This window comes from Theropithecus gelada, chromosome 3 (assembly GCF_003255815.1).
Source record: "Theropithecus gelada isolate Dixy chromosome 3, Tgel_1.0, whole genome shotgun sequence".
NCBI classification, from domain to species: Eukaryota; Metazoa; Chordata; class Mammalia; order Primates; family Cercopithecidae; genus Theropithecus; species Theropithecus gelada.
Window position 1 is genome coordinate 130997171 of NC_037670.1, and position 72089 is coordinate 131069259.

General features: G+C 39.0%; 1 protein-coding gene across 1 annotated transcript; it reads right to left on the reverse strand.

Annotated features, from left to right (window-relative positions):
* Positions 1 to 43182: 43182 nt before the first annotated feature.
* On the reverse strand, positions 43183 to 47647 carry CCDC71L (coiled-coil domain containing 71 like). Its single transcript, XM_025380864.1, has one exon. The coding sequence runs from the start codon at positions 47359 to 47361 to the stop codon at positions 46654 to 46656; it is 708 nt and encodes a 235-aa protein (XP_025236649.1). The 5' UTR covers positions 47362 to 47647; the 3' UTR covers positions 43183 to 46653.
* Between the last annotated feature and the right edge of the window lie 24442 nt (positions 47648 to 72089).

The following is a 72089-nucleotide window of genomic DNA, read 5'->3' on the forward strand; positions in this document are numbered from 1 at the left end:
CCAGCCCAGAGTTGCCTAAAGCAAACACACATTACGCCTCTATCCCACAGTTCCAAGAACTATGACACATTTCTCTAATTGCTATGTATCATAACTGCCAGAGTGTTTCCCTTTCTCCCAATTGCATGTATTTTTTAAGAAAAGGTATAATTTATGGGATTAATACTGGGGATTCAGAAAATCAGTGGATGCCTGAGGATCAGTTTTGAAAACCGAACAATGCCACAGTAGTTCTGGAGGTTGACAGGCAGGATATCTAATCACGTACTTTAAAACACACACACATAGCTTCATTGAGGTATAACTGACATGCAATAAGCTGCTTGCTATGGTTTGAATGTGTCCCCCAAAGCTCATGTGTGGGAAACTTAATCTCCACTGCAACAGTGTTGGGAGCCGGGGCCTAACAAGAGGCAATTGGTCATGAGCAATCTGCCCTCATGAATGGATTAATGTTGTTAACCCAGGAGTAGATTTGTTACCTGGTGAGTGAGCTTTTATAAAAGTGAGTTTGGTCCCCTCTTGCTCTCTTGTGTGCTCTTTGCCCTTCTGCCTTTCTCAGTGGGATGATGCAGCACAAAAATGCTCACTCGATGCCTTTGGACTTCTTTAACATTTTTGGATGCTCTTGGACTTCCCAGCCTCCAGAACCATGAGCCAAATAACTTTCTGTTTATTATCAGTCACCCAGTTTGTGGAATTCTGTTGTAGCAGCATAAAATGGACTAAGATGCTATATATATTTAAAGTACACAATTTGATAAGTTCTGACATGTGCATATACCCAGGTCAACATCACCATATCAAGGTAAAGGACATATCTTTCACCTCTAAAAATGTCCTTTGTTATGCCTCCATCCTACACCTCCCAAAGCCCAGCCCTAGGCAATCACTGGTCTGTTTCCTGTCACTGTAGGTTATCTCACATTTTCTAGAATACCATTCTCTCTTTTGGGGAATCCGGCTTCTTTCACTCAGAATAATTATTTTGAATGTTAGCCACCTTGTTGTATGTATCCATAATTCATCACTGTTTTGCTTATTTATTAACATATGAATGCACATTGGGATGGTTCCCACATTTTGCCTAGTATAAATTAAGCTTCTATAGACATTCCTGTAAAATTCTTCGTATGGACAAATGCTTTGATCTTTTTTTTTTTTTTTTTTTTTGGAGATGGAGTCTTGCTCTGTTGCCTAGGCTAGAGTGCAGTGGTGTCATCTTGGCTCACTGCAACCTCTGCCTCCCAGGTTCAAGCAGTTCTCCTGCCTTAGCCTCCCGAGTAGCTGAGACTACAGGTGCACACTGCCATGCCTGGCTAATTTTTTGTATTTTGGTAGAGACGGCTTTTACCGTGTTGCCCAGGCTGGTCTGGAACTACTGAAGTCAGACAATCCGCCCGCCTCGGCCTCCCAAAGTGCTAGGATTATAGGCATGAGCCACCACACCCAGCCTGCTTTGATTTTTTTAGTGACAATACCTGGGAGTAGATTGGGTCACATACTGGGTGCATGCATAAATTTTTTTTTAAACAAAATCTGTTTTCCATAGTAGTTGCATTTTTACAATCCCATTAACAGTGCATGAGAGTTCCAGTTACCACATCATTTAGTAGGTCAGTCTTTTAAACATTCTAATAGATGTGTATTGTTATCTCATTGTAGTTTTTATTTGCATTCCCCCTAAGGCCTTGTTGAGCAGCTTTTTATGCACTTATTTGCCATTCATGTATCTTCTTTGGTAATGTGTTTGTTCAAATCTTTTGCCATTTTTAATTGGATTATCTTCACAATATTGAGTTTTGAGAGTTATATTCTGGATACAAGCCCCTTGTCACATATGTCATTTGCAAATATTTTCTCCCAGCCTGTGTATTATCATCTAATACTTTTAAAAGTCTTTCAAAACGTAAAAGTTCTTAGTTTGAGAAGGTCCAATTTTTTTTGTAATGAATCATGCTTTTGGTGTTGTAACTAGGAAATCTGCCTAATCCAGAGTCGCAAAAAAATTTTTTTAATATACTTGAAAGATGTTTCTCCATTGTATTCTTGATTGTATCAGTTCTGTTGAGAAATCTGCTTTTATTTGTATATTTTTCCCCGGATTCTTTTAAGATTTCCTTTTTATTTTTAAATTTAAGCAATATGATTATGAAGTGACTTAGCATAGCTTTCCTCATGTTTTCCTGTGTTTGCAGTTCACTGGGCTTATTAAATCTATACATTTATAATTTTCATCAACTTTAAACATTCTTGTCCATTATTTATTTAACTATTTTTTTTCTGCCTGTCTCATCCCTTGGGGATCCAATTACACTTCAAGTATTCTTTTCTCTATATGTTTTATTTTAGAAGGTTTCCATTGCTACATCTTCAAGTTCTCTAATCTTTTATTCTGAAATGTCTCATCTCTCATTGATCCTACCTAGTAATCTTAGACTAGATTTTTCATTTTCGTCATTATAGTTTTCATCTCTAGAAGTTTATTTTGGATTTCTTAACTTGCATGTCTTTACTCAACATGCTCAATCTGCACTCTTAACTTCCTGAACATATGAAATATGGTTAAAATAACCATTTTAATGTTCTTTACTAATTTTACTAATTCTATTATCTGTATAATTCCTGGGTCAGTTTTGTCTGATTTTCCCCCTTATTATATGTTGTATTTTCCTGTTTGTTTGCATGCCTGGTAATTTCTGATTGGATGCCAAGCATTGTGAGTTTTACCTTAGACAGTGCTGGATATTTTTGTGTTCTCATAAATATTCTTGAACTTTGTTTAGGGATACAGTTAAATTCCTTGGAAATAGTTTTAACTTCTCAGGATTGTTTTTAAGCCTTTTTAGGCAAGACCAGAGCAGTAGTTAGTGAAGGGATAATTTTTCTTCACTGCTGTGGCAAAATTCTCCTTAGTATTCTACCAAATGGCATGTGAATTATGAGGTCTTCCACACCAGCTATTGAGAACAGGGATTATTCCTGGCCCCGTGTGATCCTGGGTATTGTTCTCTCTAATCCTTTTTGGTGTTTCTTCCCTTGGTCTCAGCTAGTTTCCTAATACACATTAGATATTAAATATAGCAGCCTCCATGGACTACTGACTCCATCCCCACAATTTAGGGAAACTCCTCAACTCGGCCTCATTTCCTCCTCTCTGTAACATGGACTGAAAACTTTGTTCAGTCAGTAAGTTAGGGCGATTTTATGGCTCTCTTCATTTATTTCCCATCTGTCAGAGATCATTGTCCTTCATTGACTGATGACTTATGTCTTGAGAACAATTGTTTCATATACTTTGTCTACTTTCTTAGTTATTTCCAGCAGGAATATAAATCCAGTCCCTATTGCTATATTTTGAGAGGAAGTGTTAACTCTAAATTACATTTTAATGTTGAGTCTACTTCTCTGGTTTTGTTTTCTGATTTTTTTTCTTCTTAGATTGTAGATTTTATGTGGACATATGGGAAATGACAATTGCTAGACATGAGGAGAAATTACAGGGAATGAGAGGACATATGGGAAATATGGTTTAAAAAGAACAAAGAGAAAGAATTAGGAATGAAATGAGAACAAATGGCCAGATCTGGGGAAGGGAGTTGATGGAGAGTATCAAACCCATCTGAAATCCCACCTCTCGCCTCTGCTCAGCTAAATGTGTGACTGCAGAAGGATTCAAGCTCGTCACTTGAACTTGGTAACTTTAATCTGTCAGTGATCTGGTCCTCCCAGCAACCTATCAAAGATAAGGTGCATAAATTTGTCATCTATCTTTCAGAAAGAGAAACACCAAAATTGTTAGATAACAATCTCAAAATCGCCCAGAGAAAAGGGCCTGGTTGAGAACTAGAAATCTTAAGTATATCTTGTTACTACTTTTCCCAAATGGTTATCTAAGCATCACTCATTGTGAGAGATCTAATTGTGATACAGAGGACTTAGAACAGGAGTCTATGGTGATAGTCACTATCTGCCACAGCTATGTGACCTTGAGGAAGTCACTTCACTTCCCTAAGGTCTCAGTTTCCTTACCTGGGAACTGGAATAAGAACTCCCATGTGAGAGGTCAGCGTGAGGGTTTACTGAGATGATGCATGAAAAGCTGTGCACAGTGCCTGACACTGAATATTACCTGTACAGTTCTGTGTATTATCTCTTCTAGACGGAGATACTGGAAGAATGTCTTAAATACAGAGATGAATCAGCAACCATGAGATGACAAATAAGAGCTGGACAGAGGACCAGCCCACAGGCCCACTCGCTACTCTCACCAGGCTATCCCAGCCCTGGGCTATCTCCTAATTAAAGAAACAAAGTCAGAAGACCTGGATTCACCCACTAGGTACCTGACCTGGGGACAATTATTTAGCCCCTCAAGGAAGTAAAGGCATGAAGGAGGCACTTGTGACAGGAGAGAAAAGTAATTCAGGCAGAAGGAGCCAAAAATTCCTGAGGGCAGAAAAGGACCTGGTGTATTGATAGCAAGGAAGTCAATGTGGCTGGAATGGAGAAGAAGGAGAAAGAGGAAGAGGAGGGAGGAGGAGGGGTAAAAGGAAGAGGTATGGGTATGTATGGAAAGCATGTGAGGAAAAAAAGAAGACAAAGAGGAGCCAGAGAAGAGTGCAAATGCTGACAACAAGGTATAAGCCATTGCAAAGCTTGGCCATGCAACATCCTTCCCCGCACATTCCCTGCCTGTCTTCAGCCTGTTTTCTCCACCAAACAATGCTCATTCCATTCTTAGCATCTAATGGAAGCAAGAAAATGGAAATAACCTAAAAGTCCAACAATAGAGTTTAAATAAATTAACATCTAAGATTCATGCCTCTGAAGAACATTTATGACTCAGGAAAATGCTTATACTATATTACTAAATGGAAAAAGTGGGACTCAAAGCTGTGTAGCTAATTTTGTTTAAATGCATGCATATACACATCCTTTCTTTTTCCCAGAGAATTATACCACAGTGTTATAAAAGTGCATACCTCGGCCGGGCGCAGTGGCTCAAGCCTATAATCCCAGCCCTTTGGGAGGCTGAGATGGGCCGATCACGAGGTCAGGAGATTGAGACCATCCTAGCTAACGCGGTGAAACCCCTTCTCTACTAAAAAAAAAATACAAAAAAAAATAGCCGGGCGAGGTGGTGGGCACCTGTAGTCCCAGCTACTCGGGAGGCTGAGGCAGGAGAATGGCGTGAACCCAGGAGGCAGAGCCTGCAGTGAGCCGAGATCCTACCACTGCACTCCAGCCTGGGCAACAGAGCGAGACTCCGTCTCAAAAAAAAAAAAAAAAAAAAAAGTGCATACCTCTAAGTGGTTGAATTATAAGCATTTTTAATTTTTAAATTATTTTTCAACTTTTTTTTTGTAAGAAACCTATTACTGTTATAATCATAAAATAACACTCATAAATGAATTAAATAATTTAGTCCAGGATATTATCATCTTCAATAACATTTCAATTCACAAATTTATTAGGTACTCTCAAGGTATTAAGAGGGTTTAAAATAGCCCAGTGTTAATACTCTTCAGGTCTATATTACAATATGAATTCATAAGACATTACAGTTATTGAAAATTATATAAATGGCTTTATATCATAGGCTATTTCCTTTGGAGCAGAATTAAATGAGTAGATTTATCTTAGACCCCATTTGCTGGAATTAACTTGAAAAATATTGTCTTAAGTAGGTCTATCTCAAAGATCATATTGTATTAAAGACCAAGAACTAGTAGAAAATCAAGACCCACAATGATAAATGTCACTGTAAAATCTTCTTACTATTTTTTAACTAAACCCCTTCCTCCAAAATATTTCAACCTCTTTAATCATTTCAGCGTACAGATTTTAGAACATACTGAAATGATAAAATGAAAACGTATTTTATTTTGTATAACCTTTGGTCTCTAACTTCCACAAAGCTTAAAAAATAGACTATTACCAGCACCATGGAATCTTTCCCTTGTGATCACTCTCAATTACTACCTCCATCTCCCTCCCCAAACTTAACCAATACCCTGACTTCTAACACCATAGATTAGATTTGCCTGTGTTTGAAGTTAATACAATTGGAATGAAACAGTGTGTGTTCTTTTATGTCTTACTTCTTTCACTCAACATTACTGGGTTGTATCCATGCTGTTTGATACAATAGTAACTTAGTAATTTTCATTTCTGTATCCTATTCTTTTGTATGAGTATTCCCCAATTTAGTTATCCATACCACTGTGTGTAGGTATTTGTGTTGTTTCTCGGCTGCAGCTGTTATAATGAAGGCTGCCAAAAGGATTCCTGTTTCACTGGGTTTAGATAGAAGCATACTCATTACAGCTGCCTTATTTAGGTTAGCTGCCTTGGTCTTGAACCCTGGCTGCACATTACGATCACTCTGCTGCCTGGGAACTAGTTCTGCAAGTAATTCTGATCTAGGCTGCAGTTAAGAACCACTGTGCTAGATATTGAGACCCCACCTCCAGACAAAAAAGGAGAGTAATCCAATTTAGGGGATTCTCAATGAATTGCTTTCTGGAAAGAGGACAATTAAATGCAATGTAAAAATTACATTGTGTTTGCATTGACTTTATCTTTCATATTTTTACTTCAATCTCCTAAACCAAAATATTATATGTGCTGGTTTTATGATACTGTAAGTGGCCTCTAGAGTATTTTGAAAATTCCCCAAACTCTCAAAGGAAGGTTACTTTAGATGTGGCTTAAAGATACATGTGTCATAATTTGGCACACCTTGGGTGGAGGATTAGGCTATCAAAAATTTAACCAGACATGACTTTGGTGTCCCAGCTCCACAAATAGTGAGACTTCAAAAAGGCAAGAGTTAATTTTCCTTGATCCAGATGATAGCCTGGAATTAAATAAGCTCTACTTAATAACTATTGTTTCAACTGAAAATTTGGTCGGTGCTATTTAATTCCCTGAATTCTTGAAACTGTTTTTTGGACTCATGCCCAGGAGCTGTCTTGATAAATGTGTTCCCGAGAATGAAAAACAAAAATGGACAGCATGGCTCTAGAAAGTGTAGTAACAAATAGTATGGAAATATCACAAAGCTCTAAAAGTTGCTTTCTCTTTCAGTTCAGTCTCCAATCGTTGGTAGATAGGCAAGAACAGAGGCCATAAACCCAGTTATTTTGTCCTATGTGTAGAATACGTTAGAAATTTAATATTATTTATATGTAGCCAGGTAGTTGAATGCCTTCAACTTCTAGTGTGATGAGGCCTGTTTTAGGTCCTGTCCGACCCAGAATAACTCCTCCAGTAGCCTCCCCTCCTACCTGACTTGACATGACTTTAACCACTGACGAAGAAACATTATTTGAGCTTTGACTATGTGATAGATCTCCTGAAAGCTTCTGTAGGGCCAATAAAGACCCCATCTTGGGGTCTTCAAGGAAATTGGAATCTTTTGGGGGTAATCTTACACTCATACAAAGAAAACTAAGATTGCAAAGCAACTATGATATATCAGAAGCCCAGTGAGCTGGTGGTCAGTAAAACCTTCTCATAAGCAGTAGACATGAGCTGAATCTTAAAGGATGGTCAGACTTCTAATAGGTAGGCAGGAAGGGGAAGGGCATTTCAGACAAGAGCAAATGTGAAGAAAAAGAGGGGAAAATGTTCAGTAAACAGTGAGGAAACCAATTTCTTTGGAGTGGGAGATTCTTCTAAAGCATGGCGATTAAAGGTTTGTGCACTTGTGGTCAGGAGTTTGAGACCAGACTGGGCCACGTAGCAAGACCTTGTCTCTACAAGAAAAAAAAGAAAAAGATTTGTGATTGCAACTAAAGACAGAGCAAAAGATGGTGTACATAACCCATAGTTTCATATTCCACTGTGAAAAGATCTTGATCTCAGCAAAGAATTAGAGACAATCTTCTGACCAATTTAGATGGTAACAACTAAGCAATTGGATAGAAACAGAACAAAATTGTAACCAAAATTCTCTAAATATATTAATTAATACGAGAAATAACAGCAGTTGAAATCCACAACCAACTTAAGACCACCCTTACGATGACCTGCCCCTCCCAGCTGCTCAAGTATAAAACCTGAAAGTCATTCTCCATCCCTTCCTCATCAATCTCTCCTACGATCTATCAAGTACTTTCAGCTCTGCCTGTTTCTTTCCACCACCATCACCGAAGCCAAGTTACCTGATCCCTCACCACCCTCCAGCTGGTCTTCCTGCTTCCTTTCTTAACCTCTGTGCCCCCCTCATCCTTCCCACCTCAGCCCCAATACCTAATTTACGCAGCAGATAGAATGTCATCTAACAATCCTGAATCTAATGAGATTACTCTCCGGCTTAAAACATTCCTAAGGTCCCCACTGCACCCTTTATAATAATGTATAGAATCTGTAACTTGACAAGGCCCTCCGGTTCCTGTTCTGGTACCCATTCTAATGCCATCTTTCCTCATGCTCCCCTTATTTCAGTGAGTGTGTCCACACTCTTCTCCTGATTCCTTAAACTAGATCCATTCTTACCAACCTTCTTACAGTGTACTTTGTACCCACTCTTTGCTCAGCTAGCTCCTAGCATATCAATGGCCAAAGTTTAAGTGCCTCTTCCCCACAGACACCTGCTTTGACCAATCGCCCAGTCTAAAATTTTGTCCTGCATGTCATTCTCTCCATGGATCCTTGTCTTTTATTTCATGGCACTTAACACCATTTATAATTATATGTGTAACTTTTGTGTTTGTTTAAGGCTTTAAGCATCATAAACATGGACCAGGTATGTTTGGTTCATCACTGCATACTGAAGCCTAACAGCACCTGACACCGAAGGTGTGCAATAAATATAACTTCAGTGCATGAAGTTGAGGAAATGCTCAGTACCTCTTTGTGTGCCGAACCACAATATGGATTCCAATTCTCAATAATCTCCAGCACTAAATTTAGCAACTCATTTGATCAGTTACTTATAAGTAGTCTTTTTTTATATGTTTAATAAAGAGAAGGGTTAAAAAAAGAGAGAAGGTTTGCTTTTCCCAAGGACAGAAGAAAAATATTGCATTTTTGGATAGTTTATACCGCATATGAATGACATTTTGACCTATAAAAGCCTTCACCTTTGAGACACAGCAACACATAAAGGCAGAGAGAAATCAGTTTGGAAAATAAATAATAATACAGTCGTACTTTGGAAATATTGCAAGTTTGGTTCCAAACCACTGCAATAAAGAGAATATTGCAATAAAGTGAGTCACATAAATTTTTTGTGTTCCAGTCAATATAAAAGTTATATTTACATTATGCTATACAGTATTAAGTGTGCAATACCATTATATCTAAAAATGTGCTTACCTTAATTTAAAATACTTTGTTGCTAAAACCTGTTAACAATCATCTCAGCCCTAAGCAAGTCCTAATCCTTTTGCGGGTAGAGGGTCTGGCCTCCATGTCAATGGCTGCTGACTGATCAGCACGATGGTTGTTGAAGGTTGGGGTGGCTGTGGTAATTTCTTAAAATAAGACAGCAATGAAGTTTGCTGCATCAATTGACTATTCCTTTCACAAAAGACTTTTGTGTAGCATGAGATGCTGTTTGATAGCAACAGAACGTCTTTCAAAACTGGAGTCAATTCTCTCAAACCCTGCTGCTGCTTTTATCAACTAAGTTGATGTAATGTTCTAAATCCTTTGTTGTCATTTCAACAATGTTGACAGCATCATCACCAGGGCTAAGTTCTAACTAAAGAAACTACTTTCTTTGCTTATCAAACTCCTCATCCATTGATCAAGAGATTGTGGCAATTCAGTCAATCTTTAGCCTCCAGTTCTAACTCTAATTCTCTTGCTACTTTCACCACATTTGCAGTTAATTCCTCCACTGGAACCCCACCAAGTGATTCATGAGGGTTGAAATCAACTTCCAAATTTCTGTTAAAGTTGATACTTTGACCCATGAATCAGAGATGTTCTAATTGGCATCTAGAGTAGTGAATCCTTTCCAGAAAGTTTTTATTCACTTTGCCCAAATCCATCAGAAGGATCACTGTAGCAGCTATAGGCTTACAAAATGTGTTTCTTAAACAATAAGACTTGAAAGTTGAAATTACTTATTTATCTATGGGCTGCAGAATAAATGTTATGTTCAGGCAGGAAAATAACATTAATCTCCTTGTACATCTCCATTAGTGTTCTTAAGGGGCCAGGTACATTGTCAATGAGTGGTAATATTTTGAAAGGAATCTTTTTTTTCTGAGCAGTAGATCTCAACAGTGGGTTTAAAATATTCAGTAAATCATGCTGCAAACAGATGTGCTGTCAACCAAGCTTTACCGTTCCATTTATAGAACACAGGGAAAGTAGACTTAGCATAATTCTGAAGGACCCTAGGATTTTTAGAATGGTAAGTGAGCATTGCCTTCCACTTAAAATCACCAGCTGCATTAGCCTCTAACAAGAGTCAGCTTGTCCTTTGGAGCCAGTGTTAACTTTTCCTCTCTAGTGATGAAAGTCTTGGATGGCATCTTCTTCCCATAGAAGGCTGTTTTGTCTACACCAAAAAGCCATTGTTTAGGGAAGCCACCTGCATCAATTATCGTAGATAGATCTTTTAGGTAACTTGCTGTAGCTTCTACATCAGGACTTTACCTTGCACTTTTATGTTATGAAGATGACTTATTTCCTAAACCTCCTGAACCAACCTCTGCTAGCTTCAAACTTTTCTTCTGCAGCTTTCTCACTTCTCTCAGCCTTCACAGAATTGAAAAGAGTAAGGCCCTTACTCTGGATTAGCCTTTAGCTTAATTAAATGCTGTGGCTCATTTAGTCTTCCAGCTATACCAATCAAACTCTTTCTATATCAGCAATAATGCTGTTTAACTTTATTATTCATGTGCTCATTTGAGTAACACTTTTAATATTTTTAAAAATGTTTCCTTTGCATTGACAACTTGGCCAGCTGTGGTTCAAGAGTCCTAGCTTTCAGCTTACCTTGGCTTTTGTTGTGCCTTCCTCACTCAGCTTAACATTTCTAGCTTTTGATTTAAAGAGAGAAACATGCAAACTCTCCCTTTCACTTGAATACTTAGAGACCATTTTGACTTCATTTCAATATTGTTGTGTCTCAGGGAATAGGGAGGCCCAAGGAGTTGGGGAGAGACGGAACAGTTGGTCAGTGGAGCAGTCAGAACATACACAACAGTTATTGATTAACTTTGCTGTCCTATATGAATATGGTTCATGGAGCCCCAGAACAATTACATCAGTAACATTTATATCACCAATCAGATACAATATATATCACCATAACAGATACAATAATAATGAAAGAGTTAGAAATATTGTGAGAATTACCAAAACGCAACACAGTGAACACATGCTGTTGGAAAAAAAATGTTGCTGATGGACTTGGCTCAATGCAGGGTTGCCAGAAACCTTCAATTTGTAAAGACACACAAAATCTGCAAAGTGCAATAAAGCGAAGTGCAATAAAATAAGGTATGCCTGTAATATAGTGTTTATTGAGTGTCATGTGCCAGGCTTTCTGCTACATCTTTTATAGGCATTATCTGTGATCTTACAACCATTCTGAATGTAGGTATTATTGTCCCCATGTTACAAATGGGAAAAATAAAACACTGAAGGAGTTTTGCCCATGATTACAGAGCTAATAAAGGGCAACAGCAGTTTGCAGGAAGGATTGGTGGAGCCAGATATTTAAAGGATCTACAATTTGCCCAATGTAATCTCTGTGAAATTATCAACACATTGTAGAATTTCTTCTTCTCTTGATATTTCCCATTTTTTCTGAAACGACATTTACCAATATTCATCTTATTTTTCATAAGATCCATAAATGCATTTTTGAATAATGAAGATCATGTAAGCTGGGCACAGTGACTCACACCTGTAATCCCAGCACTTTCAGAGGATTGCTTGAGGCCAGGAGTGTGAGACCACACTAGGCAATATAGCGAGACCCCATTTATACAAAAATAAAAGTAAAATTAACCAGGTGTGGTGGTGGTAGTCCCAGCTACTTGGGAGGGTGAAGTGGGAGGATCACTGGAGCCCAGGAGTTCAAGGCTGCAGTGAGCTATGATCATTCCACTGCACTCCAGCCTGGGTAACAGAGCAAGACCCTGTTTCTCTAAAAAACAAAACAAAACAAAACGACAGGATAATTTAGAATTAAATGTTTTCTGATTCTAGAGTTTTGGTTGAAGAGACTTTAGGATTTAAAAAAAAAACCCATAAAACTAAATTAAGTTTATAAATAGTTTGTGTCTGACCCAACAATAAATAAATACTAGCCTTTGACTCACATACTTGAGAAATGTGTGTGGCTCCCTGGCATGTGTCACTGAGTCTGAGTCTGTAGGCTGAGTGAGCAAATATTTAAGCATGAGTAAGAGCAATGATGGCCCCTTTGGCAGTCTTCAATGCACTAGCATGCACTAAAACCAAAATACACAAGGAGATTCAGCACCGTTAAGAAGAGAAATCCAAGTTGACTTGGCATGAAGCAGGAGGCTGATTGAGAGCTTTGAAACCTCTTTAAACTTGGACATTCCAAGAATCCTGGAAGAGAGCTATTGTGAAAAAAACTAGGAGACCTGCCAGGTAAGCCTGACTTGGGGTATACAATCAAATTCCTTTCTTTATGAGCCTCAAACTAAAGTTATAAACACCAACTATTTTAAAGACGAATGCCACATTCCTGGTAGAGGGAAAGAGTTTCCCATAAAAAAATAAGAAAAGAGAACTACTATACCTAGAAGTTTTATGTATTTTATTTATTCCATATAGTAACTTCCTGGAGCTGGAATAATTTCTCACTTACAAATGAGGAAACTATGGCCCAGAGAGTTGAATTAATTTATCCACAATCACACAACTCGTGATGGGGCTGGGATTTGAACAGTAACTTTTTGACTTCAGATACATCTTTCTCTGGTAGTCAGCTGTTTACTGTGGCTAAAGGAAGATTTGTAGATTTATCATCTAATCGAGAAAACTACAGTGTCACAGGATCCTGAGGGTGGAAGACATGTGATTTCAGCACCATGTCTTATTCATCCTTATATCCCTTACAGTGCCCAATATATCATAGATATTCAATGTGTTTGTAGAATGGTGAATGGATGGCTGTGTGGATGAATGGATGGATGCATGGACGGATGGGTGGATGGATGGATGGACAGATGGATGGGTGGATGGATGCATGAGTGGGTGGGTGGATGGATGGATAAATTCCATTATCCCTGGGCTGTTCAAATTCACTATCTTTTCCATATTGAGGGCCTATTTTCCAGAAGACAGCAGGCAGTAGATAATATTGTGATATTGCACTTCCTTCCTCTAGGCAAACTCAGGCAGGAAAAGGAGTTTTTAACAATTTGTCACTAATTTTTTAGCCACTTTTCTGGGAAGTTAAATACATATTTAGGTTACTGCTGTTGTTTCATTCGCATAAGGATAAGGAGCATCTCACCACCTTCATTTAAGGAGGTAAACACGCCTCATTTGCAGCTGCTTCAGTTCAATGAATGCAGGGGGTACTGTACCTCTTTATATAAATTGTTCCATCTCCCTTTCAGGTCTTACCCTTTTTGCAAAGTCCCATATCTTGCATTATTCCTGGGAAGCTAGTTCCATTTTCTCTTTAACTCAGTCTCACAGATTTAATTTTTCCCAAAGCCAACCCCAAGCTGCTGGCCAAACAATTCTGAAGGTATCTAAAGTGGACTTCTTATAAGTGTCACCACTGAGGCCAAAGGACTCTCCAGAGGGATTCAGTCAATATTTTTTTCCTAGACAACGGCATTACCTAACTCAAAGCAGGTAGGAGCATTAGGGAAAAGGAACAGGAACTGGGAATGTCATCTTCGTGTTGGCCTCTGCTCCCTTGTGGTAAGCAGGACAGGTGTTCTTGGCAACAGGGCTGGCATCTTTGCCAGCTGTCTCTGTCTGACCTCCACATCTTCCTTCTTTCTCCCAGAAGACTTTGTTTCCTCAGTGGGGATTTGTGTCTTGTCTCTGTTAACTTTAGAAGGAAATGAGGAGAGTCTTGGCCAAGGAAAGTCTTATTTTACATTCTTTTCTAGGAGTGAGTGTTTGGTTTCTGCTCTGGAGGTGCTTGAGAAGGGCAATAGATCTTATCTCCAAAAGTCTTATTTTCTAAAGAGGTTCCAAGCCATCGATACGCATGATGTGAGTAGGAATCTTTCTCAGATACTAAGTGGAAACTGATATTCACAAGCAATGTTCTAAGTTTGCCAAATGGCAAAGCCTGTGGGACAGGGGGCATGAGAACTAACCACACCTCTCTAAACAGCTCCAGCATCCCAGCAGCCATTTCCTGCTGACCGCTGAGCAGGAAGAGCACGTGACCCTGGCTGGAGCCGGCAAGAGGGTGGAGATGATCAGAAATCCTTTCACTGTCAAATTCAGAGAAGAAACATGCTGAGAAGAGGCATTTCCTATGCCAGGGCTACCTGTGCCTTGAGGAATACATGTAGGAGACACTATTTGAAAAGGTAAATCATTTATCAAATTCTAGGGGAAAAGTATTAGGATAGAGTGGCTTGTGGAAAACTGAGAGGGAAATTCACCTCAGAAAATGGGAGGTTTATTTAAAGCAGAAAATTACAATAGTATTATTTTAGAAAGAGTGTGTGTGTGTGTGTGTGTGTGTGTGTGTGTGTCTATACCTTCATTAATACTAAGTACTCTTCAGAACACTAAATATGATCTTCCCAACCTTAAATTCAGAAGGGAGCCATTTCCCAGTTTATTTCAAACAGCTCCAATTATCAGATAAATATTTTTTCTAAGTCGCCACCTTGGTGGAACAACCAAAGCAGAGATAATGCTGGGCCCTCTAATCAACTGAACAGTGGCTTCAAAAAGATAGATCAAAGTTATAATCTCCTGCAACTGTGCATGTGACTTTCTTTGGAAATAGGATCTTGCAGGTGTGATGAAGGCAAGGATTTTAAGATGAGATCATCCTAAATGTGGATGGGTGAGTCCTACACCTGATGACTGGTGTGCTTCTAAGGGAAACAAAAGGGAAATGTAACACAGGGACACCTGGAAGGTCATGTGAAGGTGAAGGCTGACATTGGAGTTATGTTGCCACAAGCCAAGGAATGACAGGGTTGCTAGCAACCACAAGAACTGAGAAGACAGCCATGGAACAAATTCTTCCTCAGAGCCTCCAGAAGGAACTCACCCTGCTGACACTTTGATTTCAGACTCTGGCCTCCAGAACTGTGAAAGAACAACTGTGTGCTGTTTTAAGCCACCCAGTTTGTGGTAATGTGTTACAACAATCCAAGGAAACTAATAGAAACCCCACGCCTTGGGTCTGAGCATAGAAGTAAATTGGAAATGACTTACATTGCCTTGACATACTGGAATAACCTGTTTTTCCAGATCTATGTGACAATTAAAACTGAATAATTTCTTTCATTCTTTTTTAAGAGACAGGGCCTCCTCGCTCTGTCGCCCAGGCTGGAGTGCTGTGGTGCTATGACAGCCTTGAACTTCCAAGCTCAGGTGATCTTCCCATTTCACTCTCCCGAGTAGCTGGGACTGCAGGCGCACTGCCGTATCTGGCTAATTTTTAAATTTTTTGTAGAGACAGGGGTCTCCCTGTGTTGCCCAAACTGGTCTCAAACTTCTGGCCTCAAGCAATCCTCACTCCACAGCCTCCCAAAGTGCTAGGGGTACAGGGATGAACCATCTCAACTGGCCTCAAAAAGAATAATTTCTATATTAGACAGAAGGCACATGTTTAAATTCTAGCAATCTTGCCTGAAATCTCTGCAAAATTAAAGTAAGGGGCAAGAGGGAAGGCCTAAACTTATACTCTTGGTGAATTCGGGATGCACCAGGGTTTTATTTGCAGGAAGGCCCTGAGAAGCCTCATGTGGACAGTGGTTGGATCCTGTGGAAGTCTCCAGGGCTAAGCCTCTAAGTAAGTGGAGACCAGGGACTGCTCCTTCATCTCCAGGACAATATACAGATGGAGAAGTGACTGGCACCAGGGAAGAAGGAGGGAGTAAAGGGAAACAGGCTTAGACTGAAAATGGGGACAGTGTTAGGGTACAGTCCAATTTTGCATCTTTCCACCCCATTTTATGGTCCTCCTTCTTGCATTGGGTAATTAGAGAGGGCATGACAATGGACCGAAACACAAGTCAAATGATTGATTCAGGCACCAGTGGAGAAGAGGCTGTAAATGCAAGGTTCTGTTGTGGACTGATGGACAAGTAGAAGAAGAGTTGTTGCCCCACTTGGGCAGGATGACTGATTGAGCAGAGCAAGAAGTAGCCACAATTCTGGGTAGGAGCAGCCATTTGTAACCTTGGCTCAGCAGTAAAGCACCATCCATGTCCAGGAGGGATATAAAAATATTGACCAGAAGAAAACAAGGGTAATTGCACTATCTTAAGCCTCATTAGAAATACCCCACGGACCGTTTAAGCATATGGAATGATTTGAGGGCAGCAATTGCATTAGCTAATGGAATCCAGAGCAAAAGTTCATTGCTTCAACCCATATTCCACTCTGCACACCTACACACACCCCACACTCCAGCCCCCACAACCATACATTTAAAGGCTGGGGTGACTTGCAGAAGCATGGTTCACTTTATATGGTACAGAGTTAAGCCTCAAGATATCTGCTCCTATATAACTCTATGATTCTATAAAATAAATTGTGGTACAATGTTCTATGATTGATGGGTGTTACAAGCCATCTGGCTCGTTAAATTAAAAACCTGGAAGTCAATGGAGACTCCCTGCCTCCTTTGTATCTGTCATTTCTTGGCCAGATCTTGTTCATTCTGCCATCTCAATTTCTTTTAAATCTATCCTTTCCTATCTTGCACTTCAGTTTGTCTTTCTCTTGCATCATCCTTACTCATCTCCTTGCTTTTTGTCCCACTCCCCCTAGGCCTATCTTCCCCAGGCCTGCCAGAGGGATCCTGCAAAAAAGCAAATCTGATCATATCCCAGCTCTCAGACCCCTCCACTCCATGTCCGTCAGCTCCAGGAGGTGCCTTCCAAGGCCTGAAGGTTGACAGGTTCCCCAGGATCCCCAGGGCCAGCCTACTCTGCAGTTTCACCTCCCATCCCCCACTTCTGCCAATTCTCAGCAGGTTTCTCCCCTGCTTCATCCCCTAAATGTTACCTTCCAGTGATATTATTGATCACCTTCTGAGCATGCCATGCCTGCCTGTGACTTTCCACACAGTTTCCCTGAGTCTGGAAATGTTCTTTTTGCTTGACAACCTGGCAAACTCTGGTTAGCTTTCCAACTCAGCTAGGACCAGAGCCTTCTCTTATCTTACCTTTACATCTACCCACCACACCCCTGAATTAATTTAACCTCTCCTCCCTCTCTACTACCTCTTTAAGTTAAACATAATCCTTTGCTGGTACCTGTTACACAAGTGTGAGAATTGAGTATTCTTATTGTTTAAAGGCCCACTTCCTTACTAGAGTGGAGTTTTGTTTTATGTTTTTTTGTTTTTTGTTTTTTCCTTTTTGTTTGTTTGTTTGTTTTGTTTTGTTTTGTTTTGAGATGGAGTCTCTCTCTGTTACCAGGCTGGAGTGCAGTGGCTCGATCTTGGCTCACTGCAACCTCCGCCTCCTGAGTTCAAGTGATTCTCCTGCCTCAGCCTCCTGAGTAGCTGGGACTACAGGCACCCGCCACCATGCCCAGCTAATTTTTGTATTTTTAATAGAGATGGGGTTTTACCATGTTGGCCAGGATGGTCTCAATCTCTTGACCTCATGATCCACCTGCCTTGGCCTCCCAAAGTGCTTGGATTACAGGAGTAAGCCACCGTGCCCGACTTAGAGTTGAGTTTTTTAAGAGCAGAGCTGCACAGTGTGTACACAATAAATGATTGCTAAATAAAATATGTTAAAGAATCAGCCGACTAAATCTTTGATCCTAATTATAAATTCCTGTTAATCAAGGAATTTTTACATTTTCAAGGGACTTCAGGCTCCATCTAGTCCTGTCTCTTAGCCAATTGTATTAGAATATCAGGATTTGGGGCCTGGGCATCAGCGTTGTTGTTTTTTTTTAAAGCTCTCTAGCTAGACAAAAGGACTTCAAAACTATTAGCAGCCAAGTTGAAATGCTCTGATCATGCCTACTCATCTGTGGGTAGGCAGTGACTTCCTATACCCATGCCTAGAAGATAGACATCTTGTTCTTCTTATTTTTTGGAATTTCTGGAGATGCAATTCCTGAATCTCCCTTGCCTTATAAAGTAATTTTCTGCTTTAAAATAAATAAACAAAATCAAGTGTCAAAAAATCCTTGTAGCTCTCCTAATTCACTTTTTCAAACAAAAGATTGTTTTATAATTCTTACATGGCTTTGAAGTCCTTCTCTGGCCATCTGATCTTTTGTCCCCTGTTTGGCATGACATTCCTTTAATTTGCTATGTCTTTGAGAAATAGTTTTAGCATTACTGTTTCCTAAGAAGTTTGGGGTCATAACAGAATGAGCTGACCCGCAGATAGTTTATTTTTAGCCTAGAGATTCTCATCCAAGCCTGATAGCAAGTAGTAATACTCAATTTCTTTTTTCTTCTCCAACACTTTTCTATGGTCTTGGGCAAATCATTTTTTTCAGGGAAGACCCCAGCTATCAAACGTTTGTTTGGTTACAAATATTTCTTAGCTCCCAAGCAAAAGCAGAGCCTTTAACATGGAGCCTTTAACACCCTGGGATGCAAAACTCTGAGATGTTTGCTGGGCATTCTTCAGTTTTGGAAAGTGAAGGAGGGCATCTGCGGGGGACCATCTGGAAGCAACAATGATTATGAGATCACTTGGGAGGCTTTTGAATCTGAAAACCTGCACGTAAATGCCACATTCTGTCATTAATTTAAGAAATCACCCCCTCTTTTCTAAAACTTTAAAATTTTATGCACCAAACAGAACTCGCCTGCCCTTTCAAATCATGCCCGTGACAGCAGAAGTGCAGAGGTCGGCTCTGACTTCTCATTTTGCCCATTCTCCAAGGGTCTGTTTGCATTGGTCCCTCCCCATTTCTCCCCTGCTGCTCCCTCCTTCATCCACAGCCAGGTCTCACCCAGTGAAGAAATCCACTTAGCTAGCTCTCCTTGTATTGGCTTTCTCATGCTGCTGCAACAAATTACCAGAATTTGGTGGCTGTAAACAACACAGATACATTTCTAGGGGTCAGAAATCTGAAATGGCTCTTAGAGGACTAAAATCAAGGTGTCAGCTGAGCTTCATTCCGTCTGGAAAACCCAGCACAGAATCTGTCTTTCGTTTGTTTGTTTTGTCTCTTCCAGTTTCCAGAGGCTGCAGGCATTCTTTGGCTCATGCCTCTCTTTCCATCTTCAAAGCACATCATTGCAACCTCTGCTTCCCTCATTCCAACGTCTGCTTCCATCACTCCAACCTCTACTTCCATCATTCCAACCTCTGCTTCCCTCATTCCAACCTCTGCTTCCATCATTTCAACCTCTGCTTCCCTCGTTCCAACCTCTGCTTCCATCATTCCAACCTCTGCTTCCATCGTTCCAACCTCTGCTTCCATCGTTCCAGCCTCTGCTTCCATCGTTCCAACCTCTGCTTCCATCATTCCAACCTCTGCTTTCCTCACTCCAACCTTTGCTTCCATCATTCCAACCTCTGCTTCCCTCATTCCGACCTCTGCTTCCCTTGTTCCAACCTCTGCTTCCACATTCCAACCTCTGCTTCCCTCATTCCAACCTCTGCTTCCATCATTCCAACTTGTGCTTCCATCATTCCAACTTCTGTTTCCCTCATTCCAGCTGCTGCCTCCCTCATTCCAACTTTGCTTCCATCATTCCATCTTCCGCTTCCCTCATTTCAGCCTCTGTTTCTATCATTCCAATCTCTGCTTCCATCATTCCAACCTCTGTTTCTATCATTCCAATCTCTGCTTCCATCATTCCAACCTCTGTTTCTATCATTCCAACTTCTGCTTCCATCATTCCAACCTCCGCTTCCATCATTCCAATGTCTGCTTCCATAATTCCAACCTCTGTTTCCATTGTTTCATCTCATTCTTCTGTTTTTGACTCTCCTGCCTCCCTCTTATCAGGCCCCTTGTGATTACACTGGGCATATTCAAATAACCCAAGATAATCTTCTCATCTCGAGATTCTTAATCACATCAGTAAAGTCCCTTTTTGCCATGTAAGTCTACGTATTCACAGGTTTCAGGGATTACAGTATGAATCTTTGGTGGGGGTTGGGGAGAATTGCATAATTCTGTTTACCATTCGTCCTGAAGCTTTCTAGCTAAGCACAATTTTAATCACTTGCTCCTTTTACTGCTAAAAGGTATTGAGTTGAATATGTCCCCCACCATGTCCACCCAGGAACTCAGAATGTGCCTTTTTTTGGAAATAGAAGATAGACATCATATTCTTCTTCCTATTTCTTAAAATCTCTGGAGATGCAATTCCTGAACCTCCCCTACCTTATAATTTTCTGCTTTAAAATGAATAAATAAAATTTTATCAAAAGAAACTTGTCGCTGTCATAATTCATTTTTCAAATAAAGGATTCATTTTATAATTTTAACATAGTTTCTTGTAGGTATATTAGATAAAGATAAGGTCATCCTGGATTTAGGTAGGCCCTAAATCCAATGTGACTGATGTCATTATCAGAAGGGGAGATGTACACACAGGAAAGAAGGCTTTGAGACAGTGGAGGTAGATTCCAGTGATGCAGCTACAAGCCCAGGAATACTGAGGGATTGCCGGCAACTAACAGAAGCTAGAAAAAGGCAAGGAATGATTATTTTCTAGAGGCCTCAGAGGAAGCATGGTCCTACCGACACCTTGATTTTGGACTTCTAGCTTCTGGCACTGTGGGAGAACACATTTTTGTTTCTCTTAAGTCCCCAGTTTGTGTTATTTTGTCATGGCAGCCCTAGAAAACTAATACAGTTGTGTTGGAAAAAGAGGCACCCACTTTTGTTCATAGTCCATTTTTTTCACGACAGTTTGACATACCAGCTGACAACCCGTAAGAGCTTTCTTTGTTCCATTTGTAATATACAAAGATCTTTAGAAATTATCCACCCTGTCCCTGGGGCTTTTCCAGTTGAAACCTCAGACTGTCTTCTAGCATAGAAGAAATCAAGTGTTCTAGATCAGAGATTGGAAAAGTTTCTGTAAGGAGACAGATAGTAGATATTTCAGGCTTTGCAGACCAAGAGGCAAAATGTTATATAACTACTTATAAAACAAGAAAGAAAACACATTTTCATGCATTTTTTACTGACAAAATTTAAAATATAAAAATAATTGAGTATAATTTTTTTGTAGTACAGGTCTAATAATGACTGGAATTCTTTTGGGGGTAATAACATTTCACTGCATTGGGATTCAAATGTGATTGGCCCATTATCAATGCTGATTGCTAATGTTCATTTGTTAATGCTGATCTATACTGAGATTGTATCTCATTGAGAATTGCAATTCCATGGGCGAATGAGTATTTCATCTTTGAAAATGTCTTTTTACACAGATAAGATTTGCTAAATACTAATATTGGTTCATGAGCATATGATTTTAATTGAGCATATTGATCACTTGAAAGGCATTTGCAGGGTTGTATTACATGTTTCCCTAGATATTTTTAGCATATCATTACATTGCAAATTAATAGCTTCCAGTTGAAGGTTCGATGGAAGCCCTTCAATTGTTCAGTTAAATGGATTTTGAAATATGGAAATTTGCTTTGCCCTGGCTTTGAGTCCAAAAGATGCTACTGAGACTGCAGTTAGAACTCAGAAAATATATCCACTGCAAATTTGCAAGGAAAATTGCATGGAGATCTCAATTCTTGTTTTATCTTTTAGTAACACTGGAAGTGTATAGGGCAGGTTGACATTCAAGTAATGTTAGTTGTTGAAATGACTTTACTGCAGTATAAATTTCTTATGTGAGCACTGCTTGGCCTTGTAATTTTAGGTGAAATTCATTAAGAAACACTATGAAGTATGCAGCAAAAACTAATTTCTAAAGCCACTCAGTGTTCCTTACTGAGGAACCATTCTCATTTTAAACAATTTCAACTTCAGCCCTGAGCTCAAAAAAAATCACAATAAAACGTTACCACTGCTGAATCACTGAATTACTGTGTGGTATATAGCAAGTCATGATATTCAGCTTCTCTTTCTAACAAAAATTCATGGAACTGATTGTGGTTATGTCTATGAGAGTGAATGAGTCCACCATTGAAACTTGGATCAATGACAGATGCCAGATAAAAATATTTTCAGCAAAGAACCCACTAATAAATAACACAATAAATAACTGTAGATTTTAAATGCCTTACCTTTTCTCAAGCTTTGTAAATTTATCCAACTAAGCATTTTGCAGCTTCATATATATTTTTACTATCATCAAGTGTGACATATCGTAGTAGATTCTGTCTCAGATTGTACTGGATTAGTATTTTCTCAAACTCTTTGAAAATCTCTTACAATTTCACACATATTTTTACTGCCATCAGGTTTGATATATCTTAGCAGATTCTACCGCAGGTTGTACTAAATTAGTGTTTTCTCAAATTCTTTGAAAATATTCTCACCTCTAGTTGCTCCATGCAGACTATTTATAGAAGCTAATTCTTCAGTCACTTCCAAATTGGCATTGACTCCTTGAATAAATAACAACTGAGCAGTATCAGTAATATCATGGGCTCATCAGGAACCAAGAAAAACCACTCCAAATTATTTGTCTGGTTTTTTGTTTTGTTTTGTTTTGTTTTTTTAATTGACTATTGATGTCGCTTCCAATGTCCTCAACTCTCTGAGCAATTGTTCTTACTGGAAGGCTAAAGGTTTCAAACAAGTTTGTTTTCCCTGGACACACTTCTTTGGCTGTTGTAATCAATCTCAATTTAGTTAACTCACCATGAGTAAACAGCTTTTCTTGCTTGGCTAACAAATAAGCCACTCAGAAACTTTCTTTGGTTGCAAGCTCATTTTCATTTTTTATTCTTGTGAAGAAATTCTGCTCTGATGAAAAATTCTATTTTAAAGTTTTCTAATCATTGCTTTCCTGTAAGCTGAGAATGTCATGATGATTGTTCAGTCTGGTTATGTTGACATCTATTATATTCTTTTAGCATAACGATAGTGTCATTGCATAGAAAGCAAAATGTTTTGCCAAGTAATTCTATTATATAGCAAAGTAATCCACACTCCACTGTGTCTTAAAAGCTTGATATTCAAAGTCTACTTTTTCTTTCTTGTTATCAATTGATGGATATTTACTGTTAATAATTAATAAGAAATAAATTTAAAAGGGGGAAGAAAGGAAGGAAGGAAGGAAGGAAGGAAGAAAGGAAGGAAAGAAGGAAGAAAGGAAGGGAGAGGGGGAGGGAGGGGGAAGGGGGAGGAGAGAAACAAAAACAAAGAAAGAGGCCAGGCACAGTGGCTCATGCCTGTAATCCCAACACTTTGGGAAGCTGAGGCAGGCGGATCACCCGAGGTCAGGAGTTCTTCAAGACCAGCCTGGCCAGTATGGTGAAACCCTGTCTCTACTAAAAGTACAAAAATTAGCTGGGCGTGGTGACATGCACCTGTAAGCCCAGCTACTCGGGAGGCTATGGCAGGAGAATTGCTTGAACCCAGAAGGTGTAGGTTTCAATGAGCCTAGATCATGCCACTGCACTGCAGCCTGGGTAACACAGCAAGACTCTGTCAAAAGAAAAAGAAAGAAAGAAAGAGAAAGAGAAAGAAAGAAAAGAGAAAATAAAAGAAAGAAAGGGAAGGAGGGAGGGAGGAATGCCACTGTATGATGCTTGAAATGCAGTTGAATTTTAACTTTCGCTGCAATTTATAGCATTCCAAGAAGTAGTGCAAAGTGATGAGCACCATATACTGTCTCTGCCACAGCTACTCAACTTTGCCATTATAGTGTGAAAGCACATAGACAATAGGGAAACAAATGAGCATGACTGAGTTCCAATAAACTTTATTTGTGGACCGTGAAATTTGAATCTCATAACTTTCATGTGTCATGAAATACTCTTATTTATATTTTCCCTAATCTTTTATAAATATAAAAATCATTTTTATTCTATGGGCATATAAAAACAGGTGGTCTGCCAGTTGTGGCTGGTGGGCTACAGTTTGCTGACTCCTATATAGATCATTAGGTCATTTCCAAAGTTCATCCAGCTCTGTGAGCCTAAGATGCCCTTGAAACAGTAATCATCCTAGTTACTTCCTTTATTCAGGGCACCTGTCCACTTCTGTCTACCTGAATATTTCAAAGAAAGGGATATGCAATTTGCCTTACAACTTAACTTTTTTTAACCATTTCATCTACTTTTATTTACTTTTGCCAAATTTATTCTTAGTTTGTTTTCTAATTGTTTACTTATTTTAAGCAACAAAAAGCACAAAGGTGATAGCCATAGTGTTACATCATTTGGGATCCATACGAAGGAATTGTCTTTTCTGATCTATTCATGCCCTAAAAATATACATTCCATGACAGTCCCAGAGGCTTCTCAATCCCACAAATGACTTAAGAACCAAAGTTCAAAGACAGACTAGTAGTTGTCAGGGGTTGCAGACAGAGAGAGAAATTAACTACAAAGAAACAGCACAAGGGAATTTGGTGGTGTGAGGATAGCAGAACTGCCTATGTCTTGTTAGTGATGATGGCTACAAGATTCTATGCATTTGTCAAAACTCACAAAACTTTACACCAAAAGAGTGAAGTTTACCATATGTAAATCTTAAAAGTGAGTAATAAAGAAACAAAATGTAGCAGGGACATTGATTTGAGCTCCAACATGTTAAGAACTTGGAAGTCATCTAGGACATCAAAAGGAGAAAATTAATAGAGAAAATCCATAAATCCAAAAGATGGTTCTTTGAAAACATCAATCAAATTGAAGAACTTCTAGCCAGGCTAACCAAGAAAAAAAAGGCATAAATTGCTAGTATCACAAATGAAATAAAAATAATCACTACTAATTCCATGAACATTAAAAGGATAATAATAAAAGAATGCTATGAACAATTCCATGCCCACAAATTTAAGAGAGATATTGGTCTGTAGTTTCTCTTGCTTATAATGTCTTTATTTGGTTTTGTTATTAGGGTAGTGTTGGCTAATTCTATGCTAACTTAAATGAAATGGACCAAATCTTTAAAACACATAAACTACTAAAATTCACACAAAGAGAAGTAGATAATTTGGGTAGTCCTATCTTTTTAAATAAATTTAATCAAGAAGTAATAATCTTTAAAAAAAAAAAAAAAGCACCAGGCCCAGATGGTTTCACTGGTTGAGTTTATCAAACATTTAAGTAAAAATGATACTAGTTCTCTACAATCTCTTCCTGAAAACAAAAGCAGAGGGAACACTTCCAACTCATTTTATAAAGCCAACATTACCCTAATAACAAAACCAAATAAAAACATTATAAGCAAGAGAAACTACAGACCAATATCTCTCTTGCACATAGATGCAAAATTTCTCAATAAAATATTAGCAAGTTAAATCTAACTATGTATAAAAAGAATTATACAACATGATCAAGTGAGACTTCTTCCAGGTATGCAAGTGTATTAGGATTCTCTAGAGGGACAGAACTAATGGGATATATATATACACACACACATATATATGTACACACACACACACACATATATATATATATATATATAAAGGGGAGTTCATTAAGTATTAACTCACATGATCACAAGGTCCTACAATAGGCCATCTACAAGCTGAGGAGCAAGGAAAGTCAGTCTGAGTCCCATAACTGAAGAACTTGAAGTCCACTGTTCAAGAGCAGGAAGCATCCAGCATGGGAGAAAGATGTAGGCTGGGAGGCTAGGCCAGTCTAGTCTTTTCAAATTTTTCTGACTGCTTTATATTCCAGTCATGCTGGCAGCTGATTAGATGGTACCCACCCAGATTAAGGGTGGGTTTGCCTTTCCCAGCCCACTGACTCAAATGTTAATCTCCTTTGGCAACATCCTCGCAGACACACCCAGGATCAACACTTTGCATCCTTCAATCCAGTTAAATTGACACTCAGTATTAACCATCACAGCAATCTACTTTAACATTTCAGAACCAGTTAATGTAATCTATCACATCAGGCTAAAGAAGGAAAATCATATGGTCACACCCACAGATGCAGAAAAGCATTTGGCAAAATCCAATACTTTTGCATGATTTAAAAAGAGAACAAAAACAAAACTCTCAGCAAACTAGGAATAGGGGGGATCTTCCTCAACTTGATAAAGAGCATGTAAGACATACCAATAAAAGTTATATTTAATGGTGAGAGATGAAACACTTTCTGAAATTATCCTATAGCCTGTTGTAAAGAAGCCAGGTAGGTGAAAGACATCTAAAAAGATCACTTTCCTTGTAATCTCTTTAGACGTTTACAAACCAAAACAAAAAAACACGTGTTGGTTCTTCCTCTTTCTGTATTGTCACTTCTTAGAATGGGATCAATAGCCCTCAAATATATCATTCCCTTCCCTCACCCATCAAACCATTTATTTAGGCTCTCTAAGCAAAGATCCATCTTTGAACTATCTTTTTACCTACCTGTGGTGTAACACACTCACTCCTCCCAAACTTTCAACTTTCAAAGTCCACACCTTCCAAGGTACCCTTAACAACTTCCCCATTTAAGTTATATTCACTCCTAAGATACAGATTCTATGCCTTTCCTACATAAAAACATGATCAGCTTAATTTTGAATAAAAACTATTCATAAATAGGATACATGTTTCTTCTTCCCATAGCACAGCACTTTAGAGCCTATACTAATTGATAGAGATGATAACAAATCAGGACACAAAGAACAATTCTGGTCTGTTGAAGCTTTTCTAGTTCAGCTCTGACACAGTCAACAGCTTGTGATTCTATCTTAAACTAGGTTCAAGAAAATGCAGCCAGTCAGATATTTAGAGTATAAAACTTTCAGACACTGAAGGGTACCTTATGTTGTCAGAGGGAAGTCATGTGCCATCTCAGAGTTTACTTCTTCATTATTGTCAGAGGCATTCAAACCAGTGACTCCATCTTGAATAGCGACTGGGTAAAATAAGGCTAAGACCTAATGGGCTACATTCCCAGGTGGTTAAGGCATTCTTAGTCACAGGATAACATAGGAGGTTGGCACAAGATACACATCACCAAGACCTTGCTGATAAAGTAAAGAAGCTGGCCAAATCCCACCAAAACCAAGATGGCGACAAAAGTGACCTCTAGTCATCTTCACTTCACTCATTATATGCTAATTATATAATGTATTAGCATGCTAAAAGACACTCCCACCAGTGCCATTGACAGTTTACACATGCCATGTCAATGTCAGGAAGTTACCCTATATGGTCTAAAAAGGGGAGGAACCCTCAGTCCTGAGAATTGCCCACCCCTTTCCTGGAAAACTCATGAATAATCCACCCCTTATTTAGCATATAATCAAGAACTAATAATAAGTATAAGCAGCCAAGCAGCCCATGCCTCTGCTCTACCTGTGAAGAAGCCATTCTTTTATTCCCTTACTTTCTTAATAAACTTGTTTTCACTTTACTCTATGGGTTAGCTTCGAATTCCTTCTTGTACAAGACCCAAGAACCCTCTCTGGGGATCTGGATTCAGATCACTTTCAGGTAACATTACACATAGTTAAAATATTACCTGCAAATAGCATGTCTGTCCTTATATTCTGTTGATTTTTTGGTTCTATAGGGTAAAATCCAGAGTTGCATAAATAATGGGTGATGCCACAAATCTTCATTGTCAGTCAATTGCTTAGATGTGAGTTTCAAAACCATGGTTGTCTGGACAGCTAAAACTGGCTGAATGCAGGGAGTTTCCAATTTCCACAAATGGGAATTGATGGACAGAGTCAGCTAAGGAAACCAGCCTGAAAGCATGGTGTTTCTGGAACCTCAAAGATAAGCCATCAGCAAGCTGAAGAGTCACTGGGAACAGGTTATGCTTTAAATGGTTCATATATAGGTGCTTCTTAAATATAGCTTCAATATAGACTCCACCTAATAACAAATGAATGGCACAGGGAGTAAAACTGAATCACAGCAATGACAGCAATCTTTCCAGTAAAGAAGATACCAGGGAGATTATATACGCTGTACAAGCTGTACACTTGACAACTCTAGGGGTTGCCATTTACATTGTATTCCATGTAAATCATGCCTCCTAGAGATGTGCAGTGCACAACTTGTGCAACCATAAGCAGAAAACCCCAAAAGATTCTGTCATTAGTATGTAATAAAAAAGCACGTGATAGAGCACAAATTTTATGTCTGAAGTTATAAGCATTATGAATTGTATTGATTTAAAAGAAAAAGACTGATAAATTGGATTTTGTAAAATTAAAAGTTTTGCTTTATGAAGGACACCTGTATGAGAACAAAAAGACAAGCTACAGACTGGGAGAAAATATTTGCAAATCACATATCCAGCAAAGATCTTTTATCCAGAATATTATATACACAAGTGCATGAAAAGAAGCTCAGCAGTATTAACATTTAGGGAAATAAGGTGCCCTTATATATGTAAAAGAATGGCATATATATATTTCTTTTTTTTTTGGAAGACAAAACCAAATACTGGCAAGGATGTTGAGCAACGGTAACTCTCATGCACTGCTGGTGGGATGCAAAATGGCACACCCACCTTGGAAAAACAGTTTGGCAGTTTCTAATAAAGTCAAACATGTTTATCATATGACCTCACTCCAGGGTATTTACTCTAGAGAAGTGGAAACATGTTCACACAAAAACCCGTACACAGATGTTTACAGCAGCTCTATTCATAATTGACTAAAACTGGAAATAACACAAATGTCATTCAACAAGTGAATGGTTAAACAAACTCTGGAATATCCATACGATGAAATTTCACTCAGGAAAAAATAAAAGGGACTACTGATATATGAATAATATGAATGTGTCTCAAGAACTATTGATATATGAATAATATGAATGCCTTTGTTTTGTATTTTTAGTAGAGATGGGGTTTCACTATGTTGGCCAGGATGGTCTCAATCTCGTGACCTCATGATCTGTCCACCTTGGCCTCCCAAGTGCTGGGATTACAGGTGTGAGCCACTGCGCCTGACCAGAAATAGAGTTTATTCTTATACCCAGCCTATTTTATTCATTTGTGGTTCATTTCTGTGTCGCCTGACCCCTAAGCCTACTGCTTCTGGCAGGTGCTAAACTAGTCCTAGTTGAATTGAATCTTTTGGCTGTTTCAACTCAGTAGCTCTTTTGACCTGTTGCCTCTGTCACGTGAACGTGGAGAAAAAGTGGGCGAAAGAGTTAACATGCTAGACTTGGCACAACAATGCTAATGTCTGGAAAAGAGCAACAACATCCCAGAGATAGCATCTATTAAACAATTAATTGGCCATTTAAGAAACATGAGCCAGAAAATAGAAGAAAGAGAATTTCCCAATGGGCTACTAAAAAAAATGCACTGGGGTTAAAAATTGAAAGAAAAATAAAACAAAAGTATTTTATCCCAATGTTATTGCAGGTGCTCCTAGATTAACTAGACAATCGTGAGGCAAGTGATTTTAAAACAAACAAAAAAATTGTAAAATAGGCACTGGTATAATTTAGCAGATAATCAGAGCTGCAGCTGAAAACTACCTTTATCTGGAAATAATTAGTGTGCCATAGCTACTCAGAGGAGCCACATTTATTGCTAATAGCTGATGCTCAGGTGGTGCTGATCATTCTATCACCAAAACTAATTAAAGGTCTTAAAAAGGAGGAGGGAAACCACACAGGGAGAGAGAGAGATGGCTGAACAGATGGGGTGGCTCAGAGGCTCCATCAAGCAGGATGCCTTCATTGCAAAGTGAACAATTAGCCTGGAAATTCAAACACACACACAAGGCCTGCAGGCCCCAGCACTAGTGCTGAGAAAATAAGGGGTCAAGCAGAAGAGCTAACAGTTATTGAGCACTTACTGTATGCCAGGCACATTACCTGATAGAAGCCTCACGATCACCTCTGTTTGCAGAAGCAGGATTTGAAGGTTAAGGAAGCTTTGTAGTCTGCCAAGCTCACACAGCTTGAAAAGTCATGCAAGTGAGCTCTACACCCAGTCATTCTGACTCTACAGCCCATGACCTTACCCACAACATACTGTCTCATGCATCCAAAATCAAGCTGTGGTGACTGCTATGGTTTAATATCTTCTCCAAAAGTCATGTTAAAATGTAATGGCCATTGTGACAGTATTAAGAAGTGGGACCTTTATGAGGTGATCCTGGTCATGAGAGCTCTGTCCTCATAAATGGATTAATATCATTATCATGGGAGTAGGCTAGTTATGTTGGATGTGGGTGACTGATAAAAGGGTGAAGTTTGGCCCTTACTTCATCCCTCCTGTCTCTGCCCCTCACTCCCTCTTGTGTGCATACTCTTTCTCACCATGTGATGCTTTCAGCCATGTGTGACACAGCAAGAAGTCCCTCACCAGATGCAGCCCCTTGGTCTTGGACTTCCCAGCCTTCAGAACTGTGGGCCAAATAAAATTTTCTTTATACATTACCCAGTCTGTGGTATTCTGCTATAGTAGCAGAATATAGACTAAGACAATGATCCTTGTGCCATTTCTGATGACCAGTTTCACAGGTACAGGTCTTGACTTACATTCAGAAATTTTCTAGTTGTAGTGCTCTCTCTCCACTCCTATTCAGAATTTACTTGTTTTCAGATCTCTGAGCTGAAATGATGCGAAAACTAAATTTGAAAAATACATAGTTGGATTAATATATCAGTATGTTATTCCCTGATCTTAGCAACTTATTTACAGCTATCAGAAATATAATATGATGATAGAAAGACATATTGTGTCTAATTTCATCCACTGAGGCCAAACCCTGGAAGAAAAGTTTTGCGGCCAGCACTTGTTTTTCTCCAGTCATTTATCCACATCACATGAAGAGCTGCCTGCTTTGTCTATGTGTAGGCTTGCTGGTAATTTTACTTCAGGTTTCAAGAAACAGAGACCCATTCAAGCTGTCTTAAGTAACAGGGGTTTGTTGTAAGGGTGAATGTGGAAAAATACAGGATTCTCAACTACTGGATCACATTACAGAGAAAAAGAGGAACCACAACAAAGCCAGGCCTGCCAGACACTGTGATTAGTTCAGAAACTGGCAAATCAGTGACTGAGTTATCCATCAGCCTCTCAGCAATATGACCTGTTGATTCCTGTTTCAGAAGCTGGCTACTACTGCATTTATTTTCACTGTCATTCTTTACCATATTGTGTCTGCTCATTCAAATATTCTGCTCACTTGTGCTAATTGTAGAAACATATGGAAAATATAGAAGGCAAAGCCACCATTCAGGTGGTTCTTCAGTATTTTTTTCTACACATGCACTATATTTTTAAAAATAAAAAGATCTACTTAGCAAATGGTGCTGGAACTAATTGAGTATCCGCACAAAAAGACAGAAAAAGGCCAGGCGCAGTGGCTCGTGCCCATAATCCCAGCAGTTTGGGAGGCCAAGCTGGGTGGATCACTTGAGGCCAGGAGTTCAAGACCAGCCTGACCAACATGGTGAAACCCCGTCTCTACTAAAAATACAAAAAATTAGCCAGGCGTGGTGGTGCATACCTATAATCTCAGCTACTCAGGAGGCTGAGACATGAGAATCACTGGAGCCTGGGAGGCGGAGGTTGCAGTGAGCTGAGATCACTCCCCTGCACTCCAGCCTGGGTGACAGAGTGAGACTCTATCTCAAAAAAAAAAAAAAGAAAAGAAAAGAAAAGAAAAAAACAAACTTCAACATTGTATCAGATCATATACAAAAATTTACTTTAAACGTATCATAAACCTAAATCTAAAAGCAACAGATATAACATTTTTATTTTAAAAAAATAGAAAAGTATTATGACATTGGGGTAGGCAAAGATTTCTTAGATCACAAAAAGCATAAGCCATATTCATTGACGGTGACAAGTGTATCATACTAATGTTAATAATAGGAAAAGGTGAGTGTGGAGTATATGAGAACCTTCTGTGCTATTTTTGCAAGTTTTCTATAAATCTAAAACTAAACTAAAAACTTCATATTAAAAAAGCATCAACAATTAAATTAAAAATGAATAAATTGATAAAAGCATTTGCTCTTTGAAAGACACTATCATAAAAATGAAAAGACAAATTATAACCTGGGAAGAAATATTTGCTGATCACATATCTGACAAAGGAATTGTATGCAACATATATAAAGAACTCTCAAAAATCAGTATTAAGAAAATAACCCCAATTTTTAAAAATTTGAATAGAAATTTCACTAGAGAAGATATATGGATACCTTATAAGCACATGACAAGATGACTGATGCTAGTCATTAGGGAAAGGAGATACCATCACATACCCATAAGCATGGCTCAACTGTAAAAACAGTACTGTAAGCTGAGAGAATGCAAAGCAACTGGAACTCTCATGCGTTGCTGGTAGGATTGCAAAGTGGTACAGACCCTTTCAAAAAGAGTTTGGCTGTTTCTTAAGTATACACCTAACATGCAAACAAATAATTCCTGTCTTAAGGTGTTCACTTAAGAGAATTGAAGCATATGACTATACACAAATATTCATAATCATCAGAAACTGGAAACAATCCAAATGGCTAGAGCTGGTAAATGAATAGATTGTGATATATCCACACAATGTAATGCTTTTCAGCAAGAAAAGGAATGCGGTATTGATACACACAACATTAAAAAAAAAAAAAAAAAAACCTCGAAAGTGAAAAAGTGAGATGTAAAAGGCATATATAGTATATTATTTTATTTATCTGATATTCTGGAAAATGAAAAACTATACTTTTCTAGTGCTATGGTCTAAATGTTTGTGACTCCCCCAAATGCATATGTTGAAACCTAATCTCCAATGTGATATTAGGTGAGGCTTTTGGGAGATGATTAGCTCATGAGGGCTCCATCCTCATGAATGGAATTTGTGCCCTTATATAAGAAACCCCAGAGAACTAGTTAGTCCCTTTTACCATGTAAGGACACAGAGAGAAGGCACTGTCTATGAGGAAAGGAGCTCTCACCAGACACCAAATCTGCCAGTGCCTTGATCTTGGACTTCCCAACCTCCAGAACTGTGAGAAATAAATTTCTATTACTTGTGAGTTACTCAGTTTAGGGAATTTTGCTATAGCAGCCCAAACGAACTGAGACAACCAGAGACTGGGAGTAAAGGGAAGATATTGACTACAGAGGTGCATGAGGAAACTTTCTGGGGTGGTGGAAAGAGTCTATGTCTTGATCATGGTTGTGGTTACACCACTGCATACATTTGTCAAAACTAATCAAAGTGTAGACCTTAAAAGTGAGAATCTTACCATATGTAAATTGTACCTCGATAAACTTGAGTTTAAAAAATAAAACTGAGATCATATCGTCTATATTATTTTATATACTGCCTCTCTTTCTCACTTAACATCAGAGCACTAAATATGCCATGAAAACATGACTTTAATGACTACCTCAAATTTTACTGTGTGAGTATATGGTAACTCATTTAATTTTTGTTCTATTGTTGAACATTGTTTAGTTCCAATTTTTTAAACATGTATTCTCACATCAACATCTTTGTGTAGCAATTCAGTCTTTCGTTTCATTATTGCACTGGAACAAATTCTAGACATGAGCCAAGGGTATGAGTGCTAGTTTAAGGTTTTGAAAATTTACTGTCAATTTTCTTCCCAGACAAGCTTACATACCTATTATCAGAAGAGTGGGTCTATAATAAAAATCTTAAATATATCTTTTTTAAAGAACATGGCCGGGCGCGGTGGCTCAAGCCTGTAATCCCAGCACTTTGGGAGGCCGAGACGGGCGGATCACGAGGTCAGGAGATCGAGACCATCCTGGCTAACACGGTGAAACCCCGTCTCTACTAAAAAATACAAAAACTAGCCGGGCGAAGTGGCGGGCGCCTGTGGTCCCAGCTACTCGGGAGGCTGAGGCAGGAGAATGGCGTGAACCCGGGAGGCGGAGCTTGCAGTGAGCTGAGATCCGGCCACCGCACTCCAGCCTGGGCGACAGAGCCAGACTCAGTCTCAAAAAAAAAAAAAAGAACATAAAGCAATAACACAAATAGACGTTTATTCAAATTACTCTGGGTTTGTAAGAAAATGAATAAATCTACAGAAAAGACAGTCTTCTGTGAAATTTCCAGAGATCCTCTACAATCAGTTTTTGAATAACATTTTCCATTTAGAAGAGAGGTCATTTATAATATATTGTTTTGTATAATGAAGAACAATTAGCAAAATAATTCATCAAAATCCTATTTATACTTGTACTTTCAAGAGCAACCATTTATTTCAACTAAGATGTCTCCCTTCTTTTAACCCTTTTAACCATTAGTGCCCACAACAAGTAAGATTGTTAGAATTTTCATAGGAATATTTCAGTGTTACAAGTCCCGTATTTCACAATAAAATCCTAAGCTCACAATATTTTTTCATGTGCTGATGCCATATTCAAGGCACAATTTATGCTAATAGGTGACCCTTCCTTATAATAGAAAAAAACAACCTTATTGAGTTTCTAACAATGTCCCTATTCACACATTAGCTCTGCTGCAGCTAAGATAAACACATTGCTTACCTAACATTTTAACTATAAAGTACCAAAATAGAACAGTAACTAACTGTTGACAAAGTTGAATTCAGTTTCAAAATGTCTTCATGGTGAGTAAATAAAATTTCTGAACCTGGGTCATGTGATCCTGGAGTTCTGATCATCATCTTTCATTGCCGACTTTAAAGATAAATAATGTTTGTCTGAATAGCTCCATCTGAAACCCTCTTTTCTGAATTATTTATACAGGCATGAATTTTGATAGTATTGTTTCATGTAGAACTTTAACCACATCATGAAACTTCAGAATAGAAGGAACCCTGATTTGCCCAAACCCTCACAGCAGGTTAGCAGCCATACAGACTTCGAACTCAGGTTCCAAGCCTTGGGCTCTTCAGGCTCACTCCCCTCTACCTCTCTCTCTGTTCTACCTTGGCTGAGGTAACACATTTGACTGTACATGTCAGGTTTCTCCCACCAGAATGCTCAGTCTGTTAAGTGAATTAGAATCACACCAATGAAAGTTCTATTCCCAACCATCCTTAATATTCCATTACATCTTCCAGAGAGACCAAAGCCAACTTCTAAAATCAAAGAAACATATTTCAGATTTTTTAATAATGTACACTACTAGCACATCAATGTCTACATCTAATTTTATTATCTGTTATTTTTAGGACTTTTTTTTAAAAGGAAAATGCCACATTTTGAATAGACAATCAGAATAAATAAGAGATCCCTCCACTGTGATCTTCCTCTCTCTCTCTTTCCCTCTCTATCACACACACACACATACACACACACACTCACACACACACACACACAGAGTTTCCCACAGACTATTGGTAGATACACTACCAAGGAACCTACCCAAGCAATGCCAAGGCAACAAATCTCCCCCAGCCAACTGTTGGGTTTTAGACAAAGCCAAGTCTTTCCTCTCAGGGCTGGAATGCCATGGACTGAGGACCATTCAGCTCAGACATTCTTAAGAAGGCCATCCCAGGCCAGGTGCGGTGGCTCACACCTGTAATCCCAGCACTTTGGGAGGCTGAGGCAGGTGGATCATTTGAGGTCAGGAGTTTGAGACCAGTCTGACCAACAAGGTGAAACCCCTTCTCTACTAAAAATACATAATTAGCCTGGTGTGATGGTGCATGCATGCCTGTAATCCCAGCTACTTGGGAGGCTAAGGCAGGAGAATCACTTGAACTCAGGAGGCAGAGGTTGGAGTGAGCCAAGATCACACCATTGCATTTGAGCCTGGGCAACAAGAGCAAAATTCCATCAGAAGAGAAAAAGAAGAAAAAAAAAAGAGTAAGAGGAGGAGGAAGAAGAAGAGGAAGAGGAAGAGGGAGAAGGAGGAGGAGGGGAAGAGGAAGAGGAAGAGAAAGAGGAGGAGGAGGAGGAAGAAGAAGAGGAAGAAGAAGAAGAAGAGGAAGAAGAGGAAAGAAGGAAGAAGAAGAAGAAGAAAGAAGGAAGAAGAAGAAGGAGAAGGAGAAGGAGAAGGAGAAGAAGACAAGGCGGGGGAAGGGGCAACCATCCCAAAGCAAAATTGAAGGAGGCAGTGTGTCCATCAGTCCACTCTCCACTCCTAGCATTTCTCTCTCCTTGTGTCCTCTCTCCTTCCAGGTCTCCAGGCCTCTTGTTCCCCTGCGGTCCCCAGTTCCAATTACCTGAGAAGCCTATCTCATGTTTGACTCCCACAGCAAAACACTCTAAAAACAAAAGTCTAAGAAAAGCTAAGCCTTCCCAGCCAAATGAATCAGCAGAAGAAACACTGGACAGAGGACCAGATGATGTAGATTCTCTTTCCAGCTATCCCACTCACTAGCTGAGCAACCCTGGGCAAACCCTTTGGCTCTCTGGACCATAGCAGTGAAAGGAGTGAGGTGGGCTGGGTTGTTTCTGGAGGTTGTACTGAGCCACACATCTCATGGTCTAGAAAGGCTACACCTTAATTGGAATAAAGGGCCATCCAGTATCAGGGAGTCAGTGAGTGAGAGAGATATTTCAGGTGCAGTGGATGCAGCAGGTACCCCCTGGCAGCAGCTCCTCCTGCCATGCTCTTGAGAACACACTATGGAGCCCTCAGCCAACTGTCAAGCTCCACACTCAGAGGCTCCGTAGCCCAATCTGCATTTGTTCCCCAGGTTTGCATAGTTACCACAAACTAATTTGTCTCTTGACCAAATACTTCAGCAAAAAGCCATTGAATGTTTATCAAACCCTTAGGATATACAATTTTGACGAACCCCTTCTGGCTTATTTTGCTTTGTTTTAAATATTCAACTTGACAGCAAACTAGATTTTCAACAAAAATGTTTGTTTCACCAAGATAATATACATGTCCAGAAGTCCTTTCACTATAGCCATCTGTATCCCCAGAGCATTGGATTCTACCCTATACATAATTAAAGAAGCAGGCATTCACCTGCCAGTGACAATGAAAAAGCAGCAGAAGGTCACAGAGTGACCCACCTAGTGTAGTAGCTGTGGATACAGAACATAAGAAAGAATCACCTACCAGCCTGCAAGTGCCATGGGGCAGGGGTTTTATCTGTAGAACAGATCCTGTACACACAGGCTGTCTTAGTCTTCTCAGGAAGTTATAACAAAATGCCATACATTGGGTGGCCTTAACAACAGACATTTATTTCCCACAGTTCTGGGAGTCTGAGATCAGAGCACCAGCATGGTCAGGCTCTGATGAGGGCTCTCTTCTTGGTTTGCAGATGGCTGCCTTCTCACTGTGTTCTTACACAGCAGAGAGTGAGACAGCAAGCAAATTCTCGTGACTCTTCTTTAAGGGCACTTTTCCCATGATGAGGTGCCTACCTTCATGACCTCATCCAAACCTAATTACTTCCCAAAGGCCCTGTCTCCAAATGCCATCACATTGGTGGTTAGGGCTATAACATGTAAATTTGGGGGCTATAGAATCCATTCCATAACAGAAGCCTTCAATAAAATTTTGTTGAATTTCTCAATAAAACCATAGGTGGATAAATGAACTGAGAAGAAGAAAGCAAGCAAAGTGTGACTGATGTAAATCTACCTGTTCTATGGAATTATAAGGAAAAACACATGCTTTTAGCCAAACCAGCCATCAGATAAACATTACAGGGAAAGTTCTATTAGTGGTGCTTTTTTCTCACGATTGCACAGGGCAGTCGATCCATCCTACAGCTGTGAAATGTGTGTAAGTGGATACCATGTGATGGGGGCAACAAGTTCTGGTACAAAGGAATGTAAAGGTCAATTTTCCACGTCTGTTAGAATGTGAACTTGCATTTAAAGACTCTTGGAGTCCCCCTCTTCTTGTGTCACCACCCCATTTACTCACACATATCTTGTTTTTATTTGAGTATTTTTTGGCTGTATGTCCATTATCCTGGGTTTTTTGTTTGTTTGTTTGTTCATGCTGTAGTTTATCTAAGTAAAACCTGGGAATTAGAACTTTATGAAGGTGTTTAGGAGGGAAAAGAGAATCAGAATGGACTCAGAACCTTGTCCACCTTGTCTCATAGTGGTCCACAGAGTAGATATCACAATAAATTAGAAGAAGTGTCTGCAATGGGAGCTGTAGAATTCCAATACAGAGGCTCCAGGATGGCAACTGTGGGAAGGAGGGCTTAAAGCTCTCTATGACTCCCCATGTTTAGATTTGTGAAGTCTACTTTTTATAGACTTTACAAGTAATTTGAGACGAATGTTATATTAAATAATCTTCTCTTTTACCTGCTTGTGGCAATTATAAGAGGAGACATACAGAATGTCTTTAGACCATACAGATTGCCATGAGATCCTCCACCAAACTAAACAATCTAATCACAGGAGCAAAGGAATTTGTGCTTTTGTTCATTCATTCATATTCATTTCCCCGACACTGAATGAACACCTATGCTGTACACCATGAGAAATGCGAAGGTGAACAAAACAAGGTTCCTAAATTGATTTTCTACATCTTGGGATTTCACAATCCTACAGGAGGTTCCTCCAGGGGCTGATTAATTTATTTCACTTCCTCTAAAAGTGTTTATAAAGATTAGTAGAGAAAATGAGATGAGATAGATGTGGTTTTAAATCCCAGCTCTGCCACTTAGATGTGTGATATTTGGCACATTTCTTAACCTATCTAAGCTTCAGTTTATTCATCTACTAAATATGAATGAATCCTATCTATCTCATAGGATCGTTGAGGTTTACTTAAAAAAAATTAAAAAAAAAAAAAAAAAAAAAAAAAAAAAAACAAGCATAAAGAGCCTGGGATGGTACCTGGTGCACAGTAAGAATTAAATCAATGTTAATTTGTTTCTTCTATCATGCCATGTTTTCCTGATTATTTTGCTATCAGCTTGTGCTGAATCTTGTACATCACTGCACTCCTCACAACACCTACAGCATCCTTTCGCACATACCACTTTTAGTGAATTGGACCTCAATCTCCCATATAAGTTTGGCTCTAATAGACATTTTATGGACTGCAGCCTTTGTTCTTTGCTTCTAACACATGCCAATACAAAAATTTCAAGTAAGCAAACTGAGGCTTTATAAAGTCTTTTACATTACTACTAATAAAAGCTAACATTTATTGACTTGAGGCAAACGATGTTCCAGGCACTATTCTAAAGTGTTTTACATGTGTTACCTCATTGAATTCTCATAAGAGCTCTATGAGGTAGGTGCTATATTGTGCCTGTTTTTACAGCTGAGTAAACTGAGGAACAGAGAGGTTAAGTAGCTTGCTAAAAGATCTGCTGCCAGCAAGAAAGGGAGGAAGGAGTTTTAAACCAGGCAGCCTGTCCCCTGAGGCCAGCCTCTTAACCACTGCACCACACTACCTCTTGCTGAGAGATTCTGAGGTAGTGATGATAAATGGTATTGGGTTGCAGGTACAATAAGAGACATCAGAGTCTACAGCCAACTCATTTGGTCACAAAATGCTAGGAATTCATCAAAAGTGTATTTGATAGGTATCTCTAAAAAATTATAACTCCATTTACAGACTGCTTCTGTTACACATAAAACTGAAGCAACACAACTAGTTATTCTGTAAGATTTGGGAGCCAGTGTTCCAGGTTTGTCTGAACCCCATAAACACAATTTATTCATTCAACACCACTGAGCACTCTGCACATGACCAGCAATGTTGTAATGATACAGAGACGAGAAAGACGAGTCCTGCCAATGAGGAATTCACAATCTAGGAGGGAAGAGGAGAGAAATACATAAGAAAGTATAACAATAACAACATAAATACCCAGTGTGAAGTACTGTGGGCATGTAAGGGTAGAATAAATATCTTCCAAGATGCTTTACTTAATAAGGAAAAGGGAGAACTTCCTTTGAGAGTTCTAGAGGCATCCTTCAAGTGGGCTCTCATGAGCACATTTTTCATTCATTTCATAACAATTGAGAGTTGAGCCCTGCTGAGCCAGCACCTCCCAAGATAGAAGTCTCCTCTTCTCAGCTGACTTCAAGCAAACCTGAATATTCTGCACGTCTTCAAACCCTCCCTCTCTGCCATCCAACTCCTAGACCTCTCAATGTCTAGCTTTCTAGAATAAACAACATATAAGGTCTAATCAGACCGTTCTTTCCAGAGACAGAGTCTCCATTATGTTATAGACCATTTCAATGGAATCCTGTCCAAGCACTAGAAGAGGAACACTATGAACCCAAGTCTCACATGCTTGGTTTTATGACAATTTAAGTTTGCCGGGTTTGGGTTAACATAGTTAATGTTATTACCAATCTCAGAGCTGATTTTGTATAAAGGATGGAGAAGAAAACAACTAATACATAAAAGACTTTTTTTTAAAAAAGCTCCGCTGTAAAATAGAGGAAAACATATGGGGAAAATGTCTTTTCATTTCATTTTAAGAGCAGAAGGAACAAAACTTCTTTGGCATTGAAGAAGAAAGGAATAATAATAAAAAGCCAACTATTTGAAGGCCAGTTTTACAAGAGTCCATGTATCCACTTTGGAAAACTGTTTGGCAGTATCTACCAAAGATGATCATTTGCTATGACCCAGTGTCTCAGCAAATTCATTCCTAGATATATACTCCAAAAAAAATACATGCATATGTTCACCAAAAGACATATTTTAGAATATTCATCAAAGCTTTATTTATAATTGTTCCAAACTGGAATCTACCCAAATGCCTACCAAGACTTGAATAAATATATTGTGGAATATTCACACAGTGGAATTCTATACATCAATGAGAATAAATGTTCTACAATTATAGTACATAAAACAATATAAATGAATTTCACAAACATAATTTCAAGTGAAAGAAGCTAGACATATGAACAATAATTCCATTTATGTAAAGTTCAAAAATAAGCAAAAAATGTGCTGTAAGAAATCAAAACAATGGTTACCTTGGGCAACAAGGTGAGTAGGTAATGATTGATGGGGTGTTAGGGAGGACTTCAGGGGTGCTCAAAACTGTATTTTTTTAATCTGAGTGCTAGTTCCATGAGCCTATTGAATTTATTAAAATTCATCAAACTGTACATTTTTATACATGTTTTTGCTTCAATAATTCCTTTACTTTGTAAGATTTAGAACCCTAAGTCACAGTCTTTTTTTTTCCTGTACTCTTTAAAGAATATGTACTTAAAAAAATCCTTAAAAAGAGAAATATGTACACATTTTACAGTTAATTTTACTACTTGGAAGAATCTCAATTTAACTTTTCTCTGAATATTTTCAGAAGCTAAATAAGTCCAGTTTTGAGTCCAGTAGACTACTTATTCAAATTTTCTGAGCTAAACATAGTGTTTGGTGTTACTATGATTATTACCTTCCAATTGGGCGTTAGGTATGTTTATTATGTTACAGATCATGGTTTAGAATGACATTTACCAAGACACAAGAGAGTGATGACAGTGAGAAGTCATTAATTTTGTGAAATCTACAGTTAGGCTCGATTTTTAGCTTCTTGTTCTTGTATGACTTTCATCTAATAATTTTCCAGGAAATTATTTTGTGTCAACTTCAGATAACTGCAACTTTGGCTTGTTCACCAATTTAGAGGATGTTCCATTATTCTTTGTGCTATGAGAAGTTAGATCTAAATTACAGGCTTTATATCTGACATCCAAAAATGAGTGTGTCAATGCTTCAAATACAAGAATATTTTTCCTTTCAGTAATAATTTTCTGGTGTTTCAAGCACAGCTATTGTATTCACTTTGTTTCCATTAACACCTGAATTGTAAACTTTATACAATTGTAAACTGATTCTAGGTTGGTTCTATGCACATAAATTAACATAGTTTATAAGCAACACTTACTGAGCTTACTCTAAGCAAATATGTAGTCCAAAACTTTTGTAAGTTCTCTTGGATCAATAGCTTTAAATCTATTACTGTTATAAATTCTCATATAGTTTAAAACACATAACAGCACATTCAAATGTCTTTTAGAGATATCATAAAAGAAGACCTGAATTTAAAAAAAACTCCAACAATCAAAATTGTAATAAATCAACTTAATCTAATCTCCTACTGCATAGTCAGCAAGCTAAAAAAGTATGTAATTTCCTTACGTCTTCAATTTTATTCATGCACAAATTCTCTTCTCTTAATTTATCTTACAGCTTTCCCAGACCACACAATATTCTTGGGATGCTGAGAAACCTGGAGAGCTAAATTCACAACGGACCACTCTCAGTATATATACCTATTCTCACTGTGCATACCTCTAATTAATAGCATTTATTTAGTACTTCCTATGTGTCTAGCATTACTACCCTTTGAAAGGGGTGGTTATTAAGCCTTATAATGTCCTGATACTTTCTTTCACTAATCACATTTGATAGTTGAGGAAGCTAAGGCACGAAGATTTTAAGTAACTTACCTACCATCTCAACACTTGCAGGTCACAAAGGTATGCATAATAATTCCACCCCACGCACTGTGACTCCACAACTATTACACTACGCTGCCTCCAACTAATAGGAACTCAGGTACAATGACAAATGTAGCCCACACAGTACTATCTATGAATCCGGCCCTTGCTGTGCTGTTCACTAATACTCCACTTCTGCCTTCTAGACTCTAATGAAAATTCTAGCCCTGCCCTTATTCTGTGGAACAGCCCATACCACTGGTACTAAAACGGAGCACTCTTACTTCCTTTCATGCTATGAAAGAGCAAGAGCTCTAGACCTTTTGCCATCGTCACAGGGGGACCTCTGGTCAGAATTTAGAGAATTCTGAATTTTGATGCATTTTTTTGTACGATATTTTATTGCTGGCAAACTGGTTAATAACTTGGGCTTGTAGCACCATCCTAGAAATTAGCTAGATAATTAAAGAATTGATGGAACACAGAGTCCTGAGATAGCACAAAAAACAAATCTCAAGATTTCTGGGAGTTTGAAGTTCACAAAAAAGTCAAAATTTATCAAAATGTAAATTAAGATGTTTTCTGAGTCACATGCAAATACAAAATACTATTTCAAAAATGTTCAAATCATTAGAAAAACTAGACACTATGTATTCTCTAAAATTTATTTACAATTAATAAGTTAAAAAGCAAAGTACAAGCAGATTATAAATCTCAACCATAAGTACATCAAACTGTCCAGGGAAACACTTTGAGTCCATTACAAACAATTGTTTTCTAAAGCACTTAAGACATAATAGTCTATCAAAAAATATTTTAAACACACCAATAAAGTAAATATTAGGCATATGCGTCCATTAAAAACCATTAGAGTCCTGTCGCAATCCTTAAAACAATGAAAAACTTTTGAGTTCAAAATTGCTCAGATATTTTGTATTCAAATATTTTTAAAATTTACTGAAGAGTTTTCTAAAAAATAGTACTATCATTTGCACACAGCAGATCAATAGGTGTCAGTCACCAGCTTAAGTTACACTTGTCAATATTCAAACTTGAATAAAATAAATACACATCACAACAACGACACTTTGCACTATCAACAATGAAGCTTGCCCTCAACAATTACGACGTTACTGGTTTTAGTAACATAAAAATACATTGCTGGTTGACAGGAAGGATAAAAATGACATCAGGAATCTCAAAAAGTTATGTGAGGTGCCAGTCACCACATTTAGGCACTCGGGAATTAAAAATCAAATAAAAGCATAGCAAGGTGATGAATTTCCTCCTGGCTTCCCCCTCTACTTGTGCCATATAAGATAAAAGAGAAGGCAAGAGAATGAACGGAGATCATGAGATTTCTTTCAAAAACTATACACAAGCTAAGCTACAGACTTCACTTTAGAGGACAGTAAGTGGATGCCTCATCATAAAGGCCACTATGCCAAGTTTCTTTTCACATTCTGCGACAAAGTACCCATGAAATACTTTCACTTTCCTATTAGTATACCAGTCAACTACATTAGATGTTGCTTCACATTTTAAAAGTTGTAACATAGGTTTTAACCAAAGGAAAGGGCAAAAATAAAGACTTTTTACATCTTATTTCACAGACTAGAAATGGCATAATTTTTTAATAGCCCAAATGAATACCATTATTGAATTCAAGATGGATAATCAGATCCAAAATGGAATCAGATAGCCCAAGTAATCCAAAGAAGCATTTATGTGAGTTCAAGTATGCTAAAGTAACAAGGCATAGGAGAGAAAAATGTCAAGAATCTCCGTTAAAATAAATGAATGGTGTCATTGGTTATGTTTCACTTGTGTGCTGAGCAGTTATCCTCCCAGTTAAGCCAAATTTCAAAATCCTCTGGAAAACTATCTAGATAAGCTATATGTCAAAATTGCATTCTAATATGGCCATTGGGTTTATTTTTAATTATTATAAAACTATATACAATAGTGAAGTTGTACAAATACATTTTTCCCAGGTGCTAGTTAGCTATAAAAGTTAACAATGTATTTTTAGGAAGAAAACCCTATGCATCTGAAATACAATTGGCAATGGAAGCTAATAACCAAAAGAATAGTCTAAGCTTCCTATCACAAATATAATTTAACACTCTCCATCTTCTAAGGAATTATTCATTTTTATTTACTCATGTGACAGTGTTTGTACAATGCATTATCATTGAGTAGTGAATAAAAGACTGAGGCTTACTAGAAAACTGGCATCAAGTTATATATGTGTGTGTGTATATATATATATATAATTTTTTAAGAAAACAAGAACACTGAAATTAAAGTCACAACACTCCTATATGGACTACTAAACTTGAAATACTCATTTCAGAAAGCTATGCCATTTGAGTTCTAGGAACACAAGAGTCAAAATTGCAACTCTCATTATTTTCCTAAGAAGCTGCCAAGCAGAGATAAGTTTTAGTATTAAATATTTCACATGTCAAGTTCCAGCCCAGTATGGATCGTTTCATGGCAGAATACTTAAATTTGAAATAATAGTGGTACAAAAACACTCCTTGACCCTTTAGGTATTGCAGTAAAAGCTGGCTGTGGCACTGCTGGCTAAAAAACTATTAAGTTTTCCTGCCACAAATGACCAAAGGCACTTGGATAATCAAGAATTTCACACTGGGCCATATGGTATAAACACTATAAAAGCATAAAGAAGGGTCAGTATTCTGTGTGGCTCGCCTGTTTGATTCCTGCGGTCTTCAGCTGTCAAAGACCTAGAACTGCAAACATATAATGAGTGGCAAGAAGATAAAAAAAAGTTGGGACAAAAAAGTCAACTAAAAGTCAACTAATTTTCATTATGTTTGTAAGACTGATGAGTATTAATCTAGACATTTCTTGTTATCCAACAACAAAAACAAAAAGGATATAGATTTCGCCCAAAGTAACCCCAACCAGTTATTTGATACCAAGAAATGCCTCCACCCCTCTTGATCATTAATAGCTCTAAGAATTCTAATGGGTATTCTGTTTATCATTTTAGTCATAATGTTTACACACATGCATCTCTCCTATGCAACTCGTATTTTAAAATACATTATCCTTGTAAAATACAAGTATTTAATACTTGTATTTTACAAGGATAATGTATTTTAAAATACTTTAATGCATACTACTTTAATGCATAATATTCCTGGATTTGTATGTTAGACCAGGACAGGGGGCCAAATCATCTCTAGTCGGATTCCAGTGACTCCTGTAACCAAAACCAGTTCTTCACAATTTATTCATTTTTTTAATCACACGCCATATGGTTTCAATGCATTTTTTTATTCAATTCAAAAGAACTTAACAAGTTAACTTTTCCTAAACAAAAGTTTTCATGTGTATTCTACCATTTTTAGGAGCTCAGTAAATATAAACATTAAGTTTCAATATAAAACCTTTAAAAACACCTTGAAAACGTTTAAACAGTTGTATTCTGCATGTCTTTGTTTGTAATCACTGAGCCCATACAAATCCTCGCACTACTAACAGTCACAAGCTTGAACCTCTTAAAAAATATCCTCGATCAAAGCTTTGGAATCCAGTAAAAATTAGGAAACGAGTGGGCTTCAGAATACCCTGAGCACAAACTAGTGCAACACCACATGTTCGAACTTCTGTCCGGAAAGAGGGGTGGCAGTGAAACAGAAAAAGGGGGAGATAAAGAGCAAGTAAATTCTGGCTTTATTACACAAGCACGAAACCAAATTCCTTTGGAAAAATAATGTCTTCGGAGGACTTCCAGACCAGTGAGGTAGAGTCCAACAGGGAGAAAACGGATCTGCCCCTAAGGTCCTGGAGACGTCTCAATCTGGGGTCAGGAAGAAAGGGACCTCCCCTGCGGATCCAGCTGTCCCCTCCCTCCGCAGGCCGGGTGCGGGAGGCAGCAGAGGGCACACCTGCCCCGGCGTCCAAGACGACGGCGCCGCGACCCGGGACAGGGACAACCATCCGGTGACTTCTTCGCGCGTAAAGTGCACTGGGGGCCGGGGTCCTGGCCGGATCTGTAAACACTCGACTGACACTTGTTCATTCCTCCGGGCGGAAGCTCTGTCCCACGGTCGGGGCCGGCAGGAGGCGCCCTGGAGGCCGCGCCTCACGCCCGGGGCACCGGGAAGCGGCGGAGCCTCACCATGGGTTCCAGGTTCACTCGCAAGACCTGGCGTGCCCTACGCCGCGCCGCCGCCAGGCTGCGCTCGCCCCACACGTCGCTGCCGACGCGGATGGTGGGGAAGGTGGTCAGCGTCGGGGTGGCCGCCCTCCAGATCTCCTCCAGGGTGCGACCCCCGAAGCAGGGCCCGGGGGCCACGGGCTTGGCCGGGCAGCTCTCCTCGGGGGGCGGCGGCGGCGGGGGTGGTGACCGGGGCTTCCTCCTGCGGACAGCTGCCGCCCGGGCTCCGCGGCGCCTCCTCCTGGCCGCGGCGCGCGGAGCCGGCCGGCGCGCCTGGCCGCGGGCTGTGGGGGCACCCGGGGGATCGGGCACCAGGGCCCGGCAGGAGGAGTAGCCGTAGACGTCCTTGCTGCGCAGGATGTGCGGGGAGAACTGGTGCTTGAGGCTGCAAAGGAAGCTCCAGAGCTCCGCGTCCGAGCTCATGAACTCTGTGCTGCGGGGCATGAAGAGCTTGAAGGCGTCGCCCAGCGCCTTGGTGCTGTCAGCCAGCGACAGTTGCGACCGCGAGTACACCACCTTTTCCTCCCGCGCCTCCAACCCGGCCCCGTCTTCTGCCCTGAAGTCGCCGCCCCGGGCAGCCGCGGCCGGGGCGACCGGGGGCCGGCGCCGCCGCCTCTTCATGCTGCGCCGCATCGAAGGCCGCTCGGGGCCGCTCGCGCTCGCCGGGTCCCACTACTGCCGCCGCCGTCCCAGTCCGCGGCGGCTCCGCGGCGGCGGCCGCTGCTGGCGTCTCTCGCTACTTTTCTCGCCTCCGCCGCCGCCCCTCCCCCTCCGAGGGCGGAGGACGCGGGCGAATATCCTGCCGCCCGGTACAAGATGGCGGCCGGCGCCCACCCCTGGGCTTTGTCATTGGACGGCGCCTCGCCCCCCTGGTTTCTCTTTCTTCTCCTCTCTTGCCTCTTTTCGCCGGCTGCCTTTCTTTAAATGTGCCCGCCTCAGGCCCCTCCCACCGCAGCCCCGACTCCACCCATTGGGTGCTCTCAGAAGAGGGGCGGGGACTGATGGGGGAGAGGCCAGTTCCTGGAAGATGGTGCTGGGGTGGGTGATGGCCTTTGAACGTAAGTCAACGGTTGGGTTGGATCTAGGAGGGCTGCCACGTCTAGAGTAAGAGGGTGGATGTTGGCTCTACCATGGGAAGAGTGACTCTTAGAGTGAGGGGGTGTGCAGTTGTGGATTGAGCTGGGAGCTCTACCAGTGTGAATAACAAAGGGAGATTTCCCCAAAGGATGTTCCTGGTATCACAGCTAGGGAATTTGGGTTTAAGTCTAGGGGAAATGGGCCTTTCACAATTCCCATCCACCCTCTCAAAGGCCTCTTCTGGCATCTTCATTCAAAACTCTTCCCTGTCTTGACCCCAGCCCATCTCAAGAAGCCAGTAGTAATCCAGAATCATTCAGGTAATGTCAGCGTGGCTGGCAGCTGAGAGATTGGAGTTTCCCTCTGGAAACACTGGAGACATCTTCATATTTAAGAGAGACCCTGCTTATCCAGAAAGCAAAGCATCTCATACCCTATAAAACTAAATACTCTTTGCTCAAGTTGATCAAAGATCTATTACAATAAAGCCATTCTGTGTAAAGAAAATACTGTTTTAAATACACAGTTCTTTATAAATGCCAATTCGTTTTTCATTTAGTTTTAAAATGTCAGCGCCATCCCTATCATTTAGAAAGGATGCATCATCGCAGACAATAGATAAAGTTTCGTTGAAAAACACAAATTGTTAAAAACACATTACTTTTTGTATTGGGAGGGGAGTACTGGACATTCTTTAGTCATCTTTTCTGTCCTCTATACCTAACTCAATTCCTGTCAGGTAGTGGGCACTCAATGTGTTTGCTGAATGAATCAATGAAATACCACTGATTATCCCAAATAGAGTCAGAAATACTGAAATTGCTTAGAACAGGACAATTAGATATTTTATATTGCAATTTTCACAGAACTCCTTTAAATTTCTTAAGGTTAAAAAAAAAATCTCTTGACACTTAGAACTTTGAGGTGGGCATGTGAATTTTACCCAGGAAACATCTTATTTTGCAGTAATGAACAAATAAAGCATAGGAGTTTTGTGATTTACATATAGTTGCTAATGGTTTCCTCAAATATTTGAGCTGAAAGAGACCTAGTTCATTCTCCTTATTTAACAGATGAGGAAATCTGTACCCACAGAGATTCAGTAATACAGCTTGCTGATAGCAGAACTGGGATTCTAAATCTTTCGATTTCTAATCTAGTGATCTTTGTATTTCACTGAAGGTTTTTCAAACTGTGTTGTCCAGACTCTAAGGAATTCAATAGAACATGCTTTATGCATGAGTAGAATGACCAAGGACAGAGCTGTATGCCTATTCCTACTTCCACCCCACCCAGAATTGAGCAGTTTTTCTCTGTCTTATAATAGATTTATGAATAATATTTTGTTTGTTCCGTTTCAATAAAACCTAAAATAAATAATTTGAAAGCTCTACACCAGAGATTTCAAATTCTTAGAAGCTCTCATCACACAATGAGTTTATGGCAAAAATAAAATTCCACACAATGGGCTTATGGCAAAAATAAAACATCTAACCAGGAACCAGCTCTCTAGCAAAATCATGGCAACTTTCTGAAGAGAAAATCATTTTCCTAGAAAAGCACACTCTGATCTCAGAACAAGATTACAGGGCCAATTACCAGCTTCCTACATCCTTATAAAGGAATGATATAGCAACAACTCTTTACATCACAATTTGCTCTTTCCGTAATTCTGAGAATACATAGTAAAGTGAAATCTGAATTATTTCCATTGGAATACCCCTGCAGATTGACATAGAAAATCTAGAGTGAGCCATGGGAAAGTTAGGGGGGCTTCATAATGAAAAACAAGGATAAAACAAGGATTAAAGTAGACCTGGCTTTTCATATTGGAATCCCCTCCCTTCCTTGATAATCATCATTTTATAAATTCTTCAGGGTCTTTGCCACATAAATATATTCCAGGCATTTACATAAATGTATAGAACTTATTTCAATTAAGAAGATAAACCTTTTTTAAACACAGTTTTGTTTCCAAGAAATCATAAGATCTCAACTTGCCAAGTATTCAAGAGTTCATTTTATAATGCATGCTCATTTAATTTACTTAAAATCAAACAATATTTTTAATGAAATTCTTTTAGGAACTAATATTGTGATAAAGTGCTTATGTTATTATATACATTTAAATTTGACATTATTTGCTCTATTCTCTTTCTTCTTTTATTTTTAATTTTTTCTTGACCTCCACCTTTTGATTAACTATTAGTCTTGCAAATGCTTCCTTATCCGTTCTCCATAAATGAGCAAAATTTATACATAGAAATAGTGTATCTCTTAGTTCCTGAGACTTCTAGTGTATCTCTTCTAGTTCTTGCAATACTATGAAGTTTATGGAAAGTTGGCAAATTAAATTTTTGCTCTTGAGTAATGATATTTTACAATCCTCAATTTATTCCTTTACCTCTCAAGGATAATAATGCTCCCTATGTCTGCTAAATAAGTGATGAATAATAATAAACAAAAAAGCTGTACGTATTTATTTTCTGTATTCATAATTTATGTAGTTAAAAAATAAATCCAAGCGGAATAAAGTGATGGGAAAAATTAAATAAAATGTATATTTTAGCTACCCAGAAGCATTGCTTTAGAATCCAATTTCTATAAAATAATCTGCCTCTTGAAAAGTGGCCAAAAACTTTTTGAAAAGTCTTTATAAGTGGTTGCAAACATCAGCTCTGGAATCAAATAAACTTGGGGTCAATTATATCTTTACAAAAAAAATTCTTAGACACATTTTTCACCTTTCTGAGCCTCACCATTCTCATCTATAAAATGAGTTAACTTCTAACTTCAAAGTTTTGAGAATTGGATGAGAGAATATTCATAAAACACTTACTGTAGTGCCTGGAACACAGCATTCAATAAAAAACGATTCCTATTTGTCTTATTTATTTTTGAGGATTTTACTTGGTTTAATCAACATATTTTAAATCCTGCATTACAGAATGTCTACATATTTTTTTTTAAAGTAGTAGCACTGATGAGAGGAAAATAAAAACTTTACAGCTAGAAGAAACTTAGAGATCAGCTAATAAGTCCAACATTGTTAATTCATTTATTAGTAGTAGTAGTAGTAGTAGTAGTATACTTTAAGTTCTAGGGTACATGTGCATAATGTGCAGGTTTGTTACATATGTATACTTGTGCCATGTTGCTGTGCTGCACCCATCAACTCGTCAGCACCCATCAACTCATCGGGAGGGATTGCATTGGGAGTTATACCTGATGTAAACAACATTGTTAATTCAGATGAGAATTCTGAGATGCCAAGAGATCTGCCCAAGGTCACAGAGCTGTAGAGTGGAAGATTCTGAACTAGAACCTAGATCTCTAACTCTAGTTCAGAATTGTTTCTATCTTTCTACATTTTGTTCTTAATCCAAGGAGGTAGCATTAATTGCTGGCTCAAATGACATTAAATATAGCATGATTCAGCAAGACTCAGCCTTGTCATTAGACCTATTCTAAAAGTAATTTAGATTTTTATACAAAAGTATCTCAAACCCTGATATGCTCTAAAACTGCTTAATGTGAAAAACATAAAGACCATATAAACTGAGAGGATAAGACTTTCTTTTGCTTCTAGGAATACGTGTACTTTCCCTATTTTTCCTGTTAATTGCAACTAAACACCTTGGATGTTATATATAAAGTATACATAAGAAGACTCTGAAAAATGGAGAAGAGAAGGCAGACAGGCTGGAGACCTCAGAGAACCCAAAGAAGGGCATGGCAGTGAGTTCCCTGGGTCTCCTTTCTTCTTCTTTTCTCTTTTTCTAGCACATCTGAGACTGGGTGCTAGACAAGCCAGCAACCCCAAAATGCCAACAGATGCAAACATAAAAAGCCCCAGCAAAATCTTCTTCTCTCTAGCTATAGGACCAGGAAAGGAGGGGCAGCCTAACAAAATGGAAAGCTCTTAGAAAATAATTTTCCTACTGCTGCAAAACACCATAAAAAAACTATGACTTCTACCCTTGCCCGGCTATAAAAAGGCACCCCCACCACCTCTGCTAGGGTGTATGAGAGGAGGCTGGATAAGAAATCAGGACTTTAATCCTTGCTAGGCAGTAAACAGGCAATCCTTACCCACGGTGTCAGTGGAGACCATGTGGGGAATATAACAAGACAATCCTACCCACCTCCCCAGCCCTAGTGAGAAGCCAGAATTCCTACCCCATTCAGCAGTAATGAGGAGCTCCTTTCCCCATTTCAGGTGTGAGTGGAAACAGGAGAAATCTGGACTCTGACCTGGCAGTACTGAGGCAGTGCCCACCCCACCCCCATTAGCACAGGGTCAGAAAACCAGCTGAAACAGATTTAAATAAGATCCAGAGTTGTATAATGTAATACCCAAAACATTCAGGTTTCAATAAGAAATTACTTACCAGAAAGCTCTCAAACTGAATGAAGAAAGATTATCAATAGATGCCAACATTGAGATTAGAAAGATATTAGAATTATATAACAAATATTTTAAGCAGCCATCAAAAATATTTCAATAAGCAATTATGAACACTCTTAAAACAAATGAAAAATATAAAGCTACTTCAAAGAAATAGAAAATCTCAGCAAAGAATCAAGAGATATAAAAAAGAACTAGATGAAAATTTTAGAACTGAAAAAAAAATACAACCACCAAAATAAAAAGTTCAGTGGATGGGCTCAACATTAGAATAGAGGACAGAGGAAATAATTGGTGAACTTGAAGATAGAATAATATATATTATCCAACCTGAACAGAGAACAAATAGGCTGATTCTTTTTAAAGCCCTTAGGGGCCTCTAGGACTATAATATCTAATATTTGTATCATTAGAGATCTGGAAAGAGAGGAGAAAAAATATGAGGCTGGAAAAAGTACTTAAAGAAAGAATGGCTGAAATGTTCCAAATTTGCAAAAGACATAAATCCACAGATTCAAAAACAAACCCAAATAAGATTAACCCAAAGAAATCCACATCAAGACACATCAAAGTCAGCTGGGTGTGGTGGCTCATGCCTGTAATCCCAGCACTTTGGGAGGCCAAGGTGGGTGGATCACGAGGTCAGGAGATCGAGACCATCCTGCCTAACATGGTGAAACCCCATCTCTACTAAAAATATAAAAAATTAGCCAGGCGTGGTGGTGGGCACCTGTAGTCCCAGCTACTCAGGAGGCTGAGGCAGGAGAATGGTGTGACCTGGGAGGTGGAGCTTGCAGTGAGCCAAGATGGTGCCACTGCACTCCAGGCTGGGTGACAGAGCAAGACTCTGTCTCAAAAAAAAAAAAAAAAAAGAAAAAGAAAAAGAAACATCAAAGTCAAACTTCTGAAAAATAGAGATTGGATTAAGTTATTAAATTTGTACTTAATCCAAGGAGATTAAGATCCACGACAAAATACTGAAAACAGCTAGATAAAAACAACATTTTAATTACAAGAGAAAAGCAATTCAAATGACAGCAGATTTCTCATCAGAAACCATGGAGGCCAGAAGGAAGTGGCTCAACTTTTCACATGCTGAAAGAAAAGAACTATCAACTCAAATTCCTATACCAAGTGAAAATATCCTTTAACAATGAAAAGGAGATCAAGACATTCTCACATGAAGGAAAACAGAGTATTTGTTGCCAGTGGACCTACCCTAAAGAATGGCTAACAGAAGTTCTCTAAATAGAAAGGAAACAATAAAAGAAGGATTCTTGGAATATTAGAATGGAAGAAAGAACATGGTAAGCAAAAACGTGGGTAAACAGAAGAGACTTTCCTTCTCCTCTAGTTTTCAAAATTATGTTTGATGGTTGTTATGGACTGAATATTTGTGTCCTCCCAAAATTTATATCTTGAAGCCCTAATCCCCAGTGTGACTGTATTTGGAGGTAGGGCCTATGAGGAGGTGATAAAGGTTAAATAAAGGTCAAAAGAGTAGGACCCTAATCCAGAAGGGCTAGTGCTCTTATAAGAAGAGAAAGATGCCAGAGGTCTCTCCTTCTCCACTATATGAGGATACAGCAAGAAGGCAGCGATCTGCAAGTCAAGAAGAGAGCCTTCACAGGGAACCAAATTGGTTGGCACCTTGATCTTAGATTTCCTTGTGTCTGGAACTATGAGAAAATAAATTTCTATTGTTTAAGCCACACAGTCTGTGATATTTTATTATGGCAGCTCAAGCAGACTAATCCAATGGTTGAAGTAAAAATTAGTAACACTGATGTGGCTCTGTATGTATGTAGAGAAAATATTTTAAACAAATACGTTGAGTCAGGATAAAGGGACATAAAGAAAGATCAGGTTTCTATATTTCATTAGAATTGGTAAAAACAACACCAGTGGTCTATGATAAGTTAGGTATATACAGTTAACCCTTGAACAACATGGGGATTAGAAGTACTGACTCCCTATGCAGTTGAAAATCCAAGTTTATCTTTTGATTCCCTAAAAATGTAACTACCAACAGCCTGTTGACTAGAAACCTTACCAATAACATAAAGAGTTGATTAACAATATTTTGCATAAATATTATGTACTGTACTGTTAATATAAAGCAATACTGTACTGTTAAAATATAACAATAATATAATAATAATATAACAATACTGTACTGTTAAAATAAAGCAAACTAAAGAAAAGAAAATGTTATTAGGAAAATCATGTGGAAGAGAGTCATCATATTCATTAATCACTATTAATCACATCACTATTCATTAAGTGGAAGTGGGTCATCATGAAGATCTTCTTCCTCTCCATCTTCACATTGAGTAGGCTGAGAAGGAAGAAGAAGAAGAGGGACTGGTCTTGCTGTCTCGAGGTGGCAGAGGTGAAAAAAGGTGGAGAGGGTGGTAAGGAAAATAGGAAAGGCAGACACACTTGTAACTTTCATTTAAAAAATCCACATAGAGGGCCGGGCGCGGTGGCTCAAGCCTGTAATCCCAGCACTTTGGGAGGCCGAGGCGGGTGGATCACGAGGTCAGGAGATCGAGACTATCCTGGCTAACATGGTGAAACCCCGTCTCTACTAAAAATACAAAAAACTAGCCGGGCGTGGTGGCGGGCGCCTGTAGTCTCAGCTACTTGGGAGGCTGAGGCGGGAGAATGGCGTGAACCCGGGAGGCGGAGCTTGCAGTGAGCCGAGATCACGCCACTGCACTCCAGCCTGGGAGCACAGCGAGACTCCGTCTCAAAAAATAAATAAATAAAATAAAAATAAAAAAAAAATAAAAAATCCACATAGAAGTGGACTTGCACAGTTCCAATCTGTGTTGTTCAAGAGTCAACTGTATAGTGTAACACCTAGAGCAACCACTGAAAAAGCTATAGAAAGATATGTTCAAAAACATTAAAGATAAATCAAAATAGAATTCCAAAAACAGTTTAATGCACAGAAAGAAAAAAATAGAGAAATGCAAAACAGAATAAACAGAAAACAAACCAAGAGGATTAGGCTATAACATAATATTTTGCATCAGTGCTTATTCATTAATGATTGATCAGAAATTGCCCAAATTGGAAATGGACCAAGAAATTGGCCAGACCTGAAATTACCTAGGCCTTATATTAACCAAAATCTTAAGGAACAAAGGGAACAAAGTGAACAAAGTTTTTTTTTCATGTTTAGTCCAAAACCTAGTTCCGTTTTCTTTTATTCATTGCCCTGTCTCCTAGAACTTCATAGAACCAATCTCCAAAAGTAAATTTTAGATTATGTCAAAACTGCAATGTAAGCAATTTCTTTATATGTTTAATTCATATTAAATTTAAAGTCAACTAGAAACCATTTTTTTCCCTTATGAATTACTGCAAAATTAAGTGTGCCCTGAACTATACTATACTTGGAACAGAGTCTCCAAACTTTTTGGCACCAGGGACCAGTTTTGTGGAAGACATTTTTTCCACGGACACCTCAGATTATCAGACATTAGTTAGATTCTCATTAGGAGTATGCAACCCAGATCCCTTTGTGTGTGCTGTTCACAATAGGGATCATGCTCCTATGAGAATCTAATGCCACTGCTGATCTGACAGGAGGCAAAACTCAGAGAGTAATGCTTGCTCACCCGCTGCTCACCTCCTACTATGCAGACTAGTTCCTAACAAGTCATATGACTGGTACCAGTCCATGGCCCATGGGCTGGCGACCCTTGACTTAGATGACTTTACATTTATCCCTGTTAAATTGCATTTTGTTGATTTCAGTACAACATTCCTACCTGTTGTGGCACTCTTGGATGTAAATTCTATAATATCTGATTTTTATTAATCCTTTTAGTAAATTAGACAAGCATCCTTCCACCTTAAACCAAGTCACCAATGGCACTACCAGTTGGAACAAACTCAATGGCAAAGACCTGTGTCATTCTACTGGAGACTTGAGCATACTGATACACATCCATCTGTAAGCAAATTTTGTGTATGGTTGGCCCATTAGCCTCAAGACTTTTGTTATTATCACCTAACTCACAATTTATTATCCAGGAAGGTATTATAAGAAACATTGTCACATTTTTGTTGAAATCCAAATATGCTATGTCTATAAGTTTTCCCCTAACCTACTAAACCTGATAAACCTATTAAAAATAAAATGAAGTCATCTCATAATTTTTTATAAGCTCTGAGACTGTTCGATCTCAATTGTGGACCACACTTATACTCTCCTCTTGCTTAATAATTTTGGAGCTCAACTCTAATTACATGTAAAAATAATTAGCCGGTTTGACACTATTAGTATCAGATTGGAAGAATATTAATATTAAATCAGAAACATGGAAAAAATGTCTAAGTACTATAATTAAACAGGAATCAGCAAATTCATATTATTACCTTAAAAACAATATGATGCTTTTAGACACATAAGTAGGATGCATAAGTAGGCATATAAAATTCCAGAATCATAAACAGTTTTTTACTCAATACCACCCATATTAAACCCCTAAAACACAATCACGTCCCTTTAGTGCTCAGAAATCCTGAGTGGATCTACACTGTCTACCAAATGGAGAACAAACTCTGTAACCTGCTATTCAAAAGCCTTCAAATTATGACACTATCCAACCTTTAGGACCCATTTATGCCTAGACCAGAGCAAAACTTCCCACCAAACTTTATCACAACATGTTCCTAGAATGCCTATTCATTCGATCATTCAAATAATTTATTGAGAATCTGCTGTAGCTGGAATTCTGGGAATAAAATGTGAGCAAATTGTATCAGGAATTTGTTTCATGATGCATATAGACTAGCATATTAGTTACCTATCACTGTTGTAACAAATTACCACAAACTTGGTGGCTTAAAACAACACAAATGTATCATTTTGCCATCATTCTGGGGGTCAGAAGTTCAATATTTTTTTGAGACAAGGTCTTACTTTGTCTCCCAGGTTGGAGGGCAGTGGCACCATCTCGGATCACTACATCCCTGTCTCCCCAGGCTTAGGTGATCCTCCCACCTAAGCCTCCCGAGTGGCTGAGACTACAAGCATGCACCACACTCAGCTAATTTTTAAAATTTTTGTAGAGATGAGGGCTCATTATATAGCCCAGCTTGATCTCAAATTCTTGGGCTCAAGCCATTCTCCCACCTTGGCCTCCCAAGGGGTTGGGATTACAGGCATGAGCCACTATGCCCAGTCTTAATATAGATCTTACTGGGCTAAACCGAAGATGTCAGCAGGGCTCTGTTCTTTTCTGGAGATTGAAGAGGTGAATCCGTTTATTCACCTGTTCCAGTTTCTAGAGGCCACCCACATTCCATGGCTCATGGCTCCCTTCCTCCATCTTGAAAGCTAGCAATGTTAAATCTCTCTGACCATCCTTTAGTAGTCACATCTCCCTCTGGCTCTCCTCTTCTGCCTCCTTCTTGCATTTTTAGAGACCCTTGCGATTGGATTGGGCCTATCGGATAATCTACAATAATCTATTATAAGGTCAGCTCATTAGCAACCTCAATTCCATCTGAAACCTTAATTCCTGTTTTTCATGTAACTTAATATATTCACATGTTTCAGGAATTAAGATACGAACATCTCTGGGGCACCATTTTTCTGCCTACAGAACTACAGGTTTAACTAGGAATCATACAGGTGTAACATATGTGAATACTCATATTCTATGCCAGACCCTGTGCTCCGTACTTCACATGGATTACTTCATGTAATCTCACAGCAGTCCCATGAGGTAAGTACTATTCTATATACTCCACATACAGCTGGGCACAAAGGGACTGTTCTTTCTCCTTTCCAAATTTTACCCATCCTTTGAGGTTCCTCAACAAAGCCACTGATCCCTACATGTTCTCTTCCTTCTACAAAGGCTGTGGCATTTTCATTTTCATCTCTCTTACAGTACACTTCCACACCCACCCACACCCCCACCTTAGCCTCACCCCCAGAAGAACCACTGTTACTGGGAGGGATGGGTTGTATCTCTCAATTCTATTAGAGCAGAAGAATAATTGTGAATCATCTAGATTATAAACTCCTTCACAGTAATGCTGTGTTTTATTCATCTTTTTATTTGTCATTGTGTGTAGCAATAATACCTTAGTGTTTTCTCTGAAGACAGTACATTAAAATTTAAAAAATACTTTATCTGATGTGATCCTCAAAGAGCCAGATGAGGGAAGTAAGAAAAAGTGTTCTCATTTTATGGATGAGCTTCAGGTGAAGCTCAGTAAAGTTCACTGTCATGCTCCAGTTAAAGTGATAAAGCTGAATCATGAATTCACAGTTTTCTAATTCAAAGACCAGCACTCTCTCCATTTATAAAAGGAGGTTGACTGGGTGGTTCCAAGATGGCTGAATAGGAACAGCTCTGGTCTGCAGCTCCCAGTGTGCTCAACACAGAAGACGGGTGATTTCTGCATTTTCCACTGAGGTACCTGGTTCATTTCTCTGAGACTGGTTGGACAGTGGGTGCAGCCCACAGACGGTGAGCCAAAGCAGGGTGGGGCATTGCCTCACCCAGGAAGCACAAGGGGTCAGGAGATTTCCCTTTCCTAGCCAAGGGAAGCTGTGACAGACTGTACCTGGAAAAATGGGACACTTCCGCCCAAATATTGGGCTTTTCCCAAGGTCTTAGCAACCAGCAGACAAGGAGATTCTCTCCCGTGCCTGGCTCAGTGGGTCCCACACCCATAGAGCCTTGCTCACTGCTAGTGCAGCAGTCTGAGATCCAACTGTGAGGTGGCAGTCTGGCTGGGGGAGGGGCATCCACCATTGCTGAGGCTTGACTAGGTAAACAAAGTGACCAGGAAGCTTGAGTTGGGTGGAGCCCCCCACAGCTCAGCAAGATCTGCTGCCTCTAGAGACTCTACCTCAGTGGTCAGGGTACAGCTGAATAAAAGGCAGCAGACAACTTCTGCTGACTTAAATGTCCCTGTCTGACAGCTCTGTAAGAGAGCAGTGGTTCTCCCAGCATGGCGTTTGAGCTCTCAGAATGGACAGACTCCCTCCTCAAGTGGGTCCCTAACCCCTGTGAAGCCTAACTGTGAGACACCTCCCAGTAGGGGTCGACTGACACCTCATACAGATAGGTGCCTCTCTGGGACGAAGCTTCCAGAGGAAGGATCAAGCAGCAATATTTGCTGTTCTGCAATATTTACTGTTCTGCAGCCTCCACTGGTGATATCCAGGCAAACAGGGTCTGGAGTGGACCTCCAGCAAAAACTCCAACAGACCTGTAGCTGAGGGACTTGACTGTTAGAAGGAAAACTGAAAAACAGAAAGGAATAGCATCAATATCAACAAAAGGGACATCCACACCAAAACCCTATCCGTAGGTCACCAACATCAAAGACCAAAGGTAGATAAAGCCACAAAGATGGGGAGAAATCAGAGCAGAAAAGCTGAAAATTCTAAAAACCAGAGCACCTCTTCTCCTCCAAAGGATCGCAGGTCCTCGCCGGCAACGGAACACAGCTGGATAGAGAATGACTTTGATGAGTTGACAGAAGTAGGCTTCAGAAGGTTTGTAATAACAAACTTCTCTGAACTAAAGGAGTGTGGTCTAACCCATCACAAGGAAGCAAAAAACCTTGAAAAAGGTTAGACGAATGGCTAACTAGAATAAACAGTGTAGAAAAGACCATAAATGACCTGATGGAGCTGAAAACCATGGCATGAGAACTTCATGACACATGCACAAGCTTCAATAGACGATTCGATCAAGTGGAAGAAGGGACATCAGTGATTGAAGATCAAATTAATGAAATAAAGTGAGAAGACAAGGTTAGAGAAAAAAGAGTAAAAAGAAACGAACAAAGCCTCCAAGAAATAAGGGACTATGTGAAAACACCAAATCTATGTTTGATTGGTGTACCTGAAAGTGATGGGGAGAATGGAACCAAGTTGCAAAACACTCTTCAGGATATTATCCAGGAGAACTTCCCCAACCTAGCAAGGCAGGCCAACATTCAAATTCAGGAAATACAGAGAACACCACAAAGACACTCCTTGAGAAGAGCAACCCCAGGACACATAATTGTCAGATTCACCAACATTGATATGAAGGAAAAAATGTGAAGGGCAACCAGAGAGAAAGGTCAGGTTACCCACAAAGAGAAGCCCATCAGACTAACAGCAGATCTCTCAGCAGAAACCACATAAGCCAGAAGAGCATGGTGGCCAATATTCAACATTCTTAAAGAAGAGAATTTTCAACCCAGAATTTCATATCCAGCCAAACTAAGCTTCATACGTGAAGGAGAAATAAAATCCTTTACAGACAAGCAAATGCTGAGAGATTTTGTCACCACCAGGCTTCCCTTACAAGAGCTCCTGAAGGAAGCACTAAACATGGAAAAGAACAACCAGTACCAGCCACTGCAAAAACATGCCAAATTGTAAAAACCATCAATGCTATGAAGAAACTGCATCAATTAACAGGCAAAATAACAAGCTAACATCATAATGACAGGATCAAATTCACACATAACAATATTAACCTTAAATGTAAATGGACTAAATGCCCTAATTAAAAGACACAGACTGGCAGATTGGATAAAGAGTCAAGACCCATCAGTGTACTGTATTCAGGAGACCCATCTCACATGCAGAGACATACATAGGCTCAAAATAAAGGGATGGAGAAAGATCTACCAAGCAAATGGAAAGCAAACAAAAGCAGGGGTTGCAATCCAAGTCTCTGATAAAACAGACTTTAAACCAACAAAGATAAGAAGAGACCAAGAAGGCCACTACCTAATGGTAAAAGGATTAATTCAACAAGAAGAGCTAACTATCCTAAATATATATGCACCCAATACAGGAGCACCCAGATTCATAAAGCAAGTCCTCAGAGACCTACAAAGACACTCCGACTCTCACACAATAATAATGGGATACTTTAACACCCCACTGTCAATATTAGACAGATCAATGAGACAGAAAGTTAACAAGGATATCCAGAAATTGAACTCAGCTCTGTACCAAGCTGACCTAGTAGACACTTACAGAATTCTCCACCCCAAATCAATAGAATATACATTCTTCTCAGCACCACATTGCACTTATTCTAAAATTGACCACATAATTGGAAGTAAAGTACCCTCAGCAAATGTAAAAGAACAGAAATCACAACAAACTGTCTCTCAGACCACACTGCAATCAAATTAGAACTTGGGATTAAGAAACTTACTCAAAACTGCTCAACTACATGGAAACTGAACAACCTGCTCCTGAATGACTACCAGGTAAATAACGAAAAGAAGACAGAAATAAAGATGTTCTTTGAAACCAATGAGAACAAAGACACAACATACCAGAATCTCTGGGACACATTTAAAGTAGTGTGTAGAGGGAAATTTATAGCACTAAATGCCCACAAGAGAAAGCAGGAAAAATCTAAAATCAACACCCTAACATCACAATTAAAATAACTAGAGAAGCAAGAGCCAACAAATCCAAAAGCTAGCAGAAGGCAAGAAATAACTAAGACCAGAGCAGAACTGAAGGAGACAGAGACACAAAAAAGCCTTCAAAAAATCAATGAATCCAGGAGCTGGTTTTTTCAAATGATCAACAAAATTGATAGACCTCTAGCAAGTCTAATAAAGAAGAAAAGAGAGAAGAATCAAATAGACGCGATAAAAAAAGATGAAGGAGACATCACCACCAATCCCACAGAAATATAAACTACCATAAGAGAATACTATAAACACCTCTCTGCAAATAAACTAGAAAATCTAGAAAAAAATGGATAAATTCCTGGACACATACACCCTCCCAAGACTAAACCATAAAGAAGTTGAATCTCTGAAGAGACCAATAACAGGCTCTGAAATTGAGGCAATAATTAATAACCTACCCAACAAAAAAAGTCCAGGAACAGATGTATTCATAGCTGGATTCTACCAGAGGTACAAAAAGGAGCTGGTACCATTCCTTCTGAAACTATTCCAATCCATAGAAAAAAGGGAATCCTCCCTAACTCATTTTATGAGGCCAGCATCATCCTGATACCGGAGTCTGGCAGAGGCACAATAAAAAAAGAGAATTTTAGGCAAATATCCCTGATGAACATCAGTGCAAATATCCTCAATAAAATACTAGAAAACCAAATCTAGCAGCACATCCAAAAGCTTTTCTACCATGATCAAGTCAGCTTCATCCCTGGGATACAAGGCTGGTTCAACATACACAAATCAATAAATGTAATCCATCACATAAACAGAACCAATGACAAAAACCACGTGATTATCTCAATAGATGCAGAAAAGGCATTCAACAAAATTCAACACCCCTTCATGCTAAAAACTCTCAATAAACTACATATTGATAGAATGTATCTCAAAATAATAAGAGCTATTTATGACAAACCCACAGCCAATATCATACTGAATGACCAAAAACTGGAAGCATTCCCTTTGAAAACCGGCACAAGACAGGGATGCCCTCTCTCACCACTCCTATCCAACATAGTGTTGGAAGTTCTGGCCAGGGCAATCAGGCAAGAGAAAGAAATAAAGGGTGTTCGAGTAGGAAAAGAGGAAGTCATATTGTCCCTGTTTGCAGATGACATGATGGTATATTTAGAAAACCCTGTCATCTCAACCCAAAATCTCCTTAAGCTGATAAGCAACTTCAGCAAAGCCTCAGGATACAAAATCAACGTGCAAAAATCACAAGCATTCCTATACACCAATAAGAGACAAACTGAGAGCCAAATCATGAGTAAACTCCCAGTCACAATTGCTACAAAGAGAATAAAATACCGAGGAATCCAACTTACAAGAGATGTGAAGGACCTCTTCAAGGAGAACTACAAACCACTGCACAACAAAATAAAAGAGGACATAAACAAATGGAAGACCATTCCATGCTCATGGATAGGAAGAATCAATATCATGAAAATGGCCATACTGCCCAAAGTAGTTTACAGATTCAATGCTATCCCCATCAGGCTACCATTGACTTTCTTCACAAAACTGGAAAAAACTACTTTAAAGTTCATATGGAACCAAAAAACAGCCCACATTGCCAAGACAATCCTAAGCAAAAAGAACAAAGGTGGAGGCATCATGCTACCTGACTTCAAACTATACTTGTAGGCTACAATAACCAAAACAATGTGGTACTGGTACCAAAACAGAGATATAGACCAATGGAACAGAACAGAGGCCTCAGAAACAACACCACACATCTACAACCATCTGATCTTTGACAAACCTGACAAAAACAAGAAATGGGGAAAGGATTCCCTATTTAATAAATGGTGCTAGGAAAACTGGCTAGCCATTTGTAGAAAGCTGAAACTGGATCCCTTCCTTACACCTTATAGAAAAATTAATTCAAGATGGATTAAAGACTTAAATGTTAGACCTAAAACCATAATTACCCTAGAAGAAAACCTAGGCAATACTATTCAGGACATAGGCATGGGCAAGGACTTCATGACTAAAACACCAAAAGCAATGGCAACAAAAGCCAAAATAGACAAATGGGATCTAATTAAACTAAAGAGTTTCTGCACGGCAAAAGAAACTACCATCAGAGTGAACAGGCAACCTACAGAGTGGGAGAAAATTTTTGCAACCTACCCATCTGACAAAGGGCTAATATCTAGAATCTACAAAGAACTTAAACAAATTTACAAGAAAAAAAAAAAACAATCCCATCAAAAAGTGGGCACAGGATATGAACAGACACTTCTCAAAGAAGACATTTATACAGGCAGGCAACAGAAACAAGAAAAAATGCTCATCATCACTGGCCATCAGAGAAATGTAAATCAAAACCACAATGAGATACCATCGCCCACCAGTTAGAATGGCAGTCATTAAAGTCAGGAAAACAGGTGCTGGAGAGGACGTGGAGAAATAGGAATGCTTTTACACTGTTGGTGGGAGTGTAAACCTGTTCAACCATTGTGGAAGACAGTGTGGTGATTCCTCAACGATCTAGAACTAGAAGTACCATTTGACCCAGTGATCCCATTACTGGGTATATACCCAAAGGATTATAAATCATGCTCCTGTAAAGACACATGCATGCGTATGTTTATTGCGGCATTATTCGCAATAGCAAAGACTTGGAACCAACCCAAATGTCCATCAATGATAGACTGGATTAAGACAATGTGGCACGTATACACCATGGAATACTATGCAGCCATTAAAAATGATGAGTTCATGTCCTTTGCAGGGACATGGATGAAGTTGGAAACCATCATTCTCAGCAAACTATCACAAAGAAAACCAAACACCGCATGTTCTCACTCAGAGGTGGGAACTGAACAAGGAGAACACCTGGACACAGGGCGGGGTATATCACACACCGGGGCCTGTTGGTGGGGTGGGGGCTTGAGGGGAGGGATAGCATCAGGAGAAATACCTAATGTAAATGACAAGTTGATGGCTGCAGCAAACCAACATGGCACATATATACCTATGTAACAAACCTGCACATTGTGCACATGTACCCTAGAACTTAAAGTAAAATAATAATAGTAATAAAAAGACCAGTACTCTTTTCAGCCCTGTTTCTCCTTGCTCATAGTAAAAGCACTCAACAATTGTTTCAAAACAAATATTTTAATGTTGAACATTATAGAATCTTCTTTGGCTATCTATAAAACATCACCCTTTCCATGTTTATCTTTTCCTAATTTAAGTCCTGATTGACATGAACAAACTAGATCATCTATTAAGATATCATCAAGCTCTTAAATTCTTTGAACAAAAGAGGTATAAAATAAATATTTTTAAAAGATGAAAAGACATAGAAAGTAAAGCTTAGTGGTTCTCAACCAGCTGGGAAACCAAGCCTATGGAGCTGATGTAGTGGCCCAGGGTCTGTGACCAGGGGTCCCTCATAGATGTGTCCAGTGGGGGATGTGCCAGCCCAAGTGAACACAAAACACCTCCCAGCTGGGGCAAGGGCTCCCACAGCACTGGTCCTTCAGGCAGCAGCTACCACATCCTGGCCTGGGCACACAATTTGTAGGGAATTCTCAGGGAATCACATTTGGTATGATTGGGGAAAAGAAAGAAAGAGGGCGGTTAGTTTACATCCCAGTTCATGGTCCTCCATAAGAGCTACCAAACAATTTTAGGTATAAGCTCAAGTTTATGCTGGGTCAGGCATTGAGTATATGCCTGTTAGTTGATGGTGAACTTCTCCTATCAAAAAAGAAAAAGCGTTTACTCCTCTCAAACCCTACCCCACACAAGAACTTGCTCCTTCTTAGCCAAACTTACTTCCTCTTTTAGAGGAGCTTTTTACTGGCCATAGACAAAGAGATAGGGCCACAGTAGACTTTGCTAAGAGGCTTACTTTTACTGCCTCACCATTACAATCAACATTTTCTCCAACTCAAATCAACATCTGAGGGATATGACACACTACCTGTTCTTTCCTGCTTTGGACTTGAGAATGAGAGATCATGATGCTTAGACGGTGTGTAGCCTCTTGCAACTGATGCAAAATCCTGGGGATAAAATCTAAGCAGAGGGTGGTGGAGAGGGTCAGAAAGACTCCAGGTCCTCAGCAACATTGTTAAACCATCAAATCAACCCTAGGATTGTCCAGCTCAGACATCTAGTTAACGAATCAGTAAATGTCCTTAAATGTCCTGATCTCAGCTGTTACTTGCAGCTGTACTCATACTGATACAGAGACCCCCAGGAAGTTGTGACACACACTTTGCCCCTTCGAGGATGTCCCCGACCCTACCATGACCCCACTGACTGCCAGTGTTAGAGATTTCCCAGAACTATTTTAGATTTCAAAATATGTGGAAATTATTTTCTTGAGAAATTCTTCCACATTCAGGTAGAAACATAACAAATAATCACTGCCTCAAGCAATAAATATGTGAATAATATGGAAAATATGTTGGAGAAGGAAAGACCAAAGAGACCAAAAGGTTCTGTCACTTACACAATATTTTCATGTAAATCGCTTAACTCTTATTTTCAAAGATTTGTATCTAGATTTACTGGAACTATTTTCCCCAAATTGTGCCCAGGAAGACATTTCTACTGTCTCATCAACCATCTCCCACTCTTTGTCAAGTAACTAAGCCATATTTTAATGATTTTTTTCTTTTCTATATAAATGAAGAGGATCAAGGATCCTCTCCCAAATCATTTTCCCAGCTTTTTTTTTGCATTTTCCTCTCATAAAGATTTTTCAAAATATAATCAGATAGCACAATATATTTTATAAGGTAGTAAATTTTAATATAAAATGCATTTCTTATGAAGACTATAGTAACACTGATAAAAATTTAAAATAAAAAATACACTTGTAGTATCAATGTTCAAATATCTATTTTTATATTTCCTTAGTTCTTTTCTTGCTTTTGTCAATTTTATATTGTCATATAATTTTTTCACTTATATAATCAATGCTTTTAATTCTGGCTCTTCGTCATAATACCATATTTCTCCCATCGGCCTGCTCAAATACAATATTTGTGAGACATTGAGGATATTAGGACATTGTTTTCAGCTTTTATAGATTATAAATAATTTATTCATATAAATATGGATTATAATAATGTGTCTTTTGAACTTTTATTTTTCTTCTTTTCACTATGTCTCTAAGATAAATTTCCTGGGTTGAGAAGTAAGAAGAAATTTGAAACTTCTCAATACATATTGCCATGTTGATTTTTAAGCAGATTACACTGAGTTACAATACTTCCAGCAATAAGTATATGTCTCACCCCGACCTTTCCAGCTCTGTTTTATATATTTTAAGCATTTTTTCCTGTCTTTAATAACTATTAGTTTAGTTTGCATTTATTCTATTATTAGTGAGAGTAAGCATTTGATTTTCTATATCTTGACCTTCACCTCTTTGCATTATCTTTTCATGATCTCTTACCTCTCCTATGGTTTCTACCATTTTTTGACATTTTAATCAGTAATTTAGATGATAGTTGACAGACTTATTTGTTTATTTATTTAGATACATGGTTTCTTTCTGTTACCCAGGCTGGAGTGCAGCAGCATGATCATGGCTCACTGCAGCCTTGACCTCCCAGGCTCAAGCAATCCTCCCATTTCAGCCTCCCCAGTAGCTGGGACTACAGGTGTGTGCCGTCACAACCAGCTAATTTTTTATGTTTTGTAAAGACAGGGTTTCATCATGTTGCCCAAGCTGCTCTTGAACTCCTGGGTACAAGCGATCCACCTGCCTTGACCTCCCAATACATTGCAATTACAGGTGTGAGCCACATGCCTGGTAGGGTTATCAGATTTAGAGTTCCCATGAAGCAATAAGGGAGAGTTAATATCTCCTTCTAAACTACCTGAAACAATGAACCAATTCTACAAAATGTAATCTCACAGAAACAAGTATAAAATCTAAAAGTAGGGTCCAGAAACAACTGTGGAAGTATACCATAAAAGAACTGTATCTTAGAAGCTGGGTGTGATGGCTTGCTCTTATAGTCCCAGCTTCTCAGGAAGCTGAGGTGGGAGGATCACTTAAGCCCATGAGTTTGAGGTTACAGTGAGCTATGATTGCACCACTGCACTCCAGCCTGGGCAACAGAATGAGACTCTGTCTCTTAAAAAAAGAAAACAACAACAACAGAAACAAAAGCAAAAACAAAACAACGGCCGGGCGCGGTGGCTCAAGCCTGTAATCCCAGCACTTTGGGAGGCCGAGACGGGCAGATCATGAGGTCAGGAGATCAAGACCATCCTGGCTAACAAGGTGAAACCCCATCTCTACTAAAAATACAAAAAATTAGCCGGGCGTGGTGGCAGGCGCCTGTAGTCCCAGCTACTCGGGAGGCTGAGGCAGGAGAATGGCGTGAACCCGGGAGCTGGAGCTTGCAGTGAGCTGAGATCGCGCCACTGCACTCCAGCCTGGGTGGGCCACAGAGCCAGACTCGGTCTCAAAAAAAACAAAACAAAACAAAACAAAACAAAACAACACACAAAAAAACTCCTACTACCTGAATGGAAAATTACCTAGAGAAAAAACAAGTAAAACAAAAAACAAAACCAACGACTATATGGCAAAAACCACAATTACTTTTGTACCAGCCTAAAACTATAAAATCTACATCTTAATAGCAGTGATGTTTAAAGGATAAAGGGACCTTCCATTTTGTAGGTATTCACTGCTCAAAAACTACTGTGATTCGACAGCCACCTTATTAATAATAGATCCGTTCTGCACTCTTTTGACCATTCCTGGAGTATGGTGTATAGTTTTGGGACACTGGAGCCTATTCCCAAGGGAACAACCAGGAAAATAAAGTGACTCAACAGTAGGTCATGGAAAGAATGGATAGATGTCTGGGGATATTTTGCCTGGAGAATAGAAGTCTCATGTAGGATGTTATTAATGACCTGTAAGCATTTTAATCTTTGCTTTTTCTCTGAGGTTCTAGGCAGAGCAGCAACTAGCCATGGAGCCGTTGTATAATAAGAAAAAAGCATCTCCGTTGGGCAGATGAGTTGAGAAAGGTTCCTTCTTCTCTGGGCAGGCAGAGTGTCACACTTAGGAGCAAAGCATAGCAAAGGAAGTGTGGCTGCATTTCAGTCCCCATTTATCCCCTTGGTCACTCACTCTGAGGCACAAATGGTTCAACTGTATGCAGTGGCCTTAGCTCTAAAATGGGTCAATAAACTACGGCCAAAGACTAAATCCAGACTACCACTAGTTTTGTAAATAAAATCTTGTTGCAATGCAGTCACACTCATCCATACTGTCTAGTTTGCTTTCCTGCTACAATGGCAGAGCTGAATAGTGGCTATATGGCCCACAAAGACTAAAATATTTACTGCCTACCCCTTCACAGAAAAAGTTTGCCAACCTCTGCTCTATAATGCTTTTAATAATCACTGACAAACATCAGGATTTGGAGTGGCACTTAGGGTTTTCAAGGGTGAGTGTCTATTTTTTCAAAAGCAAATTTTGGAAAAAAATTTTTATCTTCTCAATTACTGCACTATTTGTTTGCCCTTCAACCATCTGACACTATTAGAGTATTTATATATTAGAATGCTTCTGCTTGTAAATAACAGAAACTCATTTGGTTGCATTTGAGCAGAAACAGGATATTGGATGGGTAGCTTGGCATCTCTGAGAACCCATTCCTCAGAAAAGACCAAGAGCAAGGCCAAGCATGGTAAGCACCCTAGAAGTCTGTGATCTCCATTTCCCATCTCTGCTTCTCTCTGTGCTTCCAATTTATTTTATTTCATTTTAAAGAAATTTTTAATCAAAAGATGATACTTACAGAGTTTTAAAGTCATTAAGTTACATAAGGCTTAAACAAAAAAATAACAGTCCCTGCCCACTGTATCTCCCTTCCCAATTTTCATTTCCCAGAAGCAACCACTTTCAACTCTTCTAGCATTTCTTCTGCTCATTTGTCTAATAACATACTTATACTGCTATTTTTTGATTCTTCAGTTTTAAATATTATATGTATGTATTTCTCATTATAAAAGGTGAGGATTCTCCTTTGCTCTACCTCCTAATATATTTTTATCACTTATTTTTGCTAAGTCTGTATTTGGCATTTACATTGCTATGATTATGTAAATAAAGCAACTTTTCTAACAGTTAATGCCATCCAAAAGTGGAAAAGTGTCTTGTAAGGTAGTGAGCTTCTGAAAACTGAATATACCCGGAAGACAGATGTTTTATTTTATTTATCTTTATATCTCCAGTATCTTGTACAATGCTTGCATTTGTGAGGTAATCTCTAAATGCTTTTTGAATGACTGAATGTCAATAAAAGTATTCAAACAGATGTTGATTACTGCTTTTAAGAATCTATCATAGAGGATTTTTGCATTGGGTGAGAGTGGATTAAATAAATTAGCAAATTTTATAGTTTTATGATCTACCTAAACCCATGGCTTCATCTACCTCTTATATTATGACATGTCCTTGGAAGGACTATATCATATTTAACCTTGTGTCCCTAAAATCAAAGACAGTGCCTGGTAAAGACTAGACATCCAACAACTCAGTGGACAATGGATTAATGAATGAATCACTGTTCTAGATTCCTAGTCAATTCCCTGTAGATGTCTTGGTGTCAATTGCCTTCTCAATCTATGTTTACATTTTTTTTCTTTCTTTTTTTTTTTTTTCTGTGACAGAGTCTCACACTGTCACCCGGGGTTGGAGTGCAGTGTCACCATCTTGGCTCACTGCAACCTCCACCCCCCGGGTTCAAGTGATTCTTCTGCCTCAGCCTCCTGAGTAGCTGGGATTACAGGCACTTGCCACCACATCCAGCTAATATTTTTGTATTTTTAGTAGAGACGGGGGTTTCGCCATGTTGGCCAGGCTAGTCTTGAACTCCTGACCTCATGATTCACCTGCCTCGGCCTCTCAAAGTGCTGGGATTACAGGCTTGAGCCACTGCACCCTGCCCTACATTGTTCTTACACTTCCTTTCTATCTGTCTAAATCCTCTCCATCAAGTGATCACTTTCTACTACAAATTATTTAGTGACTGCATTAATCATTTGGCACTTACTGTGTGTGACTGTGTTTTGTTAGGGGTGTGTGTGAACACACACCTGTCTCATCATTTCATTGGGAAAGGCTGTGTCTTCTATTTTGAATTCCCTGGTTTTCATCACAGTGCCAACCCATGACTATATGTATCCATTGATTGGTCGATTCTGTCAATCTCAAAATAAAATGAGATCCACTTTGAGAATATTTGGTATATTAAAATTCAAACTTTAAAAATGGAAAATTGAGAAATATTATAAAATCATTTTTGATAAAGTAATTTGCCATGATGACATATTATTCTACATAATTTACATTTCAGTTCAGCCACAATTTTTAGGGACATGTAATATAAAGTGAGGCACATCCAGAATAGCATATGGACTGGGCACCTGCTTATGGCAATGCAGAGCAAGGCACATAATAATGGGAATGTGTATTGTGAAGGAATGTGGCATCTAATATTTCCCAAAGGAGCATCAAAGTAGTCACTATGGGGGAAAAACAGAACTTTATTCGACTTCTTTCCTTTTATTTAGCAATTTAGGTTATAGAGATTAGCAAAGAAGAGGAGGAGCACCAAACCCTCTCCAGTGCTTTAGGCTTCCAAAGGGCATTCTGTCATCCTCAATGTGTGGATTTTGCACACACATGTCACACTATTAGTATATGATGGTTTGGTCTTTTCCAAGGTGACAAAGATTGAGATAAAGTTTAATCTAGATGCAAGATATTTTTATTCTGCCTACTGAGATGCCATATATATCCAGACAAACGCATGATTTTTTGTTACATCAGAGGCTACATAATGTTCACACAGAACTTGGAGCAGAGCAGGAAACAGGGTTCTATGTAGAACACCAGGTAAAATGTGTGTAACTAAGATATATACCAGCATCAACCAGGGCCTTTATTTAAACTTTAAAAAATATTTTGACCTGCAGCATTAGCATCACCTTTGTGATAACTATTATTCTGGGATTTTATATTATAATTATTATTTCACTTTACTCTGACAGGTCCTTCTTTCACTTGAAAGTACCTTAATTTAGCCCATCAATTTCTCTCATAGTATAACATGGAGGTGGAGTAAAGGTGTTACCTTTTGTTCAGCAGAGTGCCAGCCTCTGAGTAGGATGTTTTATTACATTAATTTAAGTAATATGCCATGAAAACTAAGGAAAAAATAATCCAAAAACTTTCCTGAGTTTGAGCTGTAGGGTTGGTCTTCAGGGAAAAATCATGAACTTTCTCAGATTTTCTCTCAGAGGAATTTCTGCTTTGATACAGATTTGTAGCCATGACTAGGAGTTGCAAAGCCATAGAAATGCTTTGTTTGAGCTCCACAGAATTTTAATAATCCTG

Bases quoted from the DNA above. Each gene is read 5' to 3' on its own strand.
- CCDC71L (XM_025380864.1), bottom strand. From the start codon at position 47,361: ATGCGGCGCAGCATGAAGAGGCGGCGGCGCCGGCCCCCGGTCGCCCCG.